This window comes from Triticum aestivum, chromosome 5B (assembly GCF_018294505.1).
Source record: "Triticum aestivum cultivar Chinese Spring chromosome 5B, IWGSC CS RefSeq v2.1, whole genome shotgun sequence".
In the NCBI taxonomy this organism is placed as follows: domain Eukaryota; kingdom Viridiplantae; phylum Streptophyta; class Magnoliopsida; order Poales; family Poaceae; genus Triticum; species Triticum aestivum.
In genome coordinates, this window is record NC_057807.1 from 457,623,380 (window position 1) to 457,695,468 (window position 72,089).

General features: G+C 44.2%; 3 protein-coding genes across 3 annotated transcripts; 2 read left to right on the plus strand and 1 right to left on the minus strand.

Annotated features, from left to right (window-relative positions):
- The first annotated feature begins 34,030 nt into the window (after window positions 1–34,030).
- LOC123112441 (cinnamoyl-CoA reductase 1) lies at window positions 34,031–35,785 on the plus strand. Its single transcript, XM_044533418.1, has 6 exons — window positions 34,031–34,338; window positions 34,414–34,583; window positions 34,675–34,863; window positions 34,969–35,131; window positions 35,219–35,408; window positions 35,509–35,785. Exons 1-6 carry the CDS (start codon window positions 34,200–34,202, stop codon window positions 35,699–35,701), a joined length of 1,044 nt encoding a protein of 347 aa, XP_044389353.1. The 5' UTR covers window positions 34,031–34,199; the 3' UTR covers window positions 35,702–35,785.
- A 14,600-nt stretch (window positions 35,786–50,385) lies between these two features.
- LOC123114870 (cinnamoyl-CoA reductase 1-like) lies at window positions 50,386–54,626 on the minus strand. The gene is made up of 6 exons (XM_044536250.1): window positions 54,512–54,626; window positions 53,001–53,170; window positions 51,236–51,424; window positions 50,978–51,140; window positions 50,674–50,884; window positions 50,386–50,578 (listed from the first exon to the last, which is right to left on the minus strand). The coding sequence occupies exons 1-6, from the start codon at window positions 54,624–54,626 to the stop codon at window positions 50,386–50,388; spliced, it is 1,041 nt and encodes a 346-aa protein (XP_044392185.1).
- A 2,933-nt stretch (window positions 54,627–57,559) lies between these two features.
- Window positions 57,560–59,447, plus strand: LOC123114871 (uncharacterized). Its single transcript, XM_044536251.1, has 3 exons — window positions 57,560–57,701; window positions 58,806–59,062; window positions 59,139–59,447. The coding sequence occupies exons 1-3, from the start codon at window positions 57,560–57,562 to the stop codon at window positions 59,445–59,447; spliced, it is 708 nt and encodes a 235-aa protein (XP_044392186.1).
- The last annotated feature ends 12,642 nt before the right edge of the window (window positions 59,448–72,089 follow it).

Sequence of the window (72,089 nt, forward strand, 5' to 3'; positions counted from 1 at the left end):
AATTTACCAAACTCGGTGGGACCGATTCAACAGACTCGGTCAGACCGATTTAGTAAACCTAGTGACCGTTAGTGATTTTCGGTGGGACTGACATGCATCTCGGTGAGACCGATTCGCTTAGGGTTAGGGCATAACGTAATCTCGGTAAGACCGATTACACAAACTCGGTAAGACCGATTTGGTAATAAGCTTTCCAGAGAGTTGGTCAGGTAAACTCGATGGGACCGATTTGCTCTTTTCGGTGAGACTGAAATGTTACAAAAGGGAAACAGAGAGTTTACATTGCAATCTCGGTGGGACCGATCGCTCATTTCGGTTAGACCGAAACGTTACGAAGGGAAACAAAGAGATTACAACCCCATCTCAGTGAGACTGAGATCCCTATCGATAAGACCGATTTGCTTAGGGTTTGTGGCAGTGGCTATGACTTTTGGAATCGGTGGCGCCGGATAGGAAGATTCGGTGTGACCAATTTTGGCTTTGGGTTTAGGTCATTTGTGGATGTGGGAAAGTAGCTGAGGGTTTTGGAGCATATCACAAAGCACATGAAGCAAGAGGCTCATTAACAACACCTCATCCCTCCTTGATAGTATTGGCTTTTCCCATAGACTCAATATGATCTTGGATGACTAAAATATAAAATGAAGAGTCTTGAGCTTTTGAACTTGAGCCAATCCTTTGTCCTTAGTATTTTGAGGGATCCACTTTCATCATCCATGCCATGTCATTCATTGAGCTTTCCTGAAATAATAGTCTTTGAATAGCATTAGCTCAATGAGCTATATGTTGTTATGAATTACCAAAACCACCTAGGAATAGTTGCACTTTCACTTGCCCACGATTTTTTCCAGGGTAAAAGCTCTGATATAGCAGAAGATGGACATCGGAGGCGCACCAGGGGGCCCAGGAGACAGGGCTCCCCCCACTCTCCTGGCCAAGGTGTGGGCCCTCTGATGTATTTATTTCTCTTAATAATTCTTATTAATTCCAAAAACATGTTTCCTGGAGTTTCAGGATTTTTGGAGCAGTGCAGAATATGTTTCCAATGTTTGCTCCTTTTCCAGCCAGAATTCCAGCTGCCGGCATTCCCCCTCTTCATGGTAAACCTTGTAAAATAAGAGAGAATAGCCATAAGTATTGAGATATAATGTGTAATAACAGCCCATAATGCAATAAATATTGATATAAAAGCATGATGCAAAATGGACGTATCAACTCCCCCAAGCTTAGACCTCGCTTGTCCTCAAGCGGAAGCCGAAATCGAAAAATATGTCCACATGTTTAGAGATAGAGGTGTCGATAAAAATAAAATACGGACATGAGGGCATCATGATCATTCTTATAACAACAACATATATAGATTTTATCATATGATTTCTTATGCTCAAGTAACAATCAATTCACAATGTCAACTATGGTTCAAAAACTTCATTGAGAACTAACAAACTATAATCTCAGTCATTGAAGCAATTGCAATTTATCATAACATCAGAAAGAGTCAACAAAAAAGCTTTTCAGCAAATCCACATACTCAACTATCTTGTAGTCTTCTATAATTGCTAATGCTCACGCAATACTTGTGGTTATGGAGTTTCAGCCGGACACTGAGAAAGATAGGGGCTTATTGTGTTGCCTCCCAATGTATTCACCTTTAGGTGATGTCAACCATAATAGCCCATGCTAACTAACATCCAATTGGATATATATATATAGAGAGAGAGTAACACTATTCTGATCACGGGATCAAAATAGTTATTTGGATCACGACGCGTCTATATATAGGGCTTGGGCATGTTCCCGAACTCGCGAACCGGCAACGACCAAAAAGAAAATATAAAGAAAGCCCAGCCCACCTCCCCCGATCCCCCACCATCCCAGATCCCGATCCCCCACCTCCCGCACCTCCCTCCCGCAACCAGCGGCCGCCGCCACCATGCCCAAGAACCGGAGACGCGGCCGCCGCCCCGCCCCCAACTGGAGCCCGGCCACCAACCGCACGCCTGCCACGCCCTGACCTTCAACTGTGCTGCTACCTCGTCCTCCCTCCCTGGGTCACGCCGCCACCATCGCCTCCCTCCCCACGTCGCCACTAACCGGCGCGGCCGCCCCCACCTCGCCCCCAAACGACGTCGCCTCCTCCCCAACCACCGGTGCCTCCCCGGTTTCGCCGCCACCACAAGTTGGCCGGCTCCCTTCAAGATCGCCCCGCGCAACCTCCGCCCCAACCACCTCCATCGCCACCCTTCGTCCCGACCACCTCCTCCGCCGCCCTCCGCCGCGCCGACCACCTATGCCGCCACCCACTGCCCCAATCACCTCCGCAGCCACCCGCCCCCCTTTACTCCAGCGTGACCTGCCCTTCCCTCCGGCCCGAACTTCCCTTCCTTCTGACGCGACCTGCCGCGCGACCCTCCAGCGCACCCCCGTCCTCCCATCCCGCCATGAGAGAGCTCTCCTCCAGCGCGCCTTCTGCATAGACACCCCGCCCGTCCGGCCTGGCAACTAGCTACCCTGCCACAGCGTGTGAGCAGGGAGCTACATCACAACTCTGGTGGGCCTCGCGGAGTGCCACGGTGAATGCTCCAGCTCCACTCCTTGGTCGCAGTCTAGTGACTCTAGCTGTAGCTGTTCGCCCATGCCGTGCGAGGTGAGCTTGATTCATACTCCCTACTAATCCCCCGTTGCAGCCATGGCTACCCAGCAAGCCGTCGCCGCAGCTCAAGCCTTCCCTGTGGTGCCGAGTTCTGGCTCTCAGCTCGCAGCGCTGCCACACGACGGTGAGGTCCAACTACCAGCTACACGCGTCCTGGCCAGCCCGTCCCCTGTGTGCGACTCTTGCCTCGTGCACCTTCCGACCCATTGCACCTCCTCTGCTTCTTTAATTCATCAGTTGTTTGTGTGTACACGCTGTGTTTGCTAAAATGCCTCAGTGCACCAATAGAAGTTTTTTTGGCGTATCTGTGTTCCCTTCTATCTTAGCCATTGCTTCCTAATTGCTATTGCTAGGATTATTAGTTATAGCGTTTTCTGTGTGTGTGTTCTGCACTTTAAGTGCCTGCTACGGTGAAGTTCTACTGGGCCTATAAGCCAAGTTCTACGATGTCTATATGCCGGTCGCGCTGAAGTTCTACTACTGCGATATGACAAGTTCTACGACAGCTATACAACAGTGTACTACGCAGCAATCTTAAAGTTGTTTGAAGAAACGGCAAATGGCATTTTTCTCTCTATCCATGTGCAAGTGTTCATGCTAGTGTTAGTTGTGCATACATTATTTTTCTCTCTTTTTGTGTGAATGGTCAAATTGCACTACAGTGGCCCTCCCCCGTCACTAGCTTACTTTGACAATAGTTGTTCCTTCCTAGCTTCTATGACAAAGTTACATTTTTATCAATCTAAAAGAGAGAAGCGAAAATCAATCAGAGTGTGTAAGCAAAAAAATTGTGAAGTGGTGTGAAGGATAAAAAATGTGTAGTGGTGGCTTGAATGTGAGGTAAGTCTGATGCAAAACAAAAATACTCGACAAAAACTTTGTTATATCGGATGTGATTTCGTGCTCTATACATTTTTTATATGCCTACAAAAGACTATCGTTTTAGTATGATATATAAGAGCTCAATAATTTTGTTTGGACATGGATCGAAGTTAGTACACAATATACGGTGCGTCCGTAAATTCTTTTCTTTTGCATCCATTTTGCCCCCCAAAAAATAATGAGAACACAAAAGAGATACATATTTTTGTATAAAACAAATCCCATGCATTTTTTCCCTTTCTTTTTTAAAAAATAACCAAAAATTCCAATTAAAAATACCATAGTAGTTCGATGTTTGTAACCAAAACATAATTTTCACGTGTCTAATATAACTCTAGAAGGTCAAAATAAAATAATAGAGCAGTTCAATTTTTTTTATATATAATGGATTTCCCCGTTTCTAAAAAAATTAGAAGTCCGGATTTAAATAACAGAGTGGTTAGATGTTTATTACAAAAATTAGTTTTTCGTTACCGAATAAATAAAACCAAGAAGTTCAATTTAAAAAACGGAAGTAGTTCGATGTATACAGAAAACCCAAAATTCTTTCAGTTTCTAAGAAAAATAAAAGTATGAAGTTCAATTCAAAAAGAATGGGTTGATGCTTATTTAGAAACAATATTTTCTTCTAAGAAGTTCAAATTAAAATAAGAGAGAAGTTCGAATGTTATAAAAAACTCAGATTTTTTCTTGTTACTAAAGAATAAAATTAAGAAGTTCAAATTTAAATAGGAGAGAGGTTCAATATTTATTATAAAACTAGTATATTTCTGTTACTAAAAATTTAAAAATCAAGAAATCCAAATTATAAAAATAGAGATATTCAATATTTATAAAAAACTCATGTTTTCCTTGTTACTAAAGAATAAAATGAAGAATTTCAAATTAAAATAAGGGAGTAGTTTGATGTATATAGAAAACTCAAATGCTACCCGTTTCTTGAAGAAGAAAAATAAGAGTATGAAGTTCAATTTAGAAGAAAAATGTTTGATGCTTATTTAAAAACATTGTTTTTCGAAGAATATGTGGCTGAAGTTCAACGCGAAAACAGCGAACAGTTCAACTACTATACGGAATGCGTTTCGGATGAGAATAAAATAATACAAAATTAAAAGCCTGCAATGTTTGTTGCAAGAAGTTCACGTGCTCCACCCTGCATGGTTCAATAATTATATTACGAGACGTTCGACCTTCAATTACATGTTAAAAAAGAGTGGAAAAAGTAACAACATTTTTGCCATTTTTAAAACTGCTCTCAAACGGCAGCGAATTAGTAACACCTGTCTACGTGAAAAAGTTGCTCCTATTCATAAGCTTTCCAATGTTATATTATATGCTACATTCCAATGTATGGCTTAAAGGTTTCATGTATACCAATTAAAACATGTTTTTATGTACTGAAAAAATTCTTTTGAAACGTCAACAGTATGAAAAAATGATCGAACACGGCAAAGTTGTGTGTTTTCAATAGCTTTCCATCGGTATATCATTTGCTCAATTCCTTAAGTGGTTGGGGAGTTACGGGTAAAAAACAACACATGAAAAACATAGTGAAGTTCAGAAAGAATTGCTCCAGAAGTTCAAATGACGAGACTAAAGGTGGAAACAAGAAGTTCAAAAATAAAAAACAAAGAAGTTCAACTTTTAAAAACAGAACGCTTCAAAATTTCATAAAAAATTAAGAAATAAAACCAAGAAGTCCATATTAAAAAGATGGAGAAGTATAGAAAACTCAGATTTTCCTCGTTATTAAAGAATGAAAACAAGAAGTTCAAAAATTAAATAACAAGAAGTTCAACTTTTAAAAATAGAGCGCTTCAAAATTTCTTAAAAAAGATTAAGAAATAAATCAGGAAGTCCATATTAAAAAGATAGAGAAGTTCGATGATTATAGAAAACTCAGATTTCCCTCGTTATTAAAGAATGGAAACAAGAAGTTCAAAAATAAAATAACAAGAAGTTCAACTTTTAAAAATAGAGCGCTTCAAAATCCATAAAAAAGGATTAAGAAAAAAAACAAGGAAGTCCAAATTAAAAAGATGTAGAAGTTTGATGATTATAGAAAACTCAGATTTATCTCGTTATTAAAGAATAGAAACAAGAAGTTCAAAAATAAAATAACTTCTAAAATAGTTGTTGCTAGAAGTTCAAGTGCTCTCTCCGGGGAAGTTCAAAAAATTCTTGTGAGAGAGGTTGAACACAAATACATGACAGAAGTTCAAGATGAAAATAGCGGGAAGTTCAACTACTACACGACATGCGTTTCAGATAGGAAAATAAGAATAGGAAACAAAAAGCTTAAAAGATTTTGTTGCTAGAAGTTCACGTGCTACTCCCGGTGAAGTTCGAGATCTCTAGTGTGAGACGTCCGACCTTCAGTTACATGTAAAAAACAGGCAAAAAAGACGTTGTTTTACGCATTCAAAAATATATTTTGAACCGTTGTGAGTATGAAAAACTCATCAACACAAAAAAGTTGCGTGTTTTTAATAGCTTTCCATCGGTATATCATTTGCTCAATTATGGTAAGTGGTTTGAGAATTACGAGCAAAAAACATCACGTCAAAAAACAGAGTGAAGTTCAAACAGACATGCTCCAGAAGTTCAACTATTTCACGCAATGCATTTCCGTTTACGATGAACGCAGAAATCATGATCTTGCCATTTTCTAATTTACCTCGAAACGAAGGTAATATCATTTGTGTAAGTTCAAGTCCTTGGTCGGAGAAAGTTAAAAAAAATTATTGTGAGAGAGGTTTGTACAAAAGGAATATTATTTGTGTAACACTTACGAATGGATGAGAAAATTACAAACAAAAATATGTCCCAGAAGTTCAACATGAAAACAGCAGGAAGTTCAACTACTACGCTAAATGAATTTCAGATGAAAAACTTTCAAAATCGTCGCGAGTATGAAAAAATGATCAACATGGGAAAGTTGCGTGTTTACAGCAGCTTTCCATCGGTATATCACCCGCTCAATTCCCGTGAGTGGGATGGAGAGCTACAAGCAGTGGATGAAGATCTATGAGCAAAAAAATCACGTGAAAAACAGAGTGAAGTTCAGGTACACGCACCGAGAAGTTCAGACTCTTCACGCGGTGCATTTTGGAAGAATCTGTTCTGCGGTAAAGGCAGAACGAATGATCCCGCCGTTTTTGAAATTACTTGAAAACAGCTAGGAATCAGAGAAAACCATCAACATGAAAAAGTTTCGCATTTTCCGTAGCTTTTCAACGGTATATTATTTGCCCAATTCCGGTAAAGTTTGTAGAAATTACGGCGAAAATACGTTTTTCGCCATTTTCGAAACTGACTTAAAACTGTAAAGAATTGGGAGAAACAATACATACGAAAAAGTTTTGCATTTGTTCAAGCTTTCCAACGCCATATCATTTGTTGCATTCGGACGCACGGTTAAAAAATTAGCTCGAAAATACGAACTCGGTAAGACTTGGACCATTTTCTAAATTACTCTTAAACCATTCAAAATTAGAAAAAAACATTCAAGATGAAAAAGTAGCGCATTTTCATAAGCTTTCCAACGAAATATCATATGCCTCCATTGGATTAGCCGTTTAGAAATGACATCGAAAAAACCAACTCAGGTGTTCGGTTTACGAAATTTTTCGATTTTTCAAATTACTCTTTAACCATAGGGAATTAGAAAAAACTTTCAACATGTGGAAGGAGCGGTTTTGCAGCAGCTTTCCAACGCCATATTATATGCCTCATTTCGATAAACGGTTTAGAAATGTGATCGAAATTACGATTCACGTTTTTCGTGTGAAGAAAAACCGGTTTTCAAAACTGCTCATAAACCGCTTACATTTTGCGAAAAATTTAACTTGGGTCATGAAACTCGTGTCCAAAGCTTTCCAACGGTATATAGCAAGCCCTATTTGGGCAATGTTGCGGGAAGTTCAACCTAGCACAGGGGGAAGTTCGGGTCGAACAACTCAGTCAGTAAAATCGCAAAAAACGCGAGTTCTTCACGACCCGAGTGCAAAATCCGCCTATGAGTGAGATTCCTATCTAAAACGAGTATTTAGTTGCTAAAAATCGTTTGAAGATTACACTTACATCACATGGGACACGACTAACCAGAAAAACTCGCGGTAGAAGGCACGGTTGCGAAGATAGCCCGAAGGTCGGGTTCGTACAGAGAGAAGTTCAGGCGCGTTACTCAGGCAGTTCAGGTTGTGATCAGAATATTATTCTGATCCCGTGATCAGAATAGTGTTTATGTATATATATATATATATATATATATATATATATATATATATATATATATATATATATATATATGAGAAATTCGCTTTGGCACATAAGAGCATATGCTCCTGCCATCGAAAAATATATTTCAAAATGTCAAAAAAATTCAAACACAAATTAGAGGCATACATCTCAACATTATATGTGCGCACGCCAAGTTTCATGAAAACCCGACATTTTATACACCTTGTGTAAAAAAGACAAAAGAATATGTCATGAAAAGCCTTTTTTAACACTAAATTTTGTCTTTTTTACATGAGACACAAAAGTTGTCGGTTTTCCCCGAAACGAGTTTGTGTGCACGTAGAATGTCGAGATGTACGCGGAAATCATTTTGTCAGAATTTTGTGACATTTCAAAATATGATTCAAACATATTTTAAAAACTAGGAGCATATGCTCCCATGTGCCAAAACGCCACTCTCTCTCTCTCTCTCTCTCTCTCTCTCTCTCTCTATATATATATATATATATATATATATATATATATATATATATATGCACATATGTATGTGGAGTTTGTCCTATGTATTGGTGTTTATAACTCTTTGGTCCAAATGAGGTTGGGTACCATTTTGTTTGTGTTGTTGTTCTAGTAACAATTGGAGATGCATTGGATGCTCGGCTCACTCACAAGGAAGGTGTTGTCATCATGTGCTTATTGGAGTCAAGCTAGGATGATCAATGAACTACTATCTACCTTCAATTGGTATCTACTACATCATTCCAATGTTAACTTGGTAACAAGTATGTTCATATACTTCATGCACACATTTCTTGCATCAACCTTGTGTAGGTTGTATCATGGCATGTTATTCATTCTTTCTTGTGATACTTGTTTCATTTCTCAAAGCATCCCAACAGTGATCTCTTGTTGCTAGTTGTGATGTCTTTGATGTTCTTGTGATTGGAATTCATTTATATACAATAAGACCATATCTAGCCATGTGCTATGCTCTCAAGCAAATTTCTTATTAGTATATTTATGACTTCCTTGTGGATATGTTGTTCTTTCTTTTTTGTAACTATTTCGTGTGTTATATCCTTCTTTCTGGATTGATATCATCATGATTTTCATCTACCTAGAATCTTATACACTTGAGAGAAGTTACATCTGGAGTTGATATCCTTATTCTTTCACGTCCACCTTTCCTTGGTGGTTATGTGAAAGGATTTATAATGAGTGCGGATCTTATATCGTTGAATCTTGGTGCACTTTGCTGTGGTGAAGATATTTTCTCTCTTGCTTGTCTTGACGAGGCTTTTTCCATTTCGATTGGTATCCCTCCTCTTGACAAAGCTATCATTTTCTTTCTTCACCATGGGTTGTCACAAGTGTTGGTTATACATTTTGCATATTTAGTGTGCTTGTGAACCCATTTTCTTGGTGTGTGTAGGAAGGACATGTCATGCACCTTGTATGTCCACTATTCAAGACTATGTTCATGCTTAATGCTCACCCTTGCCTTAGTCTTCTCGAGTGCTTTGCCATGACTCACACACATCATTTTGGTTGAGCCTAGTCTTAAGTTGCCTCTTTTATATGTTGCTCAACCATTGCAAGTGCTAGGCGATGTTTCCTACATGCTCACTTGCACTTGTTGTGAGTTTCCATTGATTTTCGGGGAGTGATGATCCTATTTTGTGCACTTGGTATCCTAATGCAAATATTGTAAGGAGTGCACAAATCATGGGGAGCTTCACTAGTGTCTTTAGAACACTCCGTTGCTCTCTTGCACTTGTCGTGAGGTTCTATTGACCTTGGGGGAGTGACGATCCTATTTTGTCCTCGTTGTATCCAATTACAAAACTAAATTGTGCACAAATCATGGGGAGCTTCTCTAGAACACTCCTTTGCTCATATCATAATATCTTTTACTCATGTGGCACGTAGGATCATTGGTCTAGTTGGTTCAATTGGTATCTTTTGATAGCTCGCTTCAATTGGTATCTTTTGATTGCTTGATTGCTTGTTTCTCTCTTTGTTATGTCTTTGTGGCGTATCATTCTTTTGCAATCTTTGAAACTCAATATAGTTTGTCTTCCTCCAAGTATTTTCTATTGGATATGTGCGTTGCATTCCACTCTCTTGTTGAAATACACAATTTATGGAGGAACACAATTTATATTGGCCTTCCAAGCTTTTCTCCCATTTTGGCAATCGATGCCAACGGGGGAGAAGTTTCAAAGAGTTTTGTGGAGAAGATTAGAGAGTTGTTTCTTCTTGCTTTGCATTGCATGGTGATGCATATTTCGTTATATAAACGCTCTTGAAAATGATTGTCATCAATTACCAAAATGGGGGAGATTGAAAGAACATTAGGTGCCCCCATGTTTGGTTTTGGTAATTAATGACAATCTCTATGGACTAATGGTTGCCTTGAGTTATATTCGAAGGATTTGTCCATAGGCTTTTCTTGGAGTCCATTTGTTGGTTTCAAGGAGAGTTTGTGATGACTAAGGTGCTATTCAAGGAATTACCTAAAGATTGGTCATGTGAGAGGCTGATCAAGACTAAGTCAAAGAGTTAATCAAGTTGATCAACACATAAAGCATAGAAGATGTACCAAGAGGGATCAAGTGATCCCATGGTATCGTAAGCATTGGCAATTACGCTTTGTGTACTAACCCATGGTCTCCGTGAGAGTTCTTTGTGGGGTTAGGTTGCAGTGTGCACGTTCAAGTGATGCATCACGAAGAGATCAAGTGCTTGAAGATTGGCATCCATTGTGGTGACAATGGACTTGTGAAGATGTGTACAAGAGTGGTTCACCTATAGTGGAGTATGGGGAGCAATCTACTAGTCTTCACCGAGCCACCGCAATCAAGAAAGGTGGTCCAACTTGAGGAAGTCAAGATCATCTACATCTAGCTCAAGTGGACTTTGTGCAAGGCAAAGGTTTGGCCTTCATAGGTTCTCTATTTTACCGGTCTCATGGTGGTAGTCTGGAGACCAGGTTATAGGATTGATTGTCGTACTATCAAGGGGGGCTCTCAAGTGAGTAGCTTGATCGTATCGTTCGTAGAGAGTTCAAACCATTGCATGCTTACATCATGTTCCTTGGTTCTTGTTTGGTTTTCTCCTTGTGAGATTTGGATCTTATGGTCATCTTCTTGACAAGCTCGAGTTCATCAAAAACATAGTTCACATGCTTCTTCTATTGCGTTTTTGGTGTTGGAGGTTTTACCGGTCTTATTCGAGTAAGGGTTCCCACCATTTTATTATGGGCCTTTTCTAATTTCCTTCTTATTATTATTTCTATCATGATTGTGTTAGCCCTTGTCGCTAGTTTTCCAACAAACTTGGTTTCATTGAATTCGGAGTCCGTTTGCAGAAGTTGTGTCAGTTTTGGTGTCCTTAAAAAGGCTGCAGCGGTACTACCGCTTGGAGGGGATGTAATTTTTTACTACCGCTCTTGGGAGCAGTACTACCGCTTGGAGCGGTACTACCGCGGCTACTTCCGTGGCTACTTCCGCTCCGGACCAAAAACTCGTCATAAGTCCAGCGGTGGTAGGCACGGATGTATTTTTTTAGTACCGCTCGCAAGCAGTAGTACCGCTACCCTTAGCGGTAGTACCACTACCCCTAGCGGTAGTACCATGAGGACGGGCAGTAATACCTCTTCGGTGGTTCTACCGGCCTTTTGCCTCCTCGCTGTTGTTTTTTGAAAGGGCTTCCACCGCCCTAGCGGTAGTACCGCTCCCATGAGTGGTAGTACCGCTCTGTGCAGGCTGTGAGCATAACGGTTGGAATTTTTCCGACCTATAAAAGGGGGGTCTTCTTCCCCAACGAACATTATCCTTTGAGCTCGTGTTCTTCCCCCATTGTTGATCTTCTTTGAGCTTGCTATCTCTCAATCCCTCCATGGATTCTTGCTAGTTTTTGGGGAAAATAGAGAGGAGATCTAGATCCACATTTCCACCAATCACTTTCTCCTCTATGTGAGGGAAACCCCTTGGATCTAGATCTTGGAGTTCTTGGTGTTCTCCTTCTTGTTTTCCCTATCATTTTCTTCCCTAGCATTAGGTTTTTTGGTGGGATTTGGGAGAGAAGGACTTGGGCACTCCGTGTGCCCTTGCCATTGCATTTGGTGCATCGGTTTGAGTTCTGCATGGTGATACGTGGAAGTTACAAGTTGAGAAGCTTATTACTCTTGGGTGCTTAGTACCCTTGAGCTTGTTCCTCTTGGTGCTTGGGCGCCCTAGACGGTTGGTGGTGTTCGGAGCTCAATCATTGTGGTGTAAAGCTCCGGGCAAGCATCGGGGTCTCCAATTAGGTTGTGGAGATCGCCCCGAGCAATTTGACGGGTACCGGTGACCGCCCCCAAGGGTTGGCAAAGTGTACAGGTTCGGTGACCGCCCCTAAGGGTTGCCATTTGTACGGGTTTGGTGACCACCCTCAAGGGTCCCTTAGTGGAATCACTGCATCTTGCATTGTGCGAAGGCGTGAGGAGATTACGGTGGCCCTGGTGGCTTCTTGGGGAGCATTGTGCCTCCACACCGCTCCAAATGGAGATTAGCATCTGCAAGGGTGTGAACTTCGGGATACATCATCGTCTACGCGTGCCTCGGTTATCTCTTACCCGAGCCCTTTACTTATGCACTTTACTTTGTGATAGCCATATTGTTTCTTGTCATATATCTTGCTATCACTTAGTTGTTTATCTTGCTTAGCATAAGTTGTTGGTGCACATAGGTGAGCCTAGTTGTTGTAGGTTTTGTGCTTGACAAATTAATTGCTAGGTTTATTCCGCATTTGTTCAAGCCTAAACCATAATTTTTTTATAGCGCCTATTCACCTCTCCCCTCTAGGCGACATCCTCGATCTTTTAACAAGCAACTAGCCCACAACCCCTTCCCTTTCCAGCCCTATTGCAGTCGCGCCGGAGGTCGTGCGGTTGCAGAGGGTTGCAACGCTTGCAGTTGCAAGTCTAGTGGTGGCCAAGCAAGACAATGCCCTTATCGGCCCTATTTGCGACCGTGCTTGAGCTATGTAGTTGCAATCGATTTGCAACACTTACAGTTGCAACTCTAGTGGTGGACATGAAGGAAATATGCCCTAGAGGCAATAATAAAGTTATTATTTATTTCCTTATTTCATGATAAATGTTTATTGTTCATGCTAGAATTGTATTAACCGGAAACATAATACATAGACAAACATAGTGTCACTAGTATGCTCTACTTGACTAGCTCGTGAATCAAAGATGGTTAAGTTTCCTAGCCATGGACAAAAGAGTTGTCATTTGATTAACGGGATCACATCATTAGGAGAATGATGTGATTGACTTGACCCATTCCGTTAGCCCTAGCACTTGATCGTTTAGTATGTTGCTATTGCTTTCTTCATGACTTATACATGTTCCTGTAACTATGAGATTATGCAACTCCCGTTTACCGGAGGAACACTTTGTGTGCTACCAAACGTCACAACGTAACTGGGTGATTATAAAGGAGCTCTATAGGTGTCTCCGAAGGTACATGTTGGGTTGGCGTATTTCGAGATTAGGTTTTGTCACTCCGATTGTCGGGGAGGTATCTCTGGACCCTCTCGGTAATGCACATCACTATAAGCCTTGCAAGCAATGTATCTAATGAGTTAGTTACGGAATGATGCATTACGTAACGAGTAAAGAGACTTGCCGGTAACGAGATTGAACTAGGTATTGGATACCGACGATCGAATCTCGGGCAAGTAACATACCGATGACAAAGGGAACAACGTATGTTGTTATGCGGTTTGACCGATAAAGATCTTCGTAGAATATGTAGGAGCCAATATGGGCATCCAGGTTCCGCTATTGGTTATTGACTGAGAATAGTTCTAGGTCATGTCTACATAGTTCTCGAACCCGTAGGGTCCGCACGCTTAAGGTTTCGATGACAGTTATACTATGAGTTTATGAGTTTTGATGTACCGAAGGAGTTCGGAGTCCCAGATGAGATCGGGGACATGACGAGGAGCCTCAAAATGGTCGAGATGTAAAGATCGATATATTGGACGACTATATTCGGACTTCGGAAAGGTTCCGAGTGATTCGGGTATTTTTCGGAGTATCGGAGAGTTAAGGGAATTCGCCGGGAGAAGTATTGGGCCTTATTGGGCCATACGGGAAAGAGAGAGGGGCTGCCTAGGGCAGGCCGCGCCCCCCCCCCCCCCCAAGGCCTAGTCCGAATTGGACTAGGGGGAGGGGCTGCGCCCCCTCCTTCCTTCCCTTCCCTCTTCCCCTTCCTTGTCTCCTACTCCTACTACTTGGAAGGACTCCTAGTTGTACTAGGAAAAGGGGAATCCTACTCCCGGTGGGAGTAGGACTCCCCTAGGGCGCGCCATAGAGAGGGCCGGCCCTCCGCTCCTCCACTCCTTTATATACGGGGGCAGGGGGCACCCCATAGACACACAAGTTGATCTACGGATCGTTCCTTAGCCGTGTGCGGTGCCCCCCCCTCCACCATATTCCACCTCAGTCATATTGTCGCGGAGTTTAGGTGAAGCCCTGTGCCGGTAGAACATCATCATCATCACCACGCCGTCGTGCTGACGAAACTCATCCCCGACACCCTGCTGGATCGGAGTCCGGGGAACGTCATCGAGCTGAACGTGTGCTGAACACGGAGGTGCCGTACGTTCGGTACTTGGATCGCTCGGATCGTGAAGACGTACGACTACATCAACCGCGTTGTCATAACGCTTTCGCTTTCGGTCTACGAGGGTACGTGGACAACACTCTCCCGTCTCGTTGCTATGCATCACCATGATCTTGCGTGTGCGTAGGAACTTTTTTTTAAATTACTACGTTCTCCAACAGTGGCATCCGAGCCTAGGTTTTATGCGTTGATGTTATATGCACGAGTAGAACACAAGTGAGTTGTGGGCGATACAAGTCATACTGCTTACCAGCATGTCATACTTTGCTTCGGCGGTATTGTTGGATGAAGCGGCCCGGACCGACATTACGCGTACGCTTACGCAAGACTGGTTCTACCGACATGCTTTGCACACAGGTGGCTGGCGGGTGTCATTTTCTCCAACTTTAGTTGAACCCAGTGTGGCTACGCCCGGTCCTTGCGAAGGTTAAAACAACACTAACTTGACGAACTATCGTTGTGGTTTTGATGCGTAGGTAAGAACGATTCTTGCTCAGCCCGTAGCAGCCACGTAAAACTTGCAACAACAATGTAGAGGACGTCTAACTTGTTTTTGCAGGGCATGTTGTGATGTGATATGGTCAAGACGTGATGCTATATTTTTTGTATGAGATGATCATGTTTTGTAACCGAAGTTATCGGCAACTGGCAGGAGCCATATGGTTGTCGCTTTATTGTATGAAATGCAAATGCCCTGTAATTGCTTTACTTTATCACTAAGCGGTAGCGATAGTCGTAGAAGCAATAGACGGCGTAAAACGACAATGATGCTATGATGGAGATCAAGGTGTCGCGCCGGTGACGATGGTGATCTTGACGGTGCTTCGGAGATGGAGATCACAAGCACAAGATGAAGATGGCCATATCATATCACTTATATTGATTGCATGTGATGTTTATCTTTTATGCATCTTATCTTGCTTTGATTGACGGTAGCATTATAAGATGATCTCTCACTAAATATCAAGAAGTGTTCTCCCTGAGTATGCACCGTTGCCAAAGTTCGTCGTGCCCAGACACCACATGATGATCGGGTGTGATAAGCTCTACGTCCATCTACAACGGATGCAAGCCAGTTTTGCACACGCAGAATACTCAGGTTAAACTTGACGAGCCTAGCATATGCAGATATGGCCTCGGAACACGGAGACCGAAAGGTCGAACGTGAATCATATAGTAGATATGATCAACATAGTGATGTTCACCATTGAAAACTACTCCATCTCACGTGATGATCAGTTATGGTTTAGTTGATTTGGATCACGTAATCGCTTAGATGACTAGAGAGATGTCTGTCTAAGTGGGAGTTCTTAAGTAATATGATTAATTGAACTTTAATTTATCATGAACTTAGTCCTGGTAGTATTTTGCAAATTATGTTATAGATTAATAGCTCGCGTTGTTGCTTTCATATGTTTATTTTGATATGTTCCTAGAGATAATTGTGTTGAAAGATGTTAGTAGCAATGATGCGGATTGGATCCGTGATCCGAGGTTTATCCTCATTGCTGCACAGAAGAATTATGTCCTTAATGCACCGCTAGGTGGCAGACCTATTGTAGGAGCAGATGCAGACGTTATGAACGTTTGGCTAGCTCAATATGATGACAACTTGATAGTTTAGTGCACCATGCTTAACGGCTTAGAATCGGGACTTCAAAGATGTTTTGAACGTCATGGACCATATAAGTTGTTCCAGGAATTGAAGTTAATATTTCAAGCAAATACCCGAGTTGAGAGATATGAAGTCTCCAACAAGTTCTATAGCTAAAAGATGGAGGAGAATCGCTCAACTAGTGAGCATGTGCTCAGATTGTCTGAGTACTTCAATCGCTTGAATCAAGTGGGAGTTAATCTTCCAGATAAGATAGTGATTAACAGAATTCTCTAGTCACCATCACTAAGTTAGTAGAACTTCGTGATGAACTATAGTATGCAAGGGATGACGAAAACGATTCTCGAGCTCTTCGTGATGTTGAAATCAACGAAGGTAGAAATCAAGAAAGAGCATCAAGTGTTGATGATTGACAAGACCACTAGTTTAAAGAAATGGGCAAAGGGAAAGAAAGGGAAACTTCAAGTAGAATGACAAGCAAGTTGTCACTCCCGTGAAGAAGACCAAAGCTGGACCAAAGCCTGAAACTGAGTGCTTACACTGCAAAGGAAATGGTCACTGGAAGCGGAAAAGCCCTGAATATTTGGTGAGTAAGAAGGATGGCAAAGTGAACAAGGGTATATTTGATATACATGTGTTTGATGTGTGCCTTACTAGTGTTTATATTAGCCCCTGAGTATTTGATACTTGTTCGGTTGCTAAGATTAGTAACTCGAAACAGGAGTTACAGAATAAACAGAGACTAGTTGAAGGGGAAGTGACGATGAGTGTTGGAAGTAGTTCCAAGATTAATATGATCATCATCGCACACTCCCTATACTTTCGGGATTAGTGTTAAACCTAATTAAATGTTATTTGGCGTTTGCGTTGAGCATGAATATGATTTGATCATGTTTATTGCGATACGGTTATTCATTTAAAAAGTTAGAGAATAAATTGTTATTCTGTTTACATGAATAAGACCTTCGATGGTCATACACCCAATGAACATAGTTTGTTGGATCTCGATCGTAGTGATACACATATTCATAATATTGATGCCAAAAGATGAAAAGTTAACAATGATAGTGCAACTTATTTGTGGCACTGCCGTTTGGGTCATATCAGTGTAAAGCGCATGAAGAAACTCCATAAAGATGGATTTTTGGAATAACTTGGTTATGAATCATTTGATGCTTGCGAACCGTGCCTTTTGGGCAAGATGACTAAAACCCCGTTCTCCTGAACAATGGAACAAGCTACTGATTTGTTGGAAATAATACATATATACCGATGTATGCGATCCAATGAGTGTTGATGCTCGTGGCAAGTATCGTTATTTTCTGACCTTCACAAGATGATTTGAGTAGATAGGGGTATATCTACTTGATGAAACATAAGTCTGAAATAGTTGAAAGGTTCAAAGAATTTTAGAGTGAAGTGGAAAATCATCGTAACAAGAAAATAAAGTTTCCGCGATCTGATCGCGGAGACGAATATTTGAGTTACGAGTTTGGTCTTCAATTAAAACAATGTGGGATAGTTTCACAGCTCATGCCACCTGGAACACCACAACGTTATGGTGTTTTCGAACGTCGTAACCGCACTTTATTGATATGGTGCGATCTATGATGTCTCTTACTGATTTACCACTATTGTTTTGGGGTTATGCATTAGAGACAGTTGCATTCACGTTGAAAGGGCACCATCTAAATCCGTTGAGATGACACCATATGAACTGTGGTTTAGCAAGAAACCCAAGTTGTTGTTTCTTAAAGTTTGGGGTTGTGATGCTTATGTGAAAAAGTTTCATCCTGATAAGCTCAAACCCAAATCGGAGAAGTGCGTCTTCATAGAATACCCAAAGGAAACTGTTGGGTACACCTTCTATCACAGATCCGAAGGCAAGATATTCGTTGCTAAACATGGATCCTTTCTAGAGAAGGAGTTTCTCTCGAAAGAAGTGAGTGGGAGGAAAGTAGAGCTTGATAAGGTAATTTGTACCTTCTCCCGAATTGGAAAGTAGTTCATCACAGAAATCAGTTCCAGTGATTCCTACACCAAGTAGTGAGGAAGCTAATGATGATGATCATGAAACTTCTGATCAAGTTACTACAGAACCTCGTAGGTCTTCCAGAGTACGGTCCGCACCAGAGTGGTACGGTAATCCTATTCTGGAAATCATGTTACTAGACCATGATGAACCTACGAACTATGAGGAAGCGATGATGAGCCCAGATTCCGCAAAATGGTTTGAGGCCATGAAATCTGAGATGGGATCCATGTATGAGAACAAAGTGTGGACTTTGGTGGACTTGCCCGATGATCGGCAAGCCATAGAAAATAAATGGATCTTCAAGAGGAAGACGGACGCTGATAGTAGTGTTACTATCTACAAAGCTAGACTTGTCAAAAAGGTTTTTGACAAAGTGCAAGGTGTTGAATACAATGAGATTTTCTCACTCGTATCGATGCTTAAAAGTCTGTCCGAATCATGTTAGCAATTGCCACATTTTATGAAATTTGGCAAATGGATGTCAAAACTACATTCCTTAATGGATTTATTAAAGAAGAGTTGTATATGATACAACCAGAAGGTTTTGTCAATCCTAAAGGTGCTAACAAAATATGCAAGCTCCAGCGATCCATCTATGGACTGGTGCAAGCATCTCAGAGGTTGGAATATATGCTTTGATAAGTTGATCAAAGCATATAGTTTTATACAGACTTGCGGTGAAGCCTATATTTACAAGAAAGTGAGTGGGAGTACTACAACATTTCTGATAAGTATATGTGAATGACATATTGTTGATCGGAAATAATGTAGAATTATTCTGCAAAGCATAAAGGAGTGTTTGAAAGGAGTTTTTTCAAAGAAAGACCTCAACAAAGCTACTTACATATTGAGCATCAAGATCTATTGAGATAGATCAAGACACTTGATAAGATTTTCAATGAGTACATACCTTGACAACATTTTGAAGTAGTTCAAAATGGAACAGTCAAAGAAAGAGTTCTTGCCTGTGTTGCAAAGGTATGAAATTGAGTAAAACTCAAATCCCGACCATAGCAGAAAATAGAAAAGAGAATGAAAGTCATTCCCTATGCCTCAGTCATAGGTTCTATAAAGTATGCTATGCTATGTACCAGACCAATTGTATACCTTGTTCTGTATTTGGTAAGGGAATACAATAGTGATCTAGGAGTAGATCACTGGACATTGGTCAAGAATATCCTTAGTAAGGACTAAGGAAATATTTCTCGATTATGGAGGTGATAAAAGAAGCCCGTCGTAAAGAGTTACATCGGTACAAGCTTTTACACCAATCCAGATGACTCTAAGTCTCAATCTGGATACATATTGAAAGTGGGAGCAATTAGCTAGAGTAGCTCCGTGCAGAGCATTGTAGACATAGAATATTTGCAAAATACATACGGCTCTGAATGTGGCAGACCCGTTGACTAAACTTCTCTCACGAGCAAAACATGGTCATACCTTAGTACTCTTTAGGTGTTAATCACATAGCAATGTGAACTAGATTATTAACTCTAGTAAACTCTTTGGGTGTTAGTCACATGACGATGTGAACTATGGGTGTTAATCATATACAGATATGAATATTAGTGTTAAATCACACGGCGATGTGAACTAGATTATTGACTCTAGTGCAAGTGGGAGACTGAAGGAAATATGCCCTAGAGGCAATAATAAAGTTATTATTTATTTCCTTATTTCATGATAAATGTTTATTATTCATGCTAGAATTGTATTAACCGGAAACATAATACATGTGTGAATACATAGACAAACATAGTGTCACTAGTATGCCTCTACTTGACTAGCTCGTGAATCAAAGATGGTTAAGTTTCCTAGCCATGGACAAAAGAGTTGTCATTTGATTAACGGGATCACATCATTAGGAGAATGATGTGATTGACTTGACCCATCCCGTTAGCCCTAGCACTTGATCGTTTAGTATGTTGCTATTGCTTTCTTCATGACTTATACATGTTCCTGTGACTATGAGATTATGCAACTCCCGTTTACTAGAGGAACACTTTGTGTGCTACCAAACGTCACAACGTAACTGGGTGATTATAAAGGAGCTCTACAGGTGTCTCCGAAGGTACATGTTGGGTTGGCGTATTTCGAGATTAGGTTTTGTCACTCCGATTGTCAGGGAGGTATCTCTGGGCCCTCTCGGTAATGCACATCACTATAAGCCTTGCAAGCAATGTAGCTAATGAGTTAGTTACGGAATGATGCATTACATAACGAGTAAAAAGACTTGCCGGTAACGAGATTGAACTAGGTATTGGATACCGACGATCGAATCTCGGGCAAGTAACATATTGATGACAAAGGGAACAACGTATGTTGTTATGCGGTTTGACCGATAAAGATCTTCGTAGAATATGTAGGAGCCAATATGGGCATCCAGGTTCCGCTATTGGTTATTGACCGAGATAGTTCTAGGTCATGTCTACATAGTTCTCGAACCCGTAGGGTCCGCACGCTTAAGGTTTCGATGACAGTTACATTGTGAGTTTATGAGTTTTGATGTACCGAAGGAGTTCGGAGTCCCAGAAAGAGGTCGGGGACATGACGAGGAGTCTCGAAATGGTCGAGACATAAAGATCGATATATTGGACGACTATATTCGGACTTCGGAAAGGTTTCGAGTGATTCGGGTATTTTTCGGAGTATCGGAGAGTTACGGGAATTCGCCGGGAGAAGTATTGGGCCTTATTGGGCCATACGGGAAAGAGAGAGGGGCTGCCTAGGGCAGGCCACACGCCCCCCCAAGGCCTAGTCCGTATTGGACTAGGGGGAGGCGCTGCGCCCCCTCCTTCCTTCCCTTCCCTCTTCCCCTTCCTTGTCTCCTACTCCTACTACTTGGAAGGACTCCTAGTTGTACTAGGAAAAGGGGAATCCTACTCCCGGTGGGAGTAGGACTCCCCTAGGGCGCGCCATAGAGAGGGCCGGCCCTCCCCTCCTCCACTCCTTTATATACGGGGGCAGGGGGCACCCCATAGACACACAAGTTGATCTACGGATCGTTCCTTAGCCGTGTGCGGTGCCCCCCTCCACCATATTCCACCTCGGTCATATCGTCGCGGAGTTTAGGCGAAGCCCTGCTGAAAGATCGAGGATGTCGCCTAGAGGGGGGGTGAATAGGCGCTTTAAAATAATTACGGTTTAGGCTTGAACAAATGCGGAATAAACCTAACGGTTAATTTGTCAAGCACAAAACCTAAAAAAACTAGGCTCACCTATGTGCACCAACAACTTATGCTAAGCAAGATAAGCAACTATGTGATAGCAAGATATATGACAAAGAACAATATGGCTATCACAAAGTAAAGTGCATAAGTAAAGGGCTCGGGTAAGAGATAACCGAGGCACGCGGAGACGACGATGTATCCCGAAGTTCACACCCTTGCGGATGCTAATCTCCGTTTGGAGCGGTGTGGAGGCACAATGCTCCCCAAGAAGCCACTAGGGCCACCGTAATCTCCTCACGCCCTCGCACAATGCAAGATGCCGTGATTCCACTAAGGGACCCTTGAGGGCGGTCACCGAACCCGTACAAATGGCAACCCTTGGGGGCGGTCACCGAACCCGTACACTTTGGCAACCCTTGGGGGTGGTCACCGGAACCCGTCAAGATGCTCGGGGAGATCTCAACAACCTAATTGGAGACCCCGACGCTTGCCCGGAGCTTTACACCATAATGATTGAGCTCCGAACACCACCAACCGTCTAGGGCGCCCAAGCACCCAAGAGGAACAAGCTCAAGGGCACCAAGCACCCAAGAGTAATAAGCTTCTCAAACTTCACTTCCACGTATCACCGTGGAGAACTCAAACCGATGCACCAAATGCAATGGCAAGGGCACACGGAGTGCCCAAGTCCTTCTCTCTCAAATCCCACCGAAGCAACTAATGCTAGGGAGGAAAATGAGAGGAAGAACAAGAAGGAGAACACCAAGAACTCCAAGATCAAGATCCAAGGGGTTCCCCTCACATAGAGGAGAAAGTGATTGGTGGAAATGTGGATCTAGATCTCCTCTCTCTTTTCCCTCAAAAACTAGCAAGAATCCATGGAGGGATTGAGAGTTAGCAAGCTCGAAGAAGGTCAACAATGGAGGAAGAACACGAGCTCAAAGGATAAGGTTCAATGGGGAAGAAGACCCCCTTTTATAGGACCTCCCGAATCCAACCGTTATGTGCTCAGGTCGTGCACAAGCGGTACTACCGCTTGGAGGAGCGGTACTACCGCTTAGCACGCTCAGAACAGCCCAAACGAGAGAGAAAACACGAGTTTTTGGTCCGGGGCGGTACTACCGCTTAGGAGCCACGGTAGTACTGCTCTGGAGCGGTAGTACTGCTCAGAAGCCGCGGTAGTACCGCTCTAGAGCGGTAGTAAAAAATTACATCCGCTCTAGTCGCGGTAGTACCGCTGCAGCCTTCACCAAAACAGCCACAACTTTTGCAAACGGACTCCGAATTCGATGAAATCAAGTTTGTTGAAAAGCTAGCGACAAGAGCTAACACAATCTTGAAAGAAATACCAATAATAAGCAAATGAGAAAAGGCCCAAAAGAAAATGGTGAGAACCCTTCCTCGGAGAAGACCGGTAAAACCTCCAACACCGAAAACATCATAGAAGACGCATGCAAACTCCGTTTTCGATGAACTCAAGCTTGTCATAAAGATGACCATAAGCTCTAAGACTCACAAAGAGAATCAAACAAGAACCAAGAAACATGATGCAAGGATGCAATGGTTTGAGCTCTCGACGAACGATACGATCAAGCTACTCACTTGAGAGCCCCCCTTGATAGTACGGCTATCGATCCTATAACCCGGTCTCCCAACTACCACCATGAGACCGGTAAAATAGAAAACCTATCAAGGGCAAACCTTTGCCTTGCACATGGTCCACTTGAGCTAGATGATGACGATCTTGACTCCCTCAAGTTGGACCACCTTTCTTGATTGCATTGGCTCGATGAAGACTAGATGATTGCTCCCCCATAGTCCACTATGGGTGAGCGACTCTTCGGCACATCTTCACAACTCCATTGACACCACAATGGATGGCAAGATTCAAACTTGATTGCTCCCCCATACTCCATTATGGGTGAGCCACTCTTTGTGTTGCTCCACTTGAACTTGCACACTGCAAACTTGATGACGATCACCACTTGATGTCATCCTCCATGGGTTGTATGGGATCTTCCTCTTGACGCAAGACCATGGAAACATACCTAACCCCACAAAGAACTCTCACGTAGACCATGGGTTAGTACACAAAGCGTAATGGACAATGCTTACCATACCATGGGAACACTTGGTCCCACTCGGTACATCTTCTATGCTTTGTGAGTTGATCAACTTGATTCACTGTTGACTTAGTCTTGATCAACCTTGAATCTTTCCAACTCTCTTTATTTGGATGATGTATTGAAGGTAAATATGAATAATCACACAATCTTCTTCTTCAAGACATGCTTGCAATAAGCTCAACACTTACATGACCAATCTTTGGATAATTCCTTAATAGCACCTTGGTCAACCCATAAACTCCTTGAAACCAACACATGGACTTCAAGAAATGCCTATGGAAACATCCTTCAAATATAACTCGATGCAACCATTAGTCCATAGAGAATGTCATCAATTACCAAAACCACACATGGGGGCACCACATGTCCTTTCAATCTCCCCCATTTTGGTAATTGATGACAATCACTTTCAAGAGAGTTTATATAAGGAATTATGCATCACAATGCAATGCAACAACCAATGATGCAGGAGAATGAGATGCAAATGCTTAGGACCAAAACCAAAGCAAGGAGAAAACTCAGAAGACTTCTCCACAAAACTCTCTGAAACTCCTCCCCCATTGGCATCGATTGCCAAAATGGGTGAAAAGCTGAGAAGGCCAAATAAAAGGTGTTCCTCCATAAATTGTGTATTTCTCAACAAGAGAGTGGAATGCAATACACATATCCAACTGCGAATACTTGGAGGAAGACAAACTATATTGAGGCACAAAGATTGCAACAAAAAGATATGACACAAAGACATAACAAAGAGAGACACAAGCAATCAGAAGATACCAATTGAAGCAAGCAATCAATGGATATCAATTGAACCAACTAGACCAATGATCCTACATGCCACAAGAATAAAGATATTATGATAAACGCAAAGGAGTGTTCTAAAGAAACTAGAGAAGCTCCCCATGATTTGTGCACACATAAGAATTTTTGTATTTGAATATAAAGTGCACAAAATAGGATCATAGCTCCCCCAAAATCAATAGAAACTCACATCCAGTGCAAGTGAGCATATAGGAAACAAAGCCTAGCGCTTGCAACAAGCACATGGTTGAGCAACATGTAAAAGAGGCAACTTAAGAATAGGCTCAACCAAAATGATGTGTGTGAGTCATGGCGAAGCACTTGAGAGGACTAAAATTAGGATGAGCATTAAGCATCAACATAGTCTTGAAATAATGAGGCACACGGTGCAAGGCCTATCATTCCCACACACACAACTAGCAAATGGGTTCACAAGCTTACTAATAAGCATATAAAGAACTTATGCTTGTGACAACCCGTAGTGAAGATAGAAGATGAAAGCCTTATCAAGACGAGGGATGCCAATTAAGATGGCAAAAGCCTTGTAAAGATAAGCATGAGGAAAATAATCTTCATCACACAAGAGTGCATCAAGATGCAACGATAGAGGACACGCACTCAAGGCAAAAGCTTTCACGGAGCCACCAAAGAAATAACATAAGAAAGACAAGGTGGACGTGAAAGAAAGGATATCAACTAGAGATGTAATTTCTCTCAAGTGTATAAGGTTCTGTGTAGACGAAATCATGATGATATATATATCTACAAAGAAGGATGTACACCCGAAATAGTTACACCACGAAGGAACAAGATATCCACAAGGAAGTCATAAATATACCAATAAGATATTTGCTTGAAAGCATAGCACTTGGCTAGATATGGTCTTATTGTATATAAATGAAGTCCAAACACACATCCATCAAGGGCATCACAACTAGCAACAGAGATCATCGTTGGGATGCTTTGAGAAAGGAAACAAGTATCACAAGATATGAAATGAATATCATGCCAAGATACAGCCTACACAAGGTTGAATGCAAGAGAGGAAAGCATGAATAGATACTTGTTACCGAGATATCATTGGAAGGATGTAGTAGATACCAATTGAAGCTAGATAGTAGTTCATTGATCATCCTAGCTTGACTCCAATATGCACATGGTGACAACACCTTCCTTGTGAGTGAGCCGAGCATCCAATGCATCTCCAAATGTTCCTAGAAGAACAACACAAACTAAACGGTACCCAAACTCATCGGGACCAAATAGTTAGAAACACCAATACATAGGACAAACTCCACATAAATATGTGCATATAGATATGAAAATGAATTTCATGCACATCTCATCCAAATTGAGACTAGGTGGAGTTTCCCCTATATATTGAGTCAAAGAAAGAAAGCATGCCAAATGAAATACATGAAGTAAACATGCATGCTCAAGACTTTCAAAACCCGAAACCAAAAGACAAAGAAATTCCAAGTGAAAAGGATACTAAATGGAGAAATCATCACTTGGAAGATATCATTAAAGATACATCAAGGAATGAGATATCCATTGATACACACTAAACTAAAGATGTCAAACTCCCAAAGAGAGGATGGTTCCAAACAAACCAAGCCCTCAACAAAGTTTCATGATGGCACAAAGTACCAAAAAGAAATGGCTTGCCTTCCACCAAAACACACTTGATAAGGATCACAAGAAGAGTGTTCTGAAGAAAATAGAATAGCTCCCCCACGAGTTGTGCATTATATAGGATTTGTATTTGAATACAAAATGCACAAGGTGGGATCACCGCTTTCACTATATCTAGAAAACACTAGACAAGAACAAGAAATAAACAAGATCCACAAGTGGTATGGAAGACAACGGGAGTTGACACAATCCTTGGCAAGAGAAGAGGCAAGTAAAACAAAAGCCAATGTAAAGATGATCAATAAATTCTACCACACATAAATGACTACCAATTGTCAAAAGACAAGAAGTAGATGGAAAGAATTCCCGGTGGTAGATAGCAAGGATATCCAACATCATCTTCACACCACACACAAGCAGATTGCAACTTGTAGAGCTAACATGCCACCTAGGAACAAGATAATCTACAATATCAACACTAGGTGACAATATCTCAAATGTACACATTTTCTAGGCTAGTAATATACATAGCATATTACTCCCCCATAATGTGATACCAATGAAGAAAACTTAACAAGAGGCAATAAGAGGATCCAACAAGAGATAATTAATGGACAATTTAGAATTTGAATTTCTCATGAGAAGACATACCACATAGTGACTAGATAATCTTGTAATATCAATACTAGATGGTATTCCTCATGTACACACACTTATAGGAGTGTGAGGTGCACAAAGCACATCACTCCCCAATAATGGGATATTCCATTAATCTCTCACAAGAGCCAACTAAGATACAAAGAAGATGCACAAAGGCTCAACACACAACTCACACGTACATGAAGTGCACACCAACATACATAAGCAAGTTGGAAGCGCAACATATACAAACACATGCAAGGAACAAAACCAAAACATGCAAGGGGCAACTAACTTTCAAAGTAAACAATTTAAGTACAAGTTACCGCAAGGAGGCACATTGGATATAAGATAGAAACTTGATAATCCAATTAACTTGGCTTGTGACAAAAAGAATGATGAAGTCCCCTTAATTCTTCATAATGTAGCCAAGTCTCCAATTCCCTCCAAAAACACCTATTGATCAAGTTTGAGCTTGTTGGTCCCCAACCAAGTTGGGTCCTAAGAGGTTAGTCACAATAGGCTTGGCTACCCAAATGGTTCTTTTCTTGACACCACTTTGAGTACCAACAAACTTGGCAAACACATTGCCAACCTTATCCTTCCCAAGAGAATAGATATCATCAATAATAATTGGGTTGGATAAGTTACCACTAGTGCATGAAGAAGCGACGTGACCTTTCTCATGACATAAGTAGCAACGTCTCTTCACTTTCTTCTCACTTGATTTTTCCACAAGAGAAGCATTAGCTTGAGTCTTCTTGGGAAGTGGCCTTTCTTCAACTTGAGGTTGAGCATGAGATTGAACTTGTGCCCTCTTCCCTTGTTGCTTGACACTAATGGCCTTCTTATTCAATGGGCAAGATCTAACATGATGCCCTTCTACTTTGCACTTGAAGCAAACAATCTTGGCCGAATTCTTGACTTGTTCTTGGCCCTTCTTTTTATTCATGTTGGACTTCTTCTTCTTATTGGAGTTGAATCCAAGTCCACCTTTGTCATTGGGGGATTTTTGCACACTCAAGATATTGTTGAGTGCGGATTTCCCTTCATGACACTTTTTCAAGTCTTTCTTCAAAGAAGTGACTTGGGCCTTGAGCTCTTTGATTTCCTCTACATGGTTAGTCTCAACACAAGTACTAGAGGAAGTATAAGCTTCATCGTTAGAGCAACAAGGCAAGGAAAGCAATTCATCACAAGATGTACCAACATTGTGAGTAGATGAATTACAAGGACTAGCACATGGCAATATACTATTTTGACTAGAAGTAGTGCTAGTATCCACATGAGGCTCACTAGATGTTACCTTAGCAATCATGGCCTCATGAGCTATCTTTAGCACACTATGGGATACTAGAAGATCATCATGAGAGCTTGAGAGCTTTTCATGACTTTCTTCCAATTTCCCATAATTGCAAGATAGCACCTCAAGTTGAGCCCGTAGCTCAACATTCTCCTTCAAAATGGATGCTTCACAAGTAATAGAATTAGTAGCACAAGCATCATCATTAACAACAAGAGGAGAAGGCAACTTGGCATGCTCTTTTAAATAAGAAGCTTCAAGTTGAGCATGAGACTCGGTGAGTTTGATGAGCTCACCCTTGATGACCCTTGAGCCATTTTCGAGGTGCTCAAAATCCTCAAGGAGTCTAGCATGAGCAACTTCAAGCTTAGCATTTTTAGTTTCAAAAACATTGGCCACCTCAAGGGCTCTATCAGTAGATTCCTTCACTCTAGACAATTCTAGAGCAAAAGTCTCCTCAAGAGATTCCTTGGTGGTTTGTTCAAGTTCAAGAGCTTGAGAGAGGTCCGCAATCTCATTAGCGTAATCACGCCCATGACCTTCCATTTTATCAATGGTGACCTCATGCTCCTCAAGACGAGATTCCAACTCATCAATATATTTCTTGCTCTCAATAGCAATGGACATAATTTCCATGAAGTTGGAACGAGCAATTTTATTTTTATGAAGAGCTTTAAAAACCATTTCCCCCTTAATTTTTAAGGAGGCAACATTATCATTCTCTTCATCATTATCCTCATCATCATTAGCATCAACATCATCATAAAGAGACATATTGGGGTACAAAGTAGGAGATACCTTTGACGCCTTAGCCATAAGGCAAAACGCAATAGATGATGATGTAGGATCCCTTGAGGCACCATTAAACACCACATCTTGTTCCATGGAGTGTTCGGTTTCCTCTACATTGTTAGCACAACAATTCGAGGAAATAGATGCATTTTTATCATGGCAACAAGACATAGCAAGCATATCATCATGATATTTAGTCAAGCAATTTCTACATGATATGCAAGGACTATCAACACAAGCATGTGAAACATTTGGAGTGCTCGAAGTGTTAAAGCCCAAAGAGGGAGCATTGCAATAATATAGTGATGAAGGATCATCCACAATAAGCATACTATCATCATTGCAATGACCAACACTACTCACCATATCATTACCTTGTGGCAAACCACATGTAGGTGAAGTAGAAGAAGTTGAGAAGACTATATGACCGGAGGTGGAGGGAGAACAACCATCCCCACAAATCTTGGACACACCATATTTATCTTGAAGCTTTGTCCATAACTCATGAGCATCCCGGAACGACATGAGTTGAAATATAACTACATTGCTCAAAGCATCGAAAAGCACATTAGAGGCTTGAGCATTGAGATAAGAGTTTTTCTCATCCTCTAAAGATAATCTTTGGGGATCCTTTGGAGGAGAAAAACCCATATCTACAATTCGCTCTAAATTTGGGTCCATGACCCTAAAGAGATTAAGCATGCGAATTACCCAAACATCAAAATTTGTGCCATCGAAACTAAGAGTGTCAGAGAATCCTAATCCTCTAGTCGACATCTTTACTCTCTAGGCGGTTAAGCCCAACAAAGAGAGACGAGGCTCTGATACCAATTGAAAGATCGAGGATGTCGCCTAGAGGGGGGGGGTGAATAGGCGCTTTAAAATAATTACGGTTTAGGCTTGAACAAATGCGGAATAAACCTAACGGTTAATTTGTCAAGCACAAAACCTAAAACAACTAGGCTCACCTATGTGCACCAACAACTTATGCTAAGCAAGATAAGCAACTATGTGATAGCAAGATATATGACAAAGAACAATATGGCTATCACAAAGTAAAGTGCATAAGTAAAGGGCTCGGGTAAGAGATAACCGAGGCACGCGGAGACGACGATGTATCCCGAAGTTCACACCCTTGCGGATGCTAATCTCCGTTTGGAGCGGTGTGGAGGCACAATGCTCCCCAAGAAGCCACTAGGGCCACCGTAATCTCCTCACGCCCTCGCACAATGCAAGATGCCGTGATTCCACTAAGGGACCCTTGAGGGCGGTCACCGAACCCGTACAAATGGCAACCCTTGGGGGCGGTCACCGAACCCGTACACTTTGGCAACCCTTGGGGGCGGTCACCGGAACCCGTCAAGATGCTCGGGGCGATCTCCACAACCTAATTGGAGACCCCGACGCTTGCCCGGAGCTTTACACCACAATGATTGAGCTCCGAACACCACCAACCGTCTAGGGCGCCCAAGCACCCAAGAGGAACAAGCTCAAGGGCACCAAGCACCCAAGAGTAATAAGCTTCTCAAACTTCACTTCCACGTATCACCGTGGAGAACTCAAACCGATGCACCAAATGCAATGGCAAGGGCACACGGAGTGCCCAAGTCCTTCTCTCTCAAATCCCACCGAAGCAACTAATGCTAGGGAGGAAAATGAGAGGAAGAACAAGAAGGAGAACACCAAGAACTCCAAGATCAAGATCCAAGGGGTTCCCCTCACATAGAGGAGAAAGTGATTGGTGGAAATGTGGATCTAGATCTCCTCTCTCTTTTCCCTCAAAAACTAGCAAGAATCCATGGAGGGATTGAGAGTTAGCAAGCTCGAAGAAGGTCAACAATGGGGGAAGAACACGAGCTCAAAGGATAAGGTTCAATGGGGAAGAAGACCCCCTTTTATAGGACCTCCCGAATCCAACCGTTATGTGCTCAGGTCGTGCACAAGCGGTACTACCGCTTGGAGGAGCGGTACTACCGCTTAGCACGCTCAAAACAGCCCAAACGAGAGAGAAAACACGAGTTTTTGGTCCGGGGCGGTACTACCGCTTAGGAGCCACGGTAGTACTGCTCTGGAGCGGTAGTACCGCTCAGGAGCCGCGGTAGTACCGCTCTAGAGCGGTAGTAAAAAATTACATCCGCTCTAGTCGCGGTAGTACCGCTGCAGCCTTCACCAAAACAGCCACAACTTTTGCAAACGGACTCCGAATTCGATGAAACCAAGTTTGTTGGAAAGCTAGCGACAAGAGCTAACACAATCTTGAAAGAAATACCAATAATAAGCAAATGAGAAAAGGCCCAAAAGAAAATGGTGAGAACCCTTCCTCGGAGAAGACCGGTAAAACCTCCAACACCGAAAACATCATAGAAGACGCATGCAAACTCCGTTTTCGATGAACTCAAGCTTGTCATAAAGATGACCATAAGCTCTAAGACTCACAAAGAGAATCAAACAAGAACCAAGAAACATGATGCAAGGATGCAATGGTTTGAGCTCTCGACGAACGATACGATCAAGCTACTCACTTGAGAGCCCCCCTTGATAGTACGGCTATCGATCCTATAACCTGGTCTCCCAACTACCACCATGAGACCGGTAAAATAGAAAACCTATCAAGGGCAAACCTTTGCCTTGCACATGGTCCACTTGAGCTAGATGATGACGATCTTGACTCCCTCAAGTTGGACCACCTTTCTTGATTGCATTGGCTCGATGAAGACTAGATGATTGCTCCCCCATAGTCCACTATGGGTGAGCGACTCTTCGGCACATCTTCACAAGTCCATTGACACCACAATGGATGGCAAGATTCAAACTTGATTGCTCCCCCATACTCCATTATGGGTGAGCCACTCTTTGTGTTGCTCCACTTGAACTTGCACACTGCAAACTTGATGACGATCACCACTTGATGTCATCCTCCATGGGTTGTATGGGATCTTCCTCTTGACGCAAGACCATGGAAACATACCTAACCCCACAAAGAACTCTCACGTAGACCATGGGTTAGTACACAAAGCGTAATGGACAATGCTTACCATATCATGGGAACACTTGGTCCCACTCGGTACATCTTCTATGCTTTGTGAGTTGATCAACTTGATTCACTCTTGACTTAGTCTTGATCAACCTTGAATCTTTCCAACTCTCTTCATTTGGATGATGTATTGAAGGTAAATATGAATGATCACACAATCTTCTTCTTCAAGACATGCTTGCAATAAGCTCAACACTTACATGACCAATCTTTGGATAATTCCTTAATAGCACCTTGGTCAACCCATAAACTCCTTGAAACCAACACATGGACTTCAAGAAATGCCTATGGAAACATCCTTCAAATATAACTCGATGCAACCATTAGTCCATAGAGAATGTCATCAATTACCAAAACCACACATGGGGGCACCACATGTCCTTTCACCTGCGCCGGTAGAACATCATCATCGTCACCACGCCGTCGTGCTGACGGAACTCATCCCCGACACCCTGCTGGATCGGAGTCCGGGGAACGTCATCGAGCTGAACGTGTGCTGAACACGGAGGTGCCGTACGTTCGGTACTTGGATCGCTCGGATCGTGAAGACGTACGACTACATCAACCGCATTGTCATAACGCTTTCGCTTTCGGTCTACAAGGGTACGTGGACAACACTCTCCCCTCTCGTTGCTATGCATCACCATGATCTTGCGTGTGCGTAGGATTTTTTTTTGAAATTACTACGTTCTCCAACAGGACATAGAACTGACCAACAACCCCATACAGGCCTAGTTGCACGTGGTGTTTGGGGTTCTCCAATTGCAATCGGGGTTACAACGCTTCTAGTTGCAACTCTAGTGGTGACATGCAACTGCCCGACCAAAAAAACTTACTAACCCTAGTTGTAGTCGCATTGAGGGGAATGCAGTTGCAATCAGGTTACAACACTTGCAGTTGTAAATCTAGTGGTAGACATGAATCTGGCCAACAACCCCCCTACCGCCCAAGTTGCAGCCGTTTCGATGTGCCTCTGGACTGTGCTCCAATATGGTGGCGCCCTTATGTCGGTGGAGAAGGACGCCTTCTGGACTGTGCTACAATACTTCTGTAGTCTTATGCCCCACAAAGACACATCAAAAACAAAAGTAAGGCAATTTTCATACTTGACGGGATAGTTGATCTTCTTGCTACTAGCCAATGTTGTGTTGATGGAGTTCCTCATAGGTTTGTCCACCGAGTGCTCAACGCAGTTGCGGAGGAGCTTATCGACGATCTTTTTGTTGCGCTGTGACACCGCGACCACGATGTCGAGCTTATTTTGGAGGATCCACCCCATTTGCTCCGTCTTGAGGAAGACCGGGAGCCCCAGATTTGCGCCAAAATTTTAAAGGAGTTGAAGCACACATCTGTGTGGTTAACCTTGCCGTCATAGTCCGCAAAAATCACATCGTTGTTCCTATAGTACCACGGACCAACCTGAAGCACCTGTTGTCGGTCCGTCTCCTGTATGAATGTGATGACGAAGCGGCCATCATTGCTGGTGACAGGCTACGACACAACCTGTCTTCGAAGACGCCACGGGCTTCTCGGTGCGTTGACAATGGCCTCATGGTCTTTTGGGTATGGGGAGAGCGCATGCCCCACCACTAGCTTCCCCTCCACTGCGCGCATAGCCACATCCATGTCGATGACGATTGGATTGTCTTCCTCGTCCGAAGACACCACTAGCTTGTCCTTGCCATACCGACACAAAGCCGGTGGAGCAACCCGTATCGAAAACCCGATGGTGGCATCTTGGGTAGTGGCCAATGCGAAGCACATTCGGGCAACCAATGCCTCCCATCTGCACAGGAGGAGTGGCCAGAACCGTAGTCAGCGCCATGGTTCCTGGAACTCTTGTTGGCGGTCCTCTAACCCGCTGCCACGTCGGAGGAGCCACCGCCAGCACTTTGAGACGCCCTCTTCCTGAAACCAGAAGCAGAGGAAACAAAGAGCTTATGGACGACACGTAATAAAATGACATTGAACGGGTCTTCCCGAGGCAGGCCTCTGTTTCGTTCTTTAAATTCCTTGCTTTCTTGCGGCAACAAAGATCCTGCCTAAATCTCACCCCCAGACAGCCGCAATTAACACCAGACATCAACTTAGCCAACGTTGCAGAAGTTAGGGATTTTACCCGCTTGTATTCGGGACGTTTTGAACTTTGAATAAAATCCATGGTTCACCTAAGAAAAGAACTAACTTTTTTTTTGTAATTAAAAAAAAACCATGACGGTGAAAGTTGTAACCATGCATGCATCAGCAAGTGTTGGGGCCTGCTGTTACTGTCATGACGAACGTGCTCAAGCCCGAAGGTGAACCTGTCCGGCTCCAGTGCGCCCTGGCGTCTTGCTGGGACCAGCAGTGGACGGGTCTGCATCTAGGAAGCTATAGGCCTATAGCTACATCCATGGAGGCAAACAGGCTGAGGCTAGTTGGCCAACTTGGTGTCCGGGCGCTGGACCACTGGTCCTGCCATCTTCTACTCTCGTTTTCTGCGAGGGGAGCTGCACCTGCATCCACTCTCGTGTGAGGGGAGCTGCCTCTACTTAAGGCCGGCCGTGCCGGCAAGAACAGACGCAGACCGGAGCTTGGCAGACGGAGCGCACCATGCCGACGCTTGCAGAGGGAAATGGCGGGAGCGGGAAGACGGTGTGCGTCACCGGCGCCGGCGGGTACATCGCGTCGTGGCTCGTGAAGCTCCTCCTCTCCCGCGGCTACGCCGTCCACGGCACCGTCCGCCACCTCGGTACGTACGTGCCCGGCCGTGTCAGCGTGTCATAACTCATAACCGGCCAGCGAGTGACTTCTGATCCTGTTTCAGGCGAGGAGAAGACCGGCCATCTGAGGCGGTTAGAGAACGCTTCCGAGAACCTCAGGCTCTTCAAGGCTGACCTCCTTGATTACGACGCAATGGCAGCTGCCATCGTGGGATGCCAGGGAGTTTTCCATGTCGCCACTCCCGTTCCTTCGGGAATCCTAGCCGATCCAGAGGCAAGCAAGTTTCATAACTGAAGAAGTGTCCGTATGCATCAATCATTCCCTACTAGTTTTTCATCTCTTCCTTTCATGCACAACCGTGCAGCTACAAATGTTGGGCCCTGCTGTTACTGGCACCACGAATGTGCTCACGGCCGCCTCTGCCGCGAGTGTTGAGAGAGTCGTCGTCGTCTCATCCATGGTCGCCGTCGAGATCAACCCCAAAGACTGGCCCCAAGGTAAAATCAGGGATGAGAGCTGCTGGTCGGACAAAGAATTTTGCAGGAGCAACGAGGTAATCACTAACCAGCTTGGCAATCAACTGTACCATCGCTGTAATGATCAGAAATTTTTATAGGCTCCAACCTTGACTATGTCATTTTGCCATGCATATATGCAGAGCTGGTACCCAGTTGCTAAGATCGCGGCGGAGGCGGCGGCACTCGAGTACGGGCGGGAGACCGGGCTCCGCGTGGTGACTCTGAATCCGGCGCTGGTGTTCGGTCCCCTGCTCCAGCCGACCATCAACACGAGCAGCCAGTTCCTCATCTACTTCCTCAAAGGTTTCAGCCGCCAACCAAACTCGTAACAGTGCGCTGCGCATGCTCTGTTTCCGTTGCTTGATTCCTTGTGTGTTGGTGGTGGTGCAGGAGGCCCTGACGAGACGAGGGACAAGCTGTGGCACATCGTCGACGTCCGCGACGTCGCCGACGCGCTGCTCCTGCTCTACGAGGCGCCCGAGGCCTCGGGCAGGCACATCTGCGCGCCCCACTTCATCACCGCCCGGGGGCTGCTGGGCCTGCTCAAGAGCATGTACCCTGGGTACCCCTGCATAGCCGAGTAGAACTTCTGATCGCCCGCAGATATATCATATACGTATTGTTTTCGGCAGCGTGTAAGCTGAGGCTAACGGGTAATTCCATCCTTGGGTATTTGGCAGGGAGAGCATACGTGACATGGATCACCCGGCTCCGATGACCTCCGGGAAGCTGGAGAAGCTGGGGTGGAGCTCCCGGCCACTGAGGGAGACGATCACGGACACCGTCGAGTTCTGCCGGGAGGCCGGGTTTCTTGAGGACGCGGATGGTGATGATACGCCCTGCCGCTTCCCCCCTCTTCTCAACAAAGTCTAGACCACAACTTTCCCAAGAACTTTGGGGGTCGCCACTCGCGAACAAATAAGGATACGAATGAAAGACGGCAAATTCTCTGTTCAAGCACCCCGAGTGTTAACCCTCCGCCTTGCTAACTAGCTCGTGGGCCACGCGGCTGGTTTCACACACACAATGCTCAAAAGGAACATGACCAAAATTATTAAAATTTTCAAAAGTACGCATAGACGTATCATATCTTTATAAAAGGAAGAATTTACAGTTACAAGAAAGCAAACACTCGATGCGAACAATGAGCGTAGCATAGGCACCACAACTGACAAACCCGAAGACAAACAACAACACCCAGCAAGCTACAACTCAAAAGAGCCTATCCTGAACTGACACAAAGCACCGAAGACCAACAACTTCCACAGAGTTTCTCTTGTTGACGCACCATCCATCCTTATCGCCTGATAGAAAGTGAAAGATGAATGGCAGGACGCGATCCGCTCCGAAAAGGCACCGTCTTGGATGCACCGGCGGTGAACATACATAGCGCCACTGATGATCAAAAACAGGACCGTGGCGGACACCGAAGGAGAGCAACGAGGGGCCAGCCTTGTCTCCAAACACAATGCTCCCAATAGAGGAGCGACGTCGAGGACGCCGCCATCATGCCAATCCAAACATCGAATCGAGGCCTTCGCCCGAAGACATCCACCAACTCCAGGAGCACGAAGGAAATGGCGAACACAGTCGGCGACGCCTCCAAAGCGGGAAATGACATCACGGGTGCCATCATCGCCGGACCGGCAGAAGCAGTGAAAGATTTTCATCCGCACGTCGCCCATCACCCCGTCTCCATGGGCTTGTGTGACGCCCCCGATTCAATCGTACACTAATCATGCACACAAATGTGTACGATCAAGATCAGGGACTCACGGGAAGATATCACAACACAACTCTACAAATAAAATAAGTCATACAAGCATCATAATACAAGCCAGGGGCCTCGAGGGCTCGAATACAAGTGCTCGATCATAGACGAGTCAGCGGAAGCAACAATATCTGAGTACAGACATAAGTTAAACAAGTTTGCCTTAAGAAGGCTAGCACAAACTGGGATACAGATCGAAAGAGGCGCAGGCCTCCTGCCTGGGATCCTCCTAACTACTCCTGGACGTCATCAGCGGGCAGCACGTAGTAGTAGGCACCTCCAGTGTAGTAGGGGTCGTCGTCGACGGTGGCGTCTGGCTCCTGTACTCCAGCATCTGGTTGCGACAACCAGAAAGAAAGGAAAGGGGAAAAAGGGGGGAGAAAGCAACCGTGAGTACTCATCCAAAGTACTCGCAAGCAGGGAACTACACTACATATGCATGGGTATATGTGTAGGGAGGCCATATCAGTGGACTGAACTGCAGAATGCCAGAATAAGAGGGGGATAACTAATCCTGTCGAAGACTACGCTTCTCGCAGCCACCGTCTTGCATCAAGTAGAAGAGAGTAGATTGAAGTCCTCCAAGTAGCATCTCCAAGTAGCATCTCCAAATAGCATCTCATAGCATAATCCTACCCGGCGATCCCCTCCTCATATCCCTGAGGTAGAGCGACCACCGGTTGTATCTGGCACTTGGAAGGGTGTGTTTTATTAAGTATCCGGTTCTAGTTGTCATAAGGTCAAGGTACAACTCCAAGTCGTCCTGTTACCGAAGATCACGGCTATTCGAATAGATTAACTTCCCTGCAGGGGTGCACCACATAACCCAACACGCTCGATCCCATTTGGCCGGACACACTTTCCTGGGTCATGCCCGGCCTCGGAAGATCAACACGTCGCAGCCCCACCTAGGCAAAACAGAGAGGCCAGCACGCCGGTCTAAACCTAAGCGCACAGGGGTCTGGGCCCATCGCCCATAGCACACCTGCACGTTGCGAGGGCGGCCGGAAGCAGAACTAGCCCCCTTAATACAAGAGCAGGCTTACGTTCCAATCCGGCGCGCGCCGCTCCGTCGCTGACGTCTGAAGTGCTTCGGCTGATACCACGACGTCGGGATACCCATAACTACTCCCACGTAGATGGTTAGTGCGTATAGGCTCGTAGCCAGACTCAGATCAAATACCAAGATCTCGTTAAGCGTGTTATTATGAAGCAACCGCGGACGCCGACCAGGGCCAGGCCCACCTCTCTCCTAGGCGGTCTCAACCTGCCCTGTCGCTCCGCCACAAAGATCCACACAGAGGGCCGTCGGGACAAAGGTCCTTTCAGCCCCCAATCCGTGAATCACTCGCGGGTACTCTTCGAGCTGACCCGACTTTAGTCACCATCTGTATAGTATGTATGTATGTATGGTATATACCCGTGATCACCTCCCAGGTGATCACGGCCCGATAGTATAGCAAGGCAGACTGACAAGAATGTAGGGCCAATGATGATAAACTAGCATCCTATACTAAGCATTTAGGATGGCAGGTAAGGTATCAACAGGTGTAGCAACAATGTCAGGCTATGCATCAGAATAGGATCAACGGAAAGCAGTAACATGCTACACTACTCTAATGCAAGCAGTATAGAGTAGAATAGGCGATATCTGGTGATCAAGGGGGGGGCTTGCCTGGTTGCTCTGGCAAGAGAGAGGGGTCGTCAACTCCGTAGATGAACTGGGCAGCAGCAGCGTCGGTCTCGTAGTCTACCGGAGAGAAGAGGGGGAAGAACAATGAATACCAAGTAAACAGATGCATATCGATGCATGACATGCCAAGAAGCGATGCTAGGCGTGCTCTAACGTGGTATGAGGTGGTACTGGTTAAGGGGGGAATCATCCGGGAAAGTATTCCCGGTGTTTCGTGTTTTCGGACAGATGAACCGGAGGGGAAAAGTTGCGAGTTCGATAGGTTAGGGGTGTGTGGCGGACGAACGGACTGCGTATCCGGAATCGTCTCGTCGTTCTGAGCAACTTTCATGTTGAAAAAAATTTAATCCGAGTTACGGATTAAAAGATATGATTTTTAAAAGATTTTAACAATTTTGGAATTTAATTATTTATTTAATTAATTCGAAAAATGGATTTATGACGTCAACATGATGTCATGCTGACATCAGCAGTCAACAGAGTTGACTGGTCAACCTGACCAGTGGGTCCCACTGGTCAGTGACACATTTTAATTAACAGATTAATAAAACTAATCATAATTAATTAAGGGGGTGGGCCCCACTGTCATACTAATTAATTAGCTAATTAACAGTAGTTAATTAAGTTAATTAATCATTAGGTTAATTAATTTTAATTGGTTAATTTAATTAGAAATAATTAAGTTAATTAATTAGTTAATTAATTAATTTCATGATTTATTTATTATTATTATTATTTTCTAATTATTTTTATTTTATATTTTTTTATTTTTATTTTATCAAAATGTTCTCTGGGCGGGGCCCACTTGTCATTGGCCCCGGGGCGGGGCCCAACCACCAGTGGCTCCAGGGGCCTAATGGGGCGGGTCGGGCACTGGCGCCCGACAGGGCGCCCGGGGGCGCTGGCGAGGCGTGAAGCGGGGCGAGGCCGCGGTGGTGCACGGGCGGCCGTGGCCGTGGCCAAAACGGCGGCGCGACGGGGCTAGACGGGCAGCACGGTGGCGTACGCGCGCGGGACGAGTTCCGGCGCCCAGAGGCGTTGCGCGCGAGCATCGCCGGGCCGTGCGGGGAGGCGGAGGGGGTCGGGATCGAGCGGGGGCCGATCCGGATCGGCGCGAGGGGGAGAAAGGGAATCGGGGGGGAAGGCGGCGTGGCCGCGGGTGGCCGGAGCCGGGGCGGAGCCGGCGACGGGGCTCCGGGCGCGGCGTCGTTCGGGAGGGGGGAGAGAGGGGAACGACGGAGGGGGAGGGGGCGAGCTCACATCGGGGCGCGCCGGGTCTATGCGAGCGGGCTCGGTGGAGGGCGGTGACGACCGGCGAGGAGGCGGGCGGGGAGGCGCTCGGCGGCGACGGGCGGTCCGGCGTGTGGCGGGGGCGAGGTAGCTCCGGGCGGGGTCCCGCGTCAGCGTGGTCGCGGACGGGCGGAAGGGCGCCGGTGGGGCGACAGGAGGGGGCCGGCTCCGCGAGGGAGGTGACGGCGACGCCGAGGCGGCGATGGGGCGATGGGATCGGGGGGTTGCCCCGATCCAGATCGGGGAAGGGCGAGAGGGAGGAGTGGGACGAGTGGGGGGGGGATCGGGGGAGCAGCGGGGGTTAGGGTTTCGGTCAGTGGACCGAGGGGGTTAAGTGGGGTGGCCGGCTGGGCCTTTGGCCGGTTGGGCCGGCCCGTTCGGGCGGCGGAGGCCAGCTGGGCCACTTGGCCCAGCGGGGGGGGGGGGTGTCTGTTGTTTTTTTTTTTAATTTATTTTCCTTTCTGTTTTACTCAATTTAAAATATTTATGCATTTTATAAAAATGTGTTCACTTCACCATAATTACCTTTGTAATATTTGACAACCCCCGGACATTTTAGATTTAAATTTTGAAAACTTTTATTGTTTGCCTATGTTTTCAATTGAATTTGAACCGGGTTCGAATCAACGTGAGTTTAATCACGGTAACCGAGGTGACATGGCATCATTAGCAGGGATTACTGTAGCTTAATTATCCGGGCGTTACAGCTTGCTAGCACTACCCAAGAAGCTTCACACCGCCACCACCGCAACACTTGCCGATGTAGCTGCAAAGCCGAGGACCGAGGACCGACCACCTAGTAGGGAAACCGCAGCCACACCATGCACTCCTAGCCCGCATGAGGAACCGCAGCCAACCAGCACCTCCAGCCAGGTCCCGCGATGGCCGTCGCCCACTTCAAGGGACGGCCTTGCGGCGATAAGACCCACCTCTCCACAGAACCCAGGTCAGCACCACCAGGAGAGTACCACGGCTCGCCACGCCGCACAGAGGTGACCGACCACTTGCTGCTCGCAAGACTCTATCTTGTCCGAGCCATCACAACGCAGCCACCAACCTGCCCGTGGGAACCCGCCGCCACCTCCAGCCGGTGCCGCCGACACTAAAACGCGCCACGTCTCCGCTGCCATACCCTACCGACCCGCCGCATCACCAACCCACCTGCCAAACGCCGACCCTCACGTCTGGCCAGCACAGGTCTGGACTGGCTCGAGCCCCGCCACATCTAGGAGCACCAATCCGCAACCGGCCTGCGTGCTCCACTGTGACATGGCACCACCAGCCATCTGCGCCGGCCCTCTTCGCCTCCAAGCAGTGCTTGCCACCGAGACCCGACGCGCCGATCACCAGGGCCGAGTGCCAGCGTTGCAGGAGATGCGACCAGCAGGAAGGCCCCCGCACGCTCGACATTGTCGCCACACCATGCGCCAGATCCGGAATGGGCAGCCCCGAATCAACACCCTGATGCAACTGGAGAGGCCTGCCACACCAGATCTCGTTGCGCCGCCGCAAGGATCCCTTCGCTAGCTTGCGAGCACCGAGACAAGGAGCCCCGCCGCCGCCGCCATCCTTGGGGCGCGCGTGGCTTCGCTCGCCGGCGACGACGAAGTCTGGGGGGGGGGGGGGCGGCGGGAGTATGGTTGCCCCCCGAGTCGCCAGAGGAGGCAACGCGTGGGGGAGGGGTTATATATACATCAACATGACCAAAATTATTACAAATAGAGCCCCGCTTCAGTACAAACTTATCAAGTGTGAATTTCATGGTTTTTTCATTTCCATGATGTTTTGAGTTTTTTATATGAAACTCATTCTTGTTGTCTTTTTGAATATTAATTTGGATTAACCTCCAAGTATCCACATTTCCATCTCGCATAATATGCGGGTCCGTGCATAACTCGTGCACAGTTTAATTCATGGATACAAAGCTTGCTCCCTTCAAACATGGTACCTTTGCATGCAAAGATTCATTAAGTTCATAATTGTAGTTGTTTTGTTTTGTATGTAAAGCTTCACATGCTCAGAATTAGTATCTTGCACCGCATACAGCTTAAAGAAACTTGACCGGATCTTTCAACTCCTCACCGACGTAGTGCCTATGCCATGGATCCTCAGGCATGTACAACACAGGTGCTTAGGTGGGTGCTTCAACAAGAAATCCGTTTTTTTTTTCTCTGCCAGGCTGCTTAGGGCATTTACAATGGAAAGGCGCCTGTGTGGGCGCTTAGAATATTAAAATAATTAATTAAGGAAAATGAATGGGTGATGGAGTCTGCTGCCCCGACGCATGGACGCCTATTGAGGCGCTATCTGAATCGCTTTTCTCTACCTAATCTTTCCCTACTAATAAACCAGCGATCGCTTCTGGTCGTCCGTTGTTGGTCGTTTTGCTAAAAAGTCCCCCTATTTCTTAGAAATTAACCCGCGGTTCTACTTAAATCTGGATAACGTTTCGTTTTTTGCAGAAAAACCCCTGTGACTTATTGCAGGGGGCAGCCATGGCGGGGAAGCGGCGCTGCGGTCGGGCACCGCATTTGGCGGTGGCAGCTAGGCGGGAGGAGCGCAATGAGATGAAGGAGGAGAAAAGTGGAGAGTCGGCAGGGTGGGTCAACCCATCGGGGTCTCCCGATCGATCCGGATCGAAGCTACTCAACGAGCGTGCGGGGCGGCATGCGGCTCTCCTGCAGAGGGCGGGGGCGGACGGGCTGGGCGTGCGGAATAACAGCGGCGGCCAGATCCAGGTGAGCAGCAGCGGGACCTTGGAAGGCAGCGGGTTTCACCAAGGCGGCGCCATGGTTCTCTAGATTGCTCCTGAAAGAAAACGAGGTAGGATGAGTGAGAGAGAGAAAACTGGGAGGAAGGAGAGAAACGAGGGGAGGCACGGCAGGGCACTGTCTTGCTGGTTGCTCCGGCCGAGATGGGATGAGGCGCGACGCTCGTCTCCTATTAAAACAATAAACAAGTGTGAAGATTCTGCCGAACTTTATTGCTGGTCGAACTTGTCAGCTTCACAAGTTGACTCCCTGGTCACCAACGACGAACACAGAAACCCAGAGTGGAGTGGGGATTAAAATAGTCGGATTGAAACTAGCATCGGAGCTGGATCTTACTTAGCCAAGAACTTCTTTTCCTCCCAAAAGGAAATGAAAGGAAATCAAATAGCGGCTAGCAAGAACCTGTAGTTGTTGGATTCATGTCTGCGTAGACTAATCCCACAAATAAATTGACAGCAGAGGAAAAAAGCAGAATGAATCGAAGAAAGAGAGCAACCAAAATAGTCAAATGCAGGGGCGCCTCCTCCTTCCCCGCTAAGAACACCAAGGATCCCCTCCGAGCTCCCGGAGAGAGAGAGAGAGAGAGAGAGAGAGAGAGAGAGAGAAGCATCACAAGGCGGCAGTGGTGGCGAGGTGGCCGGCCGGACTGTACCGGAGCAGAGCAGCCGGTGGATGGAGATGGCCGGGCCGGCAGGAGCGAAGTGGCGGAGGTGGAGTAGTAAGTAGGAGTATATACAGATATCCACACAGTACCCCAGCGTGTGGATCGGAGGAAGGGGGAGAAAATCAGGTGGTGGGCGGTGATCTTTTTTTTCTTTTGCTAATTGGTGGGCGGTGATCTGATGAGAAGGCTCGAGAGACTTCAAAAGTAGGTGGGCTGGGGGCAAGAAAAATGATTTTTTTAAAGATTGGAGGCTATAGTGCAGCATACTTTCTCTTGCTGCGCACGAACGATCGGTTCGGAATCTGGGAAAAAACGCCGTGTTTGTCTCAGAACATCGACCGATCTTCTATTGTTTTCGCACAAAAATTGCTTTCAGAGCACAGAACGCATGCTCTACTCACGCTGCTAGGTCAGTACAGTAGTGCATTCGTATTTCGCGGGTCAACAACAGTGCATGCTGTTACACGATATTGTAGACGAATTTAATGAATTCAATGTATGGGATCCTCAGGTGCCGGTGCTGCTCATGCTCAAATCCTCTGTCAGTGCATACTTTTCCCGTGACACCGGAATTAAGTAGTCTCCGCCGGTTCATCACGCATATCATGTTGTACCACCATGCCACCGGCTGACCGGCCTATACAACTTGGATGTTCTAGAGATATAAGTTTCACTAAACCAGAAACACAATGTGCACGCAGAGCCTAACAATGAATGTATTATGTCTGTTCAATTCGTTCATCAGGAGATAGATAAATAAAGCTCGAGATTGCTCGAAGGTGTGTGTGTTAAGAGATTAATGTAGTTTCACAAGGCACCAAGAAGGATCAACAATCTCTACCCATAGAAATAGCATTCAACTCGCCCAGTCGACCCCTAGCCGTCCTCAGATCCAGCCAATTCTAAAATACGCAAGACATAGTAGGACCCAGTTTGAAATCAGCAAAAAAAATAAAAATTGTGGGGCGGACGGCGAACTTATTATAATAAAGTTACACAAATTTGTATTCATTTGCTACATGGAAATTATATCGTGCATGTTGGTGAGTAATTTTAGTGATTTAGTTTTGCATAAGTTTATACAAAGATTTGCTTGATCATCATGTGCAGAGGTAATTCTGTATTTTGAAGGAAATTCTTTTCTTGGGAAACAAGGTAGTTGATTTTGATCCAAATCCAATGATGTTTTTCTCATTTCCTTGTGAAATCTACGGAAGTGGCATATATTTGATCGATAATCTGGTAAAAACCTTTATAGACCAATGTTACATACATATATAGACAGTATCATTTTGTTTTTGTTTTGTTAGGATCAATGTTGTAGCCCAACAATTACACATCAATGACATGATAATAAACATTAAATTTTCTCCCGTTGCAACGCACGGGCATTTGTGCTAGTAATAATAAAGCAAATAGAGTTTCTAGTCGTCCGTAAAAAAATACCCTCAATCTTGCTATAAATTACCCGCCATGCCACGTATAAGTCAAGAAAACGATTCGTTTTTCTTTTCAAAGTCATCGTGGCGCACAGTCATTTATAAATCTAATACCCCACGTATGTCGCAGATGCACTAGCAGCTCAGTGGTTGAAGCCTCTCTGCTCCACAGCCAAGACCTGGGTTTGATCCCCAGGTTCGTCCTATTTTCCTCGCCTTTTTCACACGCACCTTCTCCCTCCCACATACGCGTTCATGGGCCGGCCCGTGGGGGGTGACGCCCCTATTTTTTTTTCATTTTGTTTTTTCTTTTCTTTTCATATTTCTGTTTTGTTTTTCCTTCTTTAAATTAATTTGAGATTTTCAATTACAAAAGGTTGCGAGTTTTGAGAAAAATATTCGAGAAACCATAGAATGTTTATGAATTCAAAAAATGTGCGAGAAATCATAAATTTTCCACAGTTTTATTTTTTTGGTGATTTACAAAACTGTTCGCAAATTATAAAAAAACACAAATTTTCAAAATTTGTTCCCCAATTATAAAAAAAGTTCATTGATACAAAAAAGGTTTTCTAACTCAAAAGCTGTTCACAAATTGAAAACTATGCATGCATTTCAAGAAATGTTCGTCTGGAAAAAACAAATGTTCATGAAATCGAAAACTATTCATGCATTTTAAAAAAAGTTCGTCTGAACAAAACAAATGTTCATGCATTTAAAAAATGCCCTAAATTTTTTAAAAAAAATTCGTGGATTAGAAAAAATGTTCGTCGATTCAAAAGTCTTTCATGTCTAGTATTTGCGTAGTTTTTGGAAAGTTTTTTTATGTCTAGGCGCTAGGAGTAGTTTGTGGTCCATGAAATTTGTTTTTAAAGTTTTAAACATTCTCTTGCGCGGTACAATGACAAGTGTGCCATGCAGTGGCAAGCTCATTGCCTTGAGATTTACCACGTCCAATGCATTGCAATCATATGGACATCGCGTACATCATCAACCAGTGTGGGAAAAAAGATAAGTGGAAACATGGTGAGCCACCATGTGAAAATAGATGACGCTCATAATTTGAGGTATTGAGTCATACTTATTTAGCTGGCGTGTAACATTTTTTGTCTTCCGTTGCAACGAACGGACATGTTTGCTAGTTTTAGCTAAAGGATAGACATTGCAGTCGTTAGAAAGGTACATGCAAAAAAACAAATACCATGCGTCGGACAGGCTTGGCATCGATGCCAGCCAAAATCCCAGGACTGAACGGGATTGCATCGAAACGGCCAGGAATCAAAGCCTGGCGTCTCCTCTAAGCGTCCTCATTGTAGATGCCCTTAGCACAGGTGTTAGGAAGAGGCACGGAAGCAAACTTTGGCTCCCGGTGCTAGTCGGTGACTGCCCTTCCGTGAAACTGCAGTTAGCTCTGTTGCATCTTAATCAAATCAATTTAGGCATCGTATGAAACACCTAGCATTGTAAGCTACAAAATCACCGAGCCGTAGCTTTAGTCCCTCTCTTTAAGCACTGGTGCATAAGCAGCGGGCATTGTACAAGGCCTTATGGTCCGTGTGCCATGACCAGCTACACGCATGGATAGGCATGTGAACTTTTCCTGCATTGGCATATAGCCATGATGGTAATGTGGGAATCCCCCTTTTCTAAAAAAAAGCCATGATGGTAATGTAGCAAGTGTAGCTGTAATCCCACCATGTTGGGCCATCTGCGGATTCTATGAACAACTCACGTACCTTTTGGTTTTTGGATTTGAAATTAAAATGTGTACACTATATAGTACTCCCTCCATCTCAAAATATAAGAACGTTTTTGACACTATGCTAGTGCCAAAAACGTTCTTATATTTTGGGACGGAGGGAGTAGTATAGTACTAGTACAAATAATTTGACTTTGAAGAAATTAATCTCCACAACTTAGTTTCTTCTCCCTCCATCCCAAAATAAGCGTTGTGGATTTAGTTTAAATTTGAACGGAAGTATCATTTCAATAATGATATAAGAGAAAGAGATAAAGTTCCGCATGTCTCTGTTTGGAAAAAAAATACATACCCCGCAAAATCATTACCAATGGAGCGAGTACCATTGACCAATCAAACCACGCCGGCTGTAAAATCATGCACACGGATTGGGTTGTATTTCTATTGTACATGTCTCATATCTATGGGCGTGCTTGGTTGCTCCTAGCCCGGCCCCCTCCAAACCAAACACAGTGGATGCAAAAATAGCTCGTTTGGTCACTCAAGCAAGGTGTTGTTCCATATCTATATGAAATTCGAAGCACCTCATATCCTGGCTCACGAGGAATGCTCGAATCGGTTTTTTCCGTAGTCAGGCTAAGACGAATGAAGGAGGGGGACAATGTACGTCGGGGTACATGCATGGAGATGGCGTGAAAAAAAATCTGCAGGCAGGGTATGGCGCGAAGTAGTCTTACCTCCCTCCTTTTTACCTGCTCATCTCTAGCGGGAGTTGTAGCCTCAGTTTTCGGCACCGGTGGCAGCGACTTAGATCTGCGTTATCGGCAGCTGCACGGACCAAGACCTCTAGCACCAGGACGATTCCTGCCCTCCCTAGGTTGCTCGTCCCCTTCGTCTCCGTCTCTGTTCTTCAGCCTCCTCTCTGGCATGGGCGGGTCATCATCGTTATCTCCCATGGTGGTAAGCAACATAAAACCATCCCCAATCCCTCCATTGTTATGCCATTGGGTAAGGTGTTGGGTTGATTTCGTTGTTAGTTACCGCGATATCAGTTTCACTAGGAAGAACAGATGAAGCATATGAATCAGGCCGCATGCATGGCTCCTATTACTCCAAAAGAGAGCGGTTCATCAAAATTACAGGCATGCGATCAGATATGTGCCAATGTTATCCCGAGATAATTAGTGGATGGCGAATATGTTGGGAAACGTAGTAGAAAACAAAAAAATCGCCCTATGAACACCGAGGAACGATATGAAGATGCATATAGGGTTTGGATCAACGATCGTTACCGACTTCGGAGTGCAGCGGAAGTAGACGAGTCGGTGTAGATCATACTTGGAGTCCCTCGAACCGTTGATGATGATCTCGTGAACCGCCCTCGAACGATCCCTTGTACGGAAGATCAAAAGCACGTCCTCTCTACTTGGTTGCAAGCGTACGGTCTTCACGGTCCGACAGCGTTTCACCGTCCAGAACTAATCATCGCCAGAGAATTAGAGGGAGGAGATTAGAACCGCACTGTACTTCTAATTACGAGGATTAGAGAAACTAGGTCTAGCTCTAATTAGTCAAGTAGGGCCAACAAGAACTAGAACTAGAACTAGATGAACTAGAGGAGAGGCTCCAAACTTGTGTATTCAATTGTGGCCAATACCTCAAGTATATATATGTTAGAGGGGGAGGGAGAGGCAGCCACCAAGGAGGGAAAGTCCCTCCTTGGGGCGCCGGTCAAGAGGGGAGTAGTCCTAGTAGGATTCGTTCGCGCCTCCTTCACTTGGGCTCTTGTGGCCCAAGTTGCCTTCCATCATTAGGCCTTTTAAGGCCCGTTGACATTAAATTAATTATAAAAGACTTTTAACAATTACTAGAGCATATTATATATAATTTAACATCACCAGAAACATTTTTAACCTATATATTATTTATTGGTAATATCTGGTATTACCCGATAAACTCCAAAACCCTTCCGCTGACCCCGAAACGCTTTCGGTTCCTCTCGAAAATATTTTGAATATTAATGAAACAATTCCATAAATAAATCCTCGATACTTTCGTCCTACTAACACTCAGTAGATCATGATTACCTTAAGCTTGTGACCCTGTAGGTTTGGTAAATCATAGACATGAACAAAACCCCTTTGTTCAATGACCGATAGTGGAACCGCAGACGTCCATATCGATCCCTATGATTACGCAAATGGCATTGGAGTGAACATTTGGTTATTATGTGATGTTCTCTTTTCTTCGTGATACTTTACAAAATCAAGAATGCCTCGGTATCCTCTTGAATCATGCACATGCTCACTATACCATCGATCCCGTTGCTAGTTTTGTTCTTTTTTCTCATTGAAGTGTTCTGGCATCCCCGTGACGTAGTCACATGTGTTTGGCCAGGCGATGATGGATGCCGTCACATCGAGAGGGCCCTAAGAACATATCTCCGTTGTTGGAGGAGCAAATTCCACTCTCGAGCTATCCAGTCCCTTGTCAAACTTTCTGATGAACCCGTAGGTTTTGTCGTTATGATCACCTAGTTACATATGACGTTTGAGCAACCTCAAAGTCCACCATATGGTAGGAAGTGACTAAGATATTATCATGGTCTGAGGAATTAAAACACATATTAACACTTCGTGTTATTATAATTGATTTCAGACGATATTTTTGAAGTATAACAAACAAGATTGTGTCGATTCAATATGATCATTCTTCTAATGTTATACTCTAAATGTTGTTTCAGGACTATCGTTACACTTAACGATATCATGAGATCCTGAAAATATGACCACCACCAACACTTGAGCCAGTCTTAAGGCAAGACCGGGAACCTATATTTTATCATTTATCATATCACACGTGCATACGAGTTTTCCACAGAATTACATATTCCAGAATCATAGTTGTTGTAGCATGAAATATAAACTCTTAATTATGAAAATAGAAATATAATAATACAATATTATTGCCTCTAGGGCATATTTCCAACAATATCTGAGCTACATCTACATCTGTAATGATGTAGATGCTATGAACATGCTTCGAATGAGAGGAGCCCCTTCTGGCAAGCTTGTGTAGACGTTTAGGGAGATGAGGTTGCTATAAGATAACATCAACACCTCCGTGGAAGAGTAAGTAGCAATGTTTCTTCATGTAAGTCATAATCGGAAGTTCAGAGTGATTGACAACACATTCAGGAGATGCAATGAGACAATTTTTCGGTATTTCAAGCAAATCTTGTAGGCGATCGTAGAGCCCACATGAGAGATGATGAAGGAAACTTTTGGTCAAACTCATACAAGCGAGCTATAGATGGTATCCATATTTCAAGGTGGGCATTATTAACTGTTAATTCATGCCATAACTAACATTTTTGTTGATAGCTTGGCTTGGTGTGATAGGATCAATATCCCTGATGGTAAGTTCTACCTAGGAGATGTTGGATATGCATGCTGGCATGTTTGAGTGAGCTATCAGAGATAACACAATGATCTAAAGAAGAAGAGGATGGTGAACTTCCCCCTTGATTGCCATTGATGAACACTAAAATGATGTTAATTTGGTAGTGTCTATGTAGTGGTAGTCTATGGTAAGGTCACCACTAGTAAGAAGAGATGATCACAACATTAAGTCGAAGCAACCAAACGCCAGGTAAATGCATCTTCAGAGCCTTAACCCTCAAGTGCTGCCAACCAAACGACATGTATCAAATCACCTCCTAATGCAATGCGGACAGCCAAACATGATGCAGAACATAGCCCAGAGTAAACACGCCCTATATTAAGGTTTTCGATATCCACACAGCAAATTATACACATGTTTCTTCAACTTTTGAAGACAGTGACGTGCTGCTTTCCCCCTATGTAAAAATCAAACACTTCAGAATAATATTTAAAACGTGTTTAGTTTATGTTATTTCTCAATAAAAATGAAAATAATTTTTCATAATTGTTTCATTTTTCTTTTGCTGGATAAAAAAAATAGTTTCATTTGTGCCATACAAATTCTAATAAAATTCTAAACTAGCAAAATGCGCGAGCCACCTGCAAATTATTCAAGTAATAAGTATGGATTACTAAGAAATAGGTACACCTTATTGTTGCGGGTCTTAGATGCTGGTCCGTCCAGATATTTCAATATCACACCACCAAATACACACGCAAAGGTAGCAATAATAGAGGAGCAACACTATATATGCTCGCCCAAACTTCTTCAAACTCTTTCTTGACGCTAGATTTTGTTGAAAAGAGGTGGGAAGCGGCAGGGCGCATCACCACCATCCACGCCCTCCAGAAACCCTGCCTCCCGGCAGAACTCGACGGTGTCTGCGATCGTGTCCCTCAGCGGCCGGTGGCTCCACCCCAGCTTCTCCAGCTTTTCGGAGGTCATCGAAGCAGGGTGATCCATGTCATATATGCTCTCCCTGCCAAATGCCCGAACGATCAGATTGTCGGTTAATCCTAGACAACAACAATACATGCTGAATCATCACGGGATTAATTAGGATAGAACTCTTACTCGGATATGTATGGGTACCCAGGGTACATGCTCTTGAGCAAACGCAACAGTTCCCGGACGGTGATGAAGTGTGGCGCGCAGATGAAGTGTGGCGCCCAGGGTACATGCTCTGCTGCAGCCGACGGCGTCTCGTAGAGCAGGAGCAGCGCGTCGGCAACGTCGCGGACGTCGACGATGTGCCAGAGCTTGTCCCTCACCTGATCAGGGCCTCCTGCATGCACACGACAACGCACGTCGAAAACATCGTTAACGAATCAAGAGCGGGGAATGATCTCAAATGTGTGAAGACGGCTATAGCTAAAACCTTTGAGCAAGTAGATGAGGAACTGGCTGCTCGCGTTGACGGTCGGCTGCAGCAGAGAACCAAACACCAGTGCAGGGTTCAGTGTCACCACGTCGAGCCCGGTTTCACGCCCGTACTCCAGAGCCGCCGCTTCCGCCGCGATCTTGGCAACAGGGTACCAGCTCTCAAATACATGGTGCAAAATGTCGTCGTCGTGTTTGGATAGAAAAACGTGTTGGATGAGACGGCATCGCACGTTGGTTCTTAAGTTGTTATTACCTCATTGCTCCTACAGAATTCTTTGTCTGACCAACAATTCTCGTCTCTGATCTTGCCTCTGGGCCAGTCTTTGGGGTTGATCTCCACAGCAACCATGGATGACACGACGACCACTCGTTGGACATTTGCAGCAGATGCGGCCTTGAGCACATTCGTGGTGCCAGTAACAGCAGGGCCCAACATTTGTAGCTGCATCATCATGTGTGTATGATAGACATAATTCCGCACGATTACGATGGTTATTGTATTATATTTGTGCTAGATACATCCATTTAAGCGACAAGTAATTTGGACAGTGGGGTATATAAATTTCGTAATTGATGCATATAAGTTGGGGCATCCAGCGGTGACATGCGGTGGCGACACAATGGTCCGGTAGCAGTCCCCTAGCTAGAACTGACGGTGGTCCAACGGTCATGGCGGCGCGCGGATGTGGCATGTATTGGGAAAGATATAGGGGAACATCTTGGAAAGATAGGGTGTTGTTTTGTGATCAGCAGAAAATATTGAGAATAGAGAATCTGCCGGAGTATGTTTTAGTGCCAACTTTCTCTATACCAGCAATTTTTGGGGGAAAGAAAAGCTGTTGAAGTATGATGTCCTCAGTTTTAATTACCTTTATCATGTCTTTAGTTAATTAATATTGTGTTCTAATAATATAACATGTGTTCTTATATTTGCACATAGTGCAGTTAGGGCCGCAACCGATACAAGTTCGACCGATTTGGAATAGGCTCAACTCAACTTAAATCCGAGCAAGCTCAAACTGAGTAAATCTCAAGGTTGAGCTATACAGGGTGGCCCGTGCGCAGCGTAACGGTCTCGAGATAGTTTAGAGATAAAGAACATGATGTTTTAAATAATCTTAACATGATTTTTTTGAACCATTGTCAATTTTTTGAACAAGCAATACAACATAATAAACCAGTATAACATATTATTCCAACCAAAACAATGATTATAATTATTTAAAGATAGTTTGACTTATTCTCTCTCAACTGTAGACTAGTAGTACTCCCTCCGTCCGGAAATACTTGTCGAAGAAATGGATAAAAATGAATGTATCTAGAACTAAAATACATCTAGATACATCCATTCCTCCGACGAGTATTTCCGGATGGAGGGAGTATTTAACAGAAGCATATTATGGATGAACTAGCAAAAAAAAAGGTCCACTGTGAAACTTTGGCAAAAAAAAAACTCAGGATATTTAACACACGACTGACCAGGTACCATACCATAATGAGGCACACATTTCTCTCTATGCTTAGTTAAGCTACATATTTCCTACTAGTAGATAAAATGGAGAAAAACCACACACAACATATATGATAATAAATTATTATTATTTTCATATATATATATTGACACTATTTAATATAATTATTATACTGAGCTAAAACCAAGTGAGCTAATGTTGGCTCAAGATAAGTTTGTTTCTTGATCGAGCTACATAAAGTGCTCATACTAAATTCATTTCTGTTCGAGTCGAGCTAAAACACTAGTTAATCCGGAGCAGCTCACGAATCTCGAGCTTTTCTTTGCGGCGCTAAGTGCAATGTTTATATTGACCCTATGGTTTCACCAATAGGGTATTACCTTCCAAGTGGTAATACTAACATCGTCTGTTGAATCTAACAAAACTAGTGGCTCCTGCTATTTTAGGACCATCTTAAAATTTCTCTTTTTTTAGTTAATGGAAGGATCATCTCCGGCCTTTGCACCAGCTGGTATACATCGCAAACCAGGTATGAAATTTGCTTACCTCTGGATCGGTTAATTCTCCTGAAGGAACAGGAGTCGCCACATGGAAAACTCCCTGGCATCCCGAAATGGCAGATGCCATTGCATCATAGTCAAGGAGATCAGCCTTGAAAAGCTTGAGGTTGCTAGCAGCATTATCTAAGCGCCTTAGATGGGCATTCTTGTTATCACCTGAAATATCAAGAGAGTGAAACACGAAAGCCTTCATGTATATTGTAGCCTATCTTGTTAAAAAAAATTGAACACACAGAATGTCTTTTTATACCGCACAAAAAAGTTTCCTGTTAAGTATGAAGCCTTTTTCTTTGCGAGGTACTCCCTCTGTCCCAAAATATAAGGACGTTTTTAACACTACAGTGTCAAAAACGTTCTTATATTATGGGACGGAGGGAGTAATTCAAAAGGAATGCAACACAATGATTTTTCACGAGGTCACCCATCCTAGTACTACTCTCACGCAAACATGCTTAACTGGCGATGCTTGAGGTCACTTTCCAAGTGCCGCTCCTCCCCCTTCCCCCTTCCCCGGCATGGTGCTTTCTGGTCGCTTTCCTGGCGATGCTTGAGGCGGGACGATCACTGCCGGTTCCGTCGGTGGTTTGGGTTGGCGGAGCTGTCCAAAGCAATCCCCTTCGATGGTCTCATGACGGTCTGGGTGCAGGGCGGCGGCCCTAGAGGTGGGAGGCGTGTTGATCTTGGGGAGATTGCGCGGCTCGGGTGTGGGCGAGCAGACATGGCCGCTCGGGCGGTGGTTGGCGTTTCGGGGGTGCGTCGGAGGGGTCGGAGAAACGGGGTACATAACTTGCCCAGACTTTGGACTGCCCGACGGTGGCGGCGATTGCGGTCGTCGTTTCCTCCTTGCAGGCGCAGTGCTTCCACTCCCTTCGTGTTGCTCCGGGTGAAAACTTGATCCGCTGGATCGGACGATGGCGGCTATCGTGGTCGTGCCCTTCTTGAAGGCACCGTTTTGGAGTCCCTGCTCCGACATTGGCTGTCGCGCCTCTCCTTGATGGATCGCACTGGTGGTGGTCTTTGCCGGCTCAAAGTGGTTTTTCTTTGCTCATTTGTAGTGTGCTTGGTAGTCGTTGGGTTGGTGTGTTGGTGTCCTTCACCTTTATATCTTGCGTTGGGTGTTTGTGTTGAGTGCGGTGGTGGCATGTGTTTGAATCAGTGCTCTCGGATGTATGCGGTGATGGTTGCTTTATCTATAAAGCGGGGGACCCTTTTTCGTCAAGCATGCTTAACTTCGAAGTTCTGATGAGTTCCGGTGCTTTAGTGCTGGTATGATCGCATCTCAAGTATGAAGCTATAAACATAGCATATCCATGCATAAACCATTGTACAATAGTCCTCTTTACCATGGGACTTAAGTTTCCAAATTAGCAAAAGCCCTAGCATTTATAGCGTGGGTTTGTATCTACTAAGACAAAAAATGTATATCTTTCCATCACGATAATTTTATCAATAACATAATGTTTCCATTGCATTGCATTATGCATGGAGTATACATACCAAGATCGCGGACGGTGCCGTGGACGGCGTAGCCGCGGGAGAGGAGGAGCTTCACGAGCCACGAGGCGCAGTACCCGGCGGCGCCGGTCACGCACACCGTCACACATGTGGTCATGGTCGCGCTGATCGTTAGCCAAGGCCGGTCGATCTGCTCCACCCTTCTTTGCTAGCGCGGCCTTAAGTAGTAGAGAAGGAGCTACCTCATTACGAAAAAGAAGAAATGAGTGGATGTAGACGTGCGGTCATGCGGACAAAATTACTGTTCTGACTCATTGTGCAAACAAAATCCCGATTTGACCTCGTTTACAAAAAAAATTCGTTTCTGACCTTTTTTGGTGACGCCAACATCCCTGGCGTCTGGGTTGCGAAGCAGACGCCAGGGTCCCTGGCGTCTGGCCCCTGGCCCACACTGCCCGCCTGCCCGTTGACCTGCTGACGTGGCAAAGGGGCCAGACGCCAGGGACCCTGGCGTCTGGCCCCAGTAAGTGGATAACCCCACCGGGAGAGTGTGTGGGTCCCACCCCACACACTTTTCCCAATCCAGCCCGAGCTTGAAGAAGAGCTGCTGCCTCCCCACTCTCTCTCACCCCTCAAGCTCCCCTCTCAAATCCTCTCCAAAAGGTACATCCCTTAGGTGGATCTTTCCATCACTTTGTTGCTCTTGTTAATCTCCCCCAAATCATCCAATTATTTTTTGTTAAGTCTTGTTATTTTGGTTGCATTTTATACATGTTGGTGGAACCCTAGTTCATGTTTTCTCCCCCTTATGTTAGTGTGAATGGCTTGGTTAACTTTGATAATATAGTGCTATGCATGGTGTGTAGTAGGAATATATGTTTGTTGAGTAGAAAGATTGGGGGTTATGGTTAGTTAGTGATTAGGGTTAACTTTGCTTAGTGTGTGTTAATTAGTGATACTTTTGTGGACATCACCAATAATTTAGTGTTGATATGATTTGGATATAATAAGATGTATTTGGATAAACACCAATTCTCATTGAAGTCTTAAATGCATTCATGTTATTTTTAGATGGAGAGACTTGTTAATGTTCATTACATTGACAAGGAGGCATTCTTGAGTAACAATGCCGACACGGGCGAGGAACCATTGGTTTTTGATACAAGCCCTAGCTATGAGGATGTTGTTGCAAAAGTGAGACAAGTCTTGAAGTGGATGGACACCAATGTTGATGTTAAGTTAATAGGAAGGTATGATGTTGGAGTTGGAGCCAAATCTCGCTTGAAAAGTATGCCTATCACCTCGGATTTGCATTGGGATGTATACAAGGAAAAAGTATCCCAATCGAAAGACAAGTCACTTGAATTGTTTGCCACCAAGGTTGAATCTCCTCGGTTTACCTTTGATTTGAACCGACATGTCTCTTCCCCAATGGATGACATGAGCGAGAGGACAATGGTGCCACTTGTTGAGCATAGGGTTGTGGTTGATGCCCCCAATGTTTATCCCCCACCACGTCCCCGTGTACCAGCTAACAAAGCAAATGAGGTTGAGTTGTATGCCCCCAATGCTTCTAGCCAACCACCAACTAGCCAAGCAAATGAAGTTGAGGTGATTGCTAGTGACGGAGTAATTCAAGAGGATGAAGATGCTTATGATGACGACGAAGAGCAAGAGGAAGGGTTTCATGGTAATGATGTTGGTGACTTGGATGCGTACATAGCGCAAAAGGACATGGATCGTGACTTGCCTTTTAGGCGTCAATATGCGTATGACTCGGATGACGATGGTCCAGTTGAACAGTTGGACGAGGATGGATTCACAAAGGAGGAGAACCAAATCCACTTTGAGCTGACGGGCTTACAAAAAAGAACTCACTTGTTTAAAGATCTCAGCCTTGCCCATAAAGTTGTTGTTGACGGTGGAATGAGAATGACGGCGATTGAGGCAACACCATGCCCGGATCCAGGAGAACCAAGGGTGGAGAATGAGGACGAGAATGCTTATTTGAAGAAAGGAGTAAAGTTTCTGAGCTTGCCTATGCTGATGTTTTGGTTGGCTGACTATGTCATTCGAAACCATAGGCCATTTTATGTTGAGCACTCCGACATGAAGTTGCGTTACACCATGGTGTGTGAGCAAGAAGGATGCCCATGGAAGGTTCGTGCAAGAAAGCTTAAAGAAACCGAAGAATGGGTGTTAAAAAGTTGTGTTGCCACTCATAGATGCAAACCTCCATCTAAATGACTTAGAAAGACACACCGTCAACTCACATCTGAGTATCTCGGATACAAATGGATGAAAGACATAGGCTTTGATCCCACTGTGAAAGTGAGGTTTCTCATGCGGACGGTGAAAAAACAATTTGGTTATGAAGTCAAGTATGGGAAGGCATGGAAGGCAAAGGCAAATGCTATTAGGATGTTGTATGGTGGTTATGAAGAAGCATACAACCAGCTCCCAAGGTTGTTGGCCGCCATTGCACATAGGAACCCGGGCATGTTTCATGTGGTCGAGGATCACGAGGGAGTGTTCCACCGTGCCTTCTGGAGTTATGGACAATGTGTGGACGCGTTTCAGCATTGTCGTCCGGTCTTGTCTATAGATGGCACGTTCTTGACCGGTAGATACAAGGGCACACTAATGGTAGCAATGGCGCACTCATCAAACGACAACGTGTTGCCGTGTGCATTTGCTTTGGTGCCTTCCGAGCACCAAGACAACCGGGAGTGGTTCATGGGTCATGTTAGGCACAACGTGATTGGGGCTAGGGAGGTATGCATCATATCGGACCGGCATCATGGCATACTCAAGGCAATGGACATTGTTATTCCAGGATTTCCAAAGCTTCACCACAGATGGTGCATGAGGCATTTTGTGGCCAACTTTTACCGGGCATGTAAGAGCAAGGAGCTCAGCAAAGACCTTACCCATGTATGTGTGGCCTTCACCACCCAAGGTTTCGATGCTCGGTACAACAAACTCTTTGCAGCGGTGAACGAAGGGGGAAAAGACTTCTTAACTAGGAATTTAAGTGAGAAGCACAAGTGGGCACGCGCTCATGACGATGGTGGTTGGCGATATGGCGACATGACGAGCAATCTGGTAGAATGTTTCAACAATGTGTTGAAGGGTGCTCGTGCATTGCCGGTGACTGCAATAGTGGAGTACACCTTCTTCAAGCTTAATGAGTACTTTCAGAGGCATTCTGAAGAGACTGCAAAATGGATAGGTGAAAAAAAGGATTATCCGGAAAAGGTTGATGAATGGTTGTAGTTACAAGCAAGCAAGTCTTCACGACAACAAGTTATCATATTCGATAGAATTGAAATGATCTATCAAATTGATGAGCCAGGTGGCACAACACGAGACGGTAGACAATATGGTGGTGCTGCATTTGAGGTGAAACTAAAGACTCGGTGGTGTCAGTGCGAGAGGCCTAGTAAGTATCATTGGCCATGCTCGCATTTGATAACGGCGGCGAAGGCGAGAAACATACATATTTATGATGGAAAAACCGTGCGGATGCAAGAGTTCCATCTAGAAGCTACTAGGTTGACATGGGCGCCAAGATTTCGCCCTTTCTTGGACCAATCACAGTGGCCTGAGTACCATGGCCCTCATATTAGGCAAGACCCTCTTCTGAAGGTCGAGACAAAGGGTAGAAGGAGAACTAAGAGGTTCAGGGGTGATATGGATGACCTGGCTAGATACACTGGCATGAAACAATTTGGTAGCGGTCATTTCATGGAGGCTCCTGACATTATCAACTGTGGGGTGTGCGGTGAAGGGGGACACAATGAGCGGACATGCAAGAATAAGAAAACCAAAAAAAGAAAAACAAGTCGGGGAGGCGGCACCGATGGTGAACGAGCTGGAAGAGGTGAAGGTGGTGGTGGTCGAGGAAGCACAAGTGTCAGAGGTGGTAGTGGTGGTCGTAGAGGGAGCACAAGTGCTAAAGGTGCTAGTGTTCGTAGAGGGAGTACAAGTGCTAGAGGTGGTGGTCGAGCTAGCACAAATGCTAGAGGTGGTGGTCGAGTAGGCACAAGTACTAGAGGTGGTGGTCGAGCTAGCACAAATGCTAGAGGTGGTGGTCGAGCAGGCACAAGTGCTAGAGGTGGTGGTGGTCGGAGAGGAAGCACAAGTGCTAGAGGTGGTGGTGGTCGTAGAGGAATGGTTGATAATGGATCGGCCTTCGGTTATTTTCTTAATCCAGATGGTTGATCTAATAATAATGGTATATTATTTGTTCATACAATTCCTAGCATTTATTCATTTACTGTATTTACGCATTTACTCTCTTTATGTCTTGTGCTAACAATTGTTCTTTTTGTAGGCATGGCTTCATCCGGTTCCAGGACGAGGCCGCTGTGCGCGGACCAAGAGGACATGCCGAAGACGTGGATGGAGGCGAGTTTGGACAAGGAGAAGGAGAAGGATGTGCCCACACCAACATGTTGGTGTGCTGATGTTTGCAAGCTGAAGGTGTCCACTGACCGCAACAAGTCATGGACGGAAGGTAGAAGGTTTTTCGTGTGTCCCAACTATGCACATGATCGTCGAAGGCCAACTAACGCATATGACATACCACCGGTATGTTAGGTGTACATACAAAAAACATCAACAAGTTGTCACTCATATGTCTAACAAAAACATGGTTTATATGTAGTCCCCTCCTCCACTTTGCAAGTACTTCACTTGGATAGATCACGAGGTACCAAAAGATGTCCAAGAGGACCAACGTCAAGATTGGTTACGGAGGCAGCGCCGATTCGAGGAGTCCTATGCACGGGGATTGGAGCGGGAGCGTCGTGAGAAGGAGGCTCGTGAGCGCAAGAAGCGTGAGGAAGAGAGGGCACGCAAAGAGAAGGAGGCTCGTCAACAAGAGAGGGCAAGAAAACTTGCAAGGGCTCGCGATGCACGAGAGGAGGACGAGGCACGTGACAAGAAGGGAAAGTGGCCCCGTAATACTCAGTAGACAAATGGAAAGGCACCGGCGTCGATGATGAACTGTCTAGACTTTGTTTAATGTATGAACTTGTTATTCGAGACCTTGTGTGGTCATGAACTACTTATGTCATTCGAGACTATTTGAGATTATGTGCAAACTATGTTCGTCATTCGGGACTAGTTAGTATGCTTTGTTCATATTTAACAGTGTTTGCTACAAGTTGCTAAGCAAAAACTTTAACAAGCTGTCTGCAAAAACACCAGGCCCACACCCAGACGCCAGGGACCCTGGCGTCTGGCTTGCTTTGCTGGCGCAGGTGACCAGACAGGCTGTCTGGTGTGTCTGATGGACAACCAGACGCCAAGGTCCATGGCATCTGGTTGTCCATACCCAGACGCCAGGGACCCTGGCGTCTGGCTGGCTATGCTCGCGCAGGTGACCAGACAGGCTGTCTAGTGTGTTTGATGGACAACCAGACGCCAAGGTCCATGGCGTCTGCCTCCCACACCCAGACGCCAGGGACCCTGGCGTCTGGCTTGCTTTGCTCGCGCAGGTGACCAGACAGGCCGTCTGGTGTGTCGCGCAGGTGGCCAGACGTGTGTTTGATGGACATCCAGACGCCAAGGTCCATGGCGTCTGGTTGTCCATATCCAGACGCCAGGGACCCTGGCGTCTGGCTTGCTATGCTCACGCAGTTATCTGTCTGATGGATAAGATTCGAGTGGATAAGATTTTGGGCCCACCTCTAGCCCTCTCATCCATTCATCTCCACCTCTACCCCTCTCATTTCACTCATATCCACCCACTCTCACCTCTAGCCCTGCCAACGTCACTCCCTCGTCTAGCACCCTAACCCCCCCCTCAGATCTCTCACAAATCGGTCCGGTTTCACCGTTGGATCTTCAGGATTTCGAGACTAGAAGGTAAATCAACTCCACCCCCATTTTTTGTGAAAACCCTAGTTTGTTTTCCTCGTGGTTTAATGTATCATAGGTTAGCTACAAAGAGATTTGTGTGTTGTAGATGGCTAACGAAAATCAGTGGGTGCTTAGCCCTGTTGTTCATGTGCGAGGCTTGTCTCCATGTATTGTGCAAGTTAGTCAAGTGGACCTCACTTTCGATTGGTTGAAGACTAAATTCATGTTGAAGCAAGGGTTGAAGGAAGAGGATTTTGTGTACTACGTCAGCAGGAGGCAGTCAGATGGCCCCGGGGAAAGAAAATTGGTTGACATAACTGATGATGACAAGATTCAAGAAATGCTGGAAGAATGGAAATGGAAAAGGGTTGTTGACTTGCATTGCTACAGGAAACCGAGTTATATGTGATGTTCATGTCGTTTCAACCATCGTGGTCATGAACTACTTATGTCATTCTAGACATTGTATGTGATGAACTTCTCATTCGAGACTATTTGTGTAATTTGAACTATGTTTGTAATTTGCTATGTCATTCGAGACATTGTATCGTAGACCATCGTGGTCATTAACTATGTTTGTAATTTGAACTATGTTTGTCATTTGTCAACTATAGTGGTATGAAAAGACTATGCAATGCTTATGTATGTATGTTATTCGAGACTACAAGTGAAAAGACAAAACTACAAGCGAAAAGACAAGTGTTGTCTGCACCAGGACCAGACGCCAAGGACCCTGGCGTCTGGCTCCCCTGCTTTACCCTGTTTCTGGTGTCAGTCGACTGCCAGACGCCAAGGACCCTGGCGTTTGGTCCCCTGACTTACAGCCAGACGCCAAGGACCCTGGCGTTTGGTCCCCTGACTTACAGCCAGATGCCAAGGACCCTGGCGTCTGGCACCCTGTGCATATAAATGACTAAATGAGTCCTCCGTATGACAGATTTCATGGCAACAATTCACATAAATCACAGGAAACAACAGATTTCATAGACATCACAGGAAACAACAATTCACATAAATCACACCATTCATGTCAAACATTCATAGCAACTTCACGAATCCGGTGCAACTTAATTCGAATGGCAACAAGTTCATGGAAAGAAACGACAACAAGTTCATGGAAAGAGACTACACCAAGTTCATCGAAACAAACTAGAACAAGCTCATTGAAACAAACTACAACAAGCTCACTTCTTCCTTCCTCTCTTCACGATATCTGCAAGTGTATGCTCCTCCTCTTCGCTAGCCTCATGCTCCTCCTCTTCGCTAGAATCCTCCGCCTCTGCATCATTGTTGGACTTATATCTTTGCATTCCCGTAGGCATAAATTGATGAGGATACTCCGGACTATGGAATTGAGTGTTCCATATCTTCTTTCTACCTTTCTGGCCTGGTGTCTTAGCTATTGCTTTGCCTTTTTTTAGAGCGGGCATTGCCTTGTGTCGGTTGTGTAACCTATGATGGTTGTGGAGCATCAACATCATACTCATGATCCTCTTGATGTGTTGCATCATAGTCATGCTCATCATGATGTGTTGGCTCCTCTTGATCTGCTGGCTCCTCTTCATTGACCTCCTCCTCTATGTCCTCTTCGTTCTGGACATAACGCCATTTATTAGCTCTGGCGGCGCGGCTACCAGGTGCATACACGTCACTGGACTGAGCACCATGGCAAGAAAGCTAGCTTCCATCTTATGGAACCGCTTCTTGAACTTCTGCGACAACACAAAATATGCTATGATATGAGATGCAAATAACTAATCCGCGAAAAGAAACTTTTATAATATATTGCGACTAACCTCCATCGTGCTCCTAAGAGTCCTCTCAGATAATGCACCACCAGGTGGATGACTCAGTGCAACATTGGCATCGTTGACGCACAGAAGCAACTCTCTGCCCTGCAATTCATGAACACACCAAACTTATGTATTTGAAAGAAGACAACATGATGCAAGTATGTTAGAATAGGTCAAACATACTACCATTTCGTCATGCATCGGTGCGTAGTCAACATGAGCCCCTCTGGTGTCTCTCACAGCCGTGTTGAAGGTATGATAACCTTCTGCAGTCTCCGGGTCTTCAGACACCAACTCCGACCACTCCTCGTGAGTCCAACCTGGCTTCAACTTTAACCGGTAACGATCCGCATACCACACTTGATACTTCTGATATGCTGACTGATTGTGAGGTCTATTCTCTGATTGCACTAACGTGTCTCTTTGATTCCAAAATTCTATCCACGCACGGTGTTTGTTTGCCCAATCCGATATATCCTGATTGTTCCTTCGATCGAACCTACAAATGATGCACGGGACAACGCATTAGCAAACATTGACTTATTCAATGCTCTACTACATACTCAAGGCATGCTTGCTTACCGATGCAGAGATAGCATTTCCTCCTTGCTCTCCTCAATTGGAATACCTTGTCTTTTTCCAAATTGTCTTGCCACACGGTCTACAAAGTGCCACTCGACGGCGAAGAAGCATATCATTGGGCACCTCGCCCGCCAAAGATGGCTATCACGCGTGCACATCTCATTAAGATCAAAGTCACGATCTTCCACATAAGGCAACCAATGTACCTGCAAAACAAAGAGATACATTGTTAGCTACATAAGTTTCATTCTTGACTAAATTTTATCTCATCAAACTTCTCAAAACCTGCTCAGCAGTCAAGGTGTCCAGCTCATTCATATAGCACTTGTATCGCACATGCGAGCTTCCTGTGTAGACTGTCACTTGTTCCCAATAGTAAGCAAGCGTAGGGCGCCGATATGGATCATCATCATGCAACCCGTCATGATTACCCCGTGGGTTTGCCATGAGGGGGTTCTTCAAATCGGGCCGTCCAACCGGGATCCGCTCCCACATCCACACGGATAGGCTCCAAACAAACCCAGACAATGAGGATGTACCTCCCTTCCTCCGACACGCCAAGTCAAGCTGCAATCAAACAAACATGTTAGATATGGAGGCGCATGACAAATGCAAGATAAATGGTTGCAAATATCTCTTACCTGACGATACAAATATGCTAGTGCGGCCGAACCCCAGCTATACTGGGTATCCCAGTTATTGAGTAGCTCCAAGAACATCCAGAGGGCTGAGTTTCCGGTTGCATCTGAGAAGACTACCTTGGTTAGTACATACCAAAGATAGGCCCGCGCGTACTGCTGCACAACCACGTCATTGGCACCCTCAGGGCATGGATTGGTGTTTCCTCTGACCAGTTTTAGCTAAGAATGCCTCACTCTCGCGGTATCGGCCTTGCCTTCCTGAGGGTCCTCGGGCTGAACACCAATTAAATCGGCAGTCCGTTCTCCCCAATTACCCACGCTGACACGACCGGTAACAGCTTGTCCGTTGATAGGAAGGCCGCTTATCATAGCCATGTCCTGTAGGGTCATCGTCAGCTCCCCACATGGAAGGTGGAACGAGTGAGTCTCCGGCCTCCAACGATCCACAAGTGCGGTCAGCGCCGCGTGGTTCACCTGCGGAGCGCGTCGCTTAAACTGCAACACGAATGGGAGAAGACCCAATCTCCGAATGTAAGGCTCATAGCGCGGGTCGTAATCAAAGTCATCAGCGGAATGACCCCTCATGCGCATAGCAACTACAAGCTGCAAATAAAGTGACGTTTTAATAATCAATACAAGAACACAAATGAGAAACAACGAAAATTGACCCAGTCTTGCTTCTTACCTGTCCATTCTCAATGGCACGAGCACGATGCTCCTTATCCCACTCATCGATTAATCCGTCATACCAAGGTCCATCACCATCCGCCATCCTACAAAAAAAATCACAAACATCTATGAATACCTGAACAATATCAAACAATTTCCTTCTCCAAGTTTATGCCATATGAAAGCACCATTCTTCTCAAACATATTGTCATACCACTTCACGTTTTTATCTTCTTCATATGCACACATAATTATTCTCAAACATACCAACATCATCTCAATCAAATAAATTTGTCGAATAATATGGTGTCACATATGCAAATACATATCATCTAGAGTACCAAATTTCAACATATCTTTTGCAAATATAGTATGCCAACAATAGGATTATCTACACATACACACATCATCTATCAAACCAAATATAGTATGCCAAAGTCTATTTTACATACACAAATCATATATTCATCACCCCTCTTAATTCAAAAAAAAATCCTATGGACAACATATACACAAAACGGAATTGATTTTACCTACATGTTCAACTACACATCATCTACTGCCTACCTAATCATCTATCAACTACAAAAAATTTCCTAAAAAAAAGAAACCATCTACTCATCTAACATCACCTAGTGTTGAATAATGCATCCAACCAAAGAGGGAAAAACAAAAACAAATTGGAGGGAATGGGGGAGAATACCTCAAAGAAGCTTGGGGGGGGGGGGGTCATATCTGTGAGTTTGAGGGGTTGATGGAGTAGATCAAGGGTGGTGGTGGTGGGAGGGAGAGAAGGGGCGACGAACTGCCCCCTGTTCGTCGAACCAGACGAGAGAAGATGAGATTGGGATGGGTGGGCTGGCCCCGCGGCGTTATCCACTTACCGGGGCCAGACGCCAGGGTCCCTGGCGTCTGGCCCCTTTGCCACGTCAGCAGGTCAACGGGCAGGCGGGCAGTGCGGGCCAGGGGCCAGACGACAGGGACCCTGGCGTCTGCTTCGCAACCCAGACGCCAGGGATGTTGGCGTCACCGAAAAAGGTCAGAAACGAATTTTTTTTATAAACGAGGTCAAATCGGGATTTTGTTTGCACAATGGGTCAGAACAGTAATTTTGTCCCGGTCATGCCGCTAGTGCCGGCGCCAACGGCTTGGCGAACCGGATTCCTGAGATTTAGGCTTTGTTTTCTGTAATGAGGGTTGAGCAGCCCCTCTCCTAGCTGCTCCAGCCACTTGTGCCCGCGCCGGCCAGTGTACGCGTGGCCAATGTCGGCATGTCTCTCTGTACTTTCAACCTCCTTCTATCAATGCAATGATACGCAATCTTTGCGTATTCGCGAAAAAATGCCGCTCGATGTCAATTTACTACGCATATGCTAACGAGGACAAAAATAGTACGCGAGTCCTTGGCATGTAGGTAAATGGTTTCGTGTCCAACTGTCTCCGTACCTCGCCTGTAGTGCTGCTGATGTCGAGCGATCGTTAAAGGCCAGGCGTGTGATTTTCTATAACAGTAGCTATACATAGATAGGTTTGGCGAGTACTCACTCTGTTAGGAAATATCTTTCTAGCGATTCTAACCACGACAAATCAAATAGTATTTTTTGTTGCCACAAAAAACATTCAATTTAGCATGGTCCAGAGTCTGACATCAGATTCGTAGGAGTAGTTGTCTTTTTCAAAGTACATCACATATAATTCGAGCATTTAAAACTTGTGCGTTCATTATACATTGGTCGACTCTGGTTGATCAATAACTACTAGAGGCCACTTTACCGCATCGTTCTTCACTTGCGAGATTAAGTTTCTATTCTCTAGCGGGTTATTGCAATCAATTGTTTCATTTTTTTATCTACGTTGGCTTGGGTTTTAGTTATATTCTGACGGTATTCGTTTCATGTATATCGTGTTGGGCTGTCGTTCGAGACAATAATTATTCTGAAAGAAGAGTGGATTTGTTTGTTACGTGGTTGTGGCGTACTCACAGGTCTTGGCCTCGGTCTTAGTTGATGGTGGTTGTGTGAGCCTCTTGGGAGCTCCTATTCCATTTTAAAATAGTGAAATTTGTGCGATAATACCCATATGGGCCGGCTCATGAAGCTCTGGCTCGCCGAACTCGGCTCTTGCTCTGCTCACTCGCTTAACTTTTTTTTTGATTGCTCCACCATAATCTCAGAAAAAGCTAACTATCATTTTTTATTAGAAAAACTTTACTAAATCAAAAGATGATCACTAAAAGGGCAATCTGGTGCATGTAGCTCCCGTTTGTGCAGAGTCCGGGGAAGGGTCCGACCACTTTGGGTCTTTTGTACGCAGTCTTTCTCTGCATTTCTGCAAGAGTCTGTTTCCAGGAAATCAAAAGCTGATCACTAATGTCAAAATATCTTGGATTTTAAAAGTGGTTCTGAACTAGAAAACCAATGTTTTCTTAAATATTCACAAATTTCAAAAATATTAGTGGATTTCAAATAGTGTTCACGAATAGAGAAAAGGTTTGCAATTTCAAAATGTTCATGGACTACATGGACTTCAAATATATTTGAGAATTTTAAAAATATTCATGTATTTAAATAATATTCACAAATTATAATAAATGTTCATGAATTAAATAAGAAAAGTAAATAAAAGTAGAAAAAGAACAAGGAAAATAAAATAGGTAAAAACCAAAAAATATTGCTCAAACCAATAGAGACAGCACATACAAGAACAAAACATACAATACCTTCTAGAACCTTCACAAAACCGAGAAAACCGGCCGACGCATACGACAATGTATGTGTGTTGCTCTTAACTAGCGACACACACACCCATACAAGCGACGTCCGCGGTCCCCATATGAATTTATATAGATGCTCATGAATAAAATATAATTTAAAAATACAAGTAGAAAAACAATAACATGTAAAACAAAAAATATATTAAAACTGATAAAGAAAAGAGAGAAAAGAAAGAAAAAAAACCCAGACAATACTTTCTAGAACCTTCTCTAAATCGATTCAACTAATCAGCGCATTACGGTGACGTATGTGTTACTCTCAACTGGAGACACACACCCTTACAAACAGCACCCATAGCCCACAATGCACCGGGAGGCTCCAAATCAAGCGAGCTTAATATTAGTTATTATAGAATGAATATACAGATTTCGCTGCCTAGCTAACTGCTACTCAAAGGTACACGTTTTTTTGTTGTTGAAAAATGAACACGGTACACGTTTACTCTCTTTAAAAACTCTTCTTAGTTAGTGTATACAAGTACACCGTTACATATTCTGGCCTGGCCGGTCCGCCAGATTGGGCGGGCTCTACTGGTCCGGATGAAAGCGGATCCATGGATAAGCCATGATGAGACTGTTGTATGTACAGTTTTAATGTCTGTATGGTCCCAAACATGTCCACCTCAAGCAGATGGACAAGGCCCGGAGGAATCTGCACGGCTCAAGGTCGACGTGCTCCACTGCAAGACATTAAAACCTGCTTTTGAGTGATGTGAAAGGTCTTCCACTGCGAGATTTTTTTTTTTGGTGGAGTCGGGGTGCTAACCTCTTCGACGTGCTCCACTGCAAAGACATTCAAAACTGAACACTTTCCGTAACACGGACATTTTTCAACATCATGAGCAAAATTTTGAAAACTTGAACAATCCTTAAAAATTGGAAAGCATTTTGATTTTTTTTAAAAAGAACAAATTTTGAAATCATGAAAAATAATTGGAACTGTGAACTTTCAAGAAAATACGAACCGATTTTTAAATTGTGAACACTTTTCGAGAAACATGATTTTTTTATACTTTGACCCTTTTTGAAAATGGGAACAAATTTCAAAATTATGAATACTTTTGAAAATGCTAACAATTTTGTTCAACATGAACAAATTTTGGACTTTTCAAACATTTTCTGAACACGCACAAATTTTGAAAAATGAGAACAGAAAAATAATAACTTTTTTTAAATACATGAATAAAATTTGAAACTTTGAACTCTTTGAAAAGTGAACAAACTTTGAAATCAGAAACAAAATTTGGAAAACATGAAAAAAATTGAGAATTTAAATATTTTGGAAAACCTGTACACATTTCAAAATTCTAAACTTTTTGAACAATGCAAACAATTTTGAAAACATCAATAAAATTTGGGATTTTCGAATATTCTTTGTAAAAAACAAAGAATGTTGGAATATGTGAAACATTTTGTTAAATTGCGATTTTTTTAAAAAGGCAAACAAGAAAATATGAACTTGAAAAAGAAACAAATAAATGAAAAAGAAACAGAAAAAAAAATGAAACAGGAAAAAAACACATAGAAAAACCGCTTCAGGGAACCTTCTGGAAGGTTCCCAAAACCGGCTGCCTCGCTATTGGGGAATGGGCCGCCCCAATTCTCGTGCTCGGAGGATCCCTGGGCGAAAGCTGGACAGTTTGACACACTAAGCGTGAAATAGGATTTTCTGTCTTGACCATGTATTTGAAAATGTTAATTTTGTATTTAATTTTTTTTAATCAAGCATGTGAAACAAATATTAAAGTACGTATAGGAAAAATGATGACCATGTATAAAAAAGTGTTAATCCTGTATTTGGGAAAAGTTAATCAAACATTTAAAAAATGTTAATAGAGCATTTGAGAAATGCTAAAAATGTGTATAGAAAAAATGTTGACCTTGTACTAAAAATATTTAATTTTGTATTGAAAAAATATTAAACATGTATTAGATAAATATCATTGCCATATAAAATATATATATATAGAAAACCAAAAGAAAAAAAGAAAACAAAAAATGAAACCCGAAAAATAAACAAAAAAACCAAAATGAAAATAAAATCAAAGAAATAAGTGGAAAAAAAGGGAGAAAAAAAAAGGAAAGAAGCATCCCGAAAGAAAAAAGGGAAATAAAAAAACAGTGAAACCCGGGCTCATTTCACGTCAACTACAATCCGCTCTACAACTCAATCAGAATTCGGACATTAGCCCGGTGGCTAGCATTGTTGAAATCTAGCATTGTTGAAATCTATCTAGGTGACAACGGTTTGAATCCTCCCCGTGGCGCTCCTCTTTCACTTTTTTCTTTTGAAGTGTGCGCGAGTGGGCCGGCCCGTTACTGTTAAAGCTCGCAACGAGAGTTCCTATGGTCTTGCTTAATGCGAGTAAAAGCATTCACATATTTCTGGGTCCTCCTCACCTTGCGGGCCGCTCCACTTGGCTCAGGGAAGCGACTACAGAGTCAGCTACGTCGCAGACGATACTGGTGGACGGCGTGACTGTGGGAGAGGAGGAACTTCATGAGCCACTGCCCACTAGGCGCAATACCCCGAGGCACCGGTCACGAACAGTCTTCCTGCTCCCGACATTTCCATCTCCCGCACTTGTGACCATGATCACGCCCCATCCCCAGCCAAGGTTGGTCGCTTTTCGTCTCTTCTTACTGGCGCGACCTTGAGTAGTAGAAGCAGCTCTCTTCAGGAAAAAAAGAGAGTATATTCAGACAGGGGAACGCGCGCGCACACACACACACAAAACAATGCGTCAGTGGACTCACCCCGAGCCAGTGACCCTTTGCTATGCACGATGGCTCAAGTATACAAGTATAAGCTTGATTTAATTTCGAGTGTTATTGTAGAATCAAATAGGAAGGAAGTTTCTGTTTGTCCAGATTGAGATCGCTTGTTTCCTTTCTTCTTTGGTGGCTCATGCACACATTGGCTCGGATCATACTCCTCTCCTCCTTGACTCTCGTGACTTGATAACTTGTATTAAGCCTAGATTTCATTTTGATTCTGTCAGGTTGACCCTGTCAGGTCTGTGCCATATGGGTGTTTATTTATCCAGATTGGGATCACCTATTTTCTTGTTCTTCTTTGGTGGCTGATGCACACAATGGCTCTATGCACACATTGGCTCGGAACATACCCCTCTCCTCCTTGAATCTCATGACTTGACAGTTTGTATTAAGCCTAGATTTCATTTTGATTCTTCTTCGTTGCTCATAGAAGGCTTTGTGCCATTTATTTCTGACAAAATTTCTACCCTCCTATCTTCTAATCCTAGATCTTTTGGGCTTATATATCACTGGCGCTTTTGTTCCCAAAACATGGGAAAATTTCTGAAAGGTTGGGGTGCCAATCATGTGGCTCATGCGCGTAAAGATAAATTAACACTCTTTAATCAAACAAAAACCCTAATGTTGTTGTCGTTCGAATGGTTTATCTCGTCTGGTTGGGCCTAAAGATATGCCCTAGAAGTTGCTCTTATGGAGATTCATCGGCTGGAGAAGGCGTACTCGCAATAGCGAGGTTGCTTATCTTGGATTCTTAAAGAGGATGCTATTACCGCTTACCTTTTTACATTGTTAATGGGCAGCGCTGCCGCCGTTCTATTGTTTGCCTTGTCATCAATGGGGAAATGTTCTCTAACCCTATTGGCATTATGGGTCATGTTTATTCCTTCTTTACCTTCCTCCTATCTACTCAACCCCTTCTAGTTTTTCCACCTCTCCTTGCCTTTGGTCTTCTGATGCAATGTTTCTATTGTTGAAAATGCTGCTCCTATGCTTCATTTACCCGAGGTCGAGATTGATGAGGTAGTGGACTCCTCAGAATCGAACTCCGCACTTGGGCCTAATGGCTTCTCTACCCCCCTTTTTAAGAAGTTTTGGTATGTTCTGAAAAAATCTAGTCTATGCTATTATTCAAGGCTTTTGTCTCAGGATTGTGGTCATTTATAGGCTGAATTATGTTGTGTTATCTCCCTAAGCTTAAAGGCACTACTTTGATCCGTCAATTCTGTCCAATAGCACTAATTAATATGCTGCTAAATTACCTTCAAAGGGATTTGCTGCTTGACTTTCTGTTGTTTCCCACCGCGTTATTGGACGCACCAATCTTCCTTTATCAAAGGGCATTTCATCCTCGAGGGTATTCTGATGACACACAAGTATATTGTGTCAATTGTAGCCTTTTCCATAAGTAAGAGTGTAGAACCCAACGAAGAGCAGAAGGAAATGACAAGTGGTTTTCAGCAAGGCAATGTCTGCAAGTGCTAAAATTGTAAGTAACAGAGTAGTTTGATAGCAAGATAATTTGTAACAAGCAAGTAACGGTAGTAGTAACAAAAGTGCAGCAAGGCAGGCCAATCCTTTTGAGGCAAAGGACAGGCCAAAACGGTCTCTTATGATAAGCAAAGTATTCTTGAGGGTACACAAAAATTTTATCTAGTCACTTTCATCATGTTTTGTTCGATTCGTGTTCGCTACTTTGATAATTTGGTATGTGGGTGGACAGATGCTTAGGTGTTGTTCTTACTTGAACAAACCTCCTACTTATGATTAACCCCTCACAAGAATCCGCAACTACAAAAAAGTATTAAGAATAAATTCTAACCATAGCACTGTTCTTGAGGGTACACAAGAATTTTATCTAGTCACTTTCATCATGTTGGTTCGATTCGTGTTCGCTACTTTGATAATTTGGTATGTGGGTGGACAGATGCTTAGGTGTTGTTCTTACTTGAATAAACCTCCTACTTATGATTAACCCCCTCACAAAAATCCGTAACTACAAGAAAAGTATTAAGAATAAATTCTAACCATAGCATTAAACTTTTGAATCCAATCGGCCCCTTACGGAATAGCACATAAACTAGGGTTTAAGCTTCTGTCACTCTCGCAACCCATCGTCTAATAACTACTCCATAATGCATTCCCTTAGGCCCAAATATGATGAAGTGTCATGTAGTCGACGTTCACATGACACCACTAAGGAAATCACAACATACATATCATCAAAATATCGAACACATATCAAGTTCAGATGATTACTTGCAACATGATTTCTCCCGTGACCTCAAGAACGAAAGTAACTACTCACAAATGATAATCATGCTCAAGATCATAGGGGTATTAAATAGCATAATGGATCTGAACATATAATCTCCAACTAAATAAACCATACAATAATCAACTACAAGATGTAATCAACGCTACTAGTCACCCACAAGCACCAATCTATAGTTCCGGTAAAAATATTGAACACAAGAGATGAACTAGGGTTTGAGAGGAGTTGGTGCTGTTGAAGATGT

Excerpts from the sequence above, each read along its gene's own strand:
- LOC123114871 (XM_044536251.1), top strand. The coding sequence starts at position 57,560 with ATGACGAGCAATCTGGTAGAATGTTTCAACAATGTGTTGAAGGGTGCT. Across the intron at positions 57,702-58,805 it reads AGAGACTGCAAAATGGATAG|GCATGGCTTCATCCGGTTCC; the intron begins GTGAAAAAAAGG and ends TTCTTTTTGTAG. Across the intron at positions 59,063-59,138 it reads ACGCATATGACATACCACCG|TCCCCTCCTCCACTTTGCAA; the intron begins GTATGTTAGGTG and ends GTTTATATGTAG.
- LOC123114870 (XM_044536250.1), bottom strand. The coding sequence starts at position 54,626 with ATGACCACATGTGTGACGGTGTGCGTGACCGGCGCCGCCGGGTACTGC. Across the intron at positions 51,141-51,235 it reads AATTCTGTAGGAGCAATGAG|AGCTGGTACCCTGTTGCCAA; the intron begins GTAATAACAACT and ends CATGTATTTGAG. Across the intron at positions 50,885-50,977 it reads CCTCATCTACTTGCTCAAAG|GAGGCCCTGATCAGGTGAGG; the intron begins GTTTTAGCTATA and ends GTGTGCATGCAG.
- LOC123112441 (XM_044533418.1), top strand. The coding sequence starts at position 34,200 with ATGCCGACGCTTGCAGAGGGAAATGGCGGGAGCGGGAAGACGGTGTGC. Across the intron at positions 34,584-34,674 it reads GAATCCTAGCCGATCCAGAG|CTACAAATGTTGGGCCCTGC; the intron begins GCAAGCAAGTTT and ends ACAACCGTGCAG. Across the intron at positions 35,409-35,508 it reads GGGTACCCCTGCATAGCCGA|GGAGAGCATACGTGACATGG; the intron begins GTAGAACTTCTG and ends GGTATTTGGCAG.